This window comes from Orbicella franksi, unplaced genomic scaffold (genome assembly GCF_964199315.1).
Source record: "Orbicella franksi unplaced genomic scaffold, jaOrbFran1.1 SCAFFOLD_51, whole genome shotgun sequence".
NCBI classification, from domain to species: Eukaryota; Metazoa; Cnidaria; class Anthozoa; order Scleractinia; family Merulinidae; genus Orbicella; species Orbicella franksi.
The window spans coordinates 1-55,000 of record NW_027671022.1 but is presented as its reverse complement, the minus strand read 5'-3'; the positions used below and the strand labels follow the sequence as shown (position 1 = coordinate 55,000).

The 55,000-nt window shown below is 39.1% G+C and overlaps 3 protein-coding genes and 1 pseudogene across 6 annotated transcripts in view; 2 read left to right on the top strand and 2 right to left on the bottom strand.

The window, feature by feature from the left end:
* LOC145476856 (inactive hydroxysteroid dehydrogenase-like protein 1) overlaps positions 1-10,203 on the top strand; it is a 14,593-nt pseudogene extending 4,390 nt beyond the window's left edge. Inside the window, exons 4-12 of the transcript XR_014047424.1 lie at positions 237-312; positions 3,324-3,431; positions 3,633-3,691; positions 3,999-4,043; positions 4,586-4,620; positions 5,778-5,859; positions 7,499-7,564; positions 8,767-8,915; positions 10,027-10,203. The product of XR_014047424.1 is annotated as an inactive hydroxysteroid dehydrogenase-like protein 1 (transcript). The remainder of the gene's footprint in view (positions 1-236; positions 313-3,323; positions 3,432-3,632; positions 3,692-3,998; positions 4,044-4,585; positions 4,621-5,777; positions 5,860-7,498; positions 7,565-8,766; positions 8,916-10,026) is intronic.
* Positions 10,204-14,584: 4,381 nt separating this feature from the next.
* LOC145476855 (uncharacterized) lies at positions 14,585-31,486 on the bottom strand. 3 transcript variants are annotated; one of them, XM_081455448.1, is made up of 10 exons: positions 26,026-31,486; positions 21,806-22,078; positions 21,089-21,301; positions 19,218-19,366; positions 18,683-18,845; positions 17,960-18,042; positions 17,234-17,459; positions 16,358-16,478; positions 15,059-15,104; positions 14,585-14,699 (listed from the first exon to the last, which is right to left on the bottom strand). In XM_081455448.1, exons 1-10 carry the CDS (start codon positions 26,174-26,176, stop codon positions 14,586-14,588), a joined length of 1,539 nt encoding a protein of 512 aa, XP_081311574.1. In that variant the 5' UTR covers positions 26,177-31,486; the 3' UTR covers position 14,585. The 3 variants fall into 3 exon arrangements, with proteins under 3 accessions (XP_081311574.1, XP_081311572.1, XP_081311573.1); XM_081455446.1 differs by having other exon boundaries at positions 20,927-21,301; positions 26,026-31,485; XM_081455447.1 differs by lacking the exon at positions 26,026-31,486 and adding an exon at positions 22,428-25,313 and having other exon boundaries at positions 20,927-21,301.
* A 6,282-nt stretch (positions 31,487-37,768) lies between these two features.
* On the top strand, positions 37,769-39,890 carry LOC145476862 (ATP-dependent DNA helicase RecQ-like). The gene is made up of 2 exons (XM_081455453.1): positions 37,769-38,379; positions 38,726-39,890. The coding sequence occupies exons 1-2, from the start codon at positions 37,886-37,888 to the stop codon at positions 39,888-39,890; spliced, it is 1,659 nt and encodes a 552-aa protein (XP_081311579.1). The 5' UTR covers positions 37,769-37,885.
* A 1,100-nt stretch (positions 39,891-40,990) lies between these two features.
* Positions 40,991-46,979, bottom strand: LOC145476861 (uncharacterized). The gene is made up of 6 exons (XM_081455452.1): positions 46,529-46,979; positions 45,838-46,407; positions 44,267-44,418; positions 43,181-43,551; positions 42,364-42,429; positions 40,991-42,128 (listed from the first exon to the last, which is right to left on the bottom strand). Exons 1-6 carry the CDS (start codon positions 46,605-46,607, stop codon positions 40,991-40,993), a joined length of 2,376 nt encoding a protein of 791 aa, XP_081311578.1. The 5' UTR covers positions 46,608-46,979.
* Positions 46,980-55,000: the final 8,021 nt, after the last annotated feature.

The following is a 55,000-nucleotide window of genomic DNA, read 5'->3' as shown; positions in this document are numbered from 1 at the left end:
ATGACCTAAAGGGAAACAAAGAAATTGCTTGGGGTTAGCAGGAAGTTTAAGTTATCAAGGGTTCTGGTCACTATGGATAAAATTACAGTAAACTGATTTCCAGGGGAAATTGATTTTGGTTTGAGTTGGGGCTTCATCTGGCTGCATATAGCGTGTTGGTGTATACTTAATAAAATTAATAATTAAAAGAAATTGTATGATCCAGTAAGATTTCTTTATTACCGCTTGACTTTCAGTTGGCTAGATGTGGAATGAATGTTGTTCTGATGAGTAGATCAACGCAAAAACTGGAAAAAGTTGCAGAGATCATTGGTAAGTTAAATCTATTAATAATCGCAACCGGAGGTTCAACTGTATATGTTTGTCATTGTACAATTATCTGAGAAATTATGCAATGTTTTAGGGCATCTAATAATTATGGATACAATTGTACATGTTATATCACTAATCACAATAAATAAGAGGCTGCTGTAATGATGCTCAAGCTAATTAAAAGCCTGATTTTGAGGATACCCAGTTGATCTCTAATGATCATTTCAAGTACAGTTAACAATAAAGATTAGCGAAAAAACTGAGCAACGACGTTTCGGTGTCATCCTGGCACCATTTTCAAGTTAAAAAATATTTGTGCGAAAAGTAAACTAATTTATACCAATGGTAGAGGTGCGAAATTGAATAAATTAATATTAAGATAGCTGTTCAATGTTCATGTTCATTCCAATGAGGTGTCAAACACTGGTAATGAGTTCAGTGTCTGTTCAAAGCCTAAACAAATACTTTTGCGTGAATGGAGTCTGACTGTGTGTTAAGGCTTGGTTTCTTCTTGCGAATCCACAACATTTCGTGGATCAAGCAATCGAACTTTCCCTGACATTTCTTTAGGATCTTAAAGTTGTTAGTCAGGTCACCAACTGTATCAACTCGGTGTTCATTTTGAAGGTGTTTTCCGATGGTGGTAAATCGGTGTTCCTCAATGCGCTTGTAAAGATGACGGCTAGTGTAACCGACATATTCTGCATCACACAGATCACATATATAGTTATAAACAACGCACTGTTGATTGATCAAAGGTGGTTTTGGCTCTTGTACTTTGAGATCATCGCCAATTTTACGGCTTCTGAACACCGGCTGTAGTTTGTGATCAAGTTTATTACTCAAGTCCGAGAGATGTTTCTTTACTATGTCCGCTGATTTCTGGTCTTTAAAAGGCAGGACAATGCGGTACATATTCTCTGTTGGAGGCGTTGATCTTGTGTCTGGTGACATCACTGAGTTAACGAAACGGGTGATGGTGGAGTTCACAAGAGAATCTGAGTACTTGAGGTTAGAAAAGATCAGTTTAAGGTGTTCGCATTCTGTTGAGAATAGTTCCCATGTTGAGGACAAGCGGTAAGCACGGTTTAACATGGTTTTAACTAAAGATCTTTTATAGCGGTTGTCGACATGACTTTGGTGATGTAAGAGGAGACCAGTGTTTGTGGGTTTACGGTAAACACTTGTTACCAGCTTGCAGCCCTTCTTGCATATTTCAATGCCAACAAATGGTAGCCTACTGTTAGATGCGATCTCCATGGTGAAGGATATGGATGGATGACACCATCCCCCATCACCCGTTTCGTTAACTCAGTGATGTCACCAGACACAAGATCGACGCCTCCAACAGAGAATATCTACCGCATTGTCCTGCCTTTTAAAGACCAGAAATCAGCGGACATAGTAAAGAAACATCTCTCGGACTTGAGTAATAAACTTGATCACAAACTACAGCCGGTGTTCAGAAGCCGTAAAATTGGCGATGATCTCAAAGTACAAGAGCCAAAACCACCTTTGATCAATCAACAGTGCGTTGTTTATAACTATATATGTGATCTGTGTGATGCAGAATACGTCGGTTACACTAGCCGTCATCTTTACAAGCGCATTGAGGAACACCGATTTACCGCCATCGGAAAACACCTTCAAAATGAACACCGAGTTGATACAGTTGGTGACCTGACTAACAACTTTAAGATCCTAAAGAAATGTCAGGGAAAGTTCGATTGCGTGATCCGCGAAATGTTGTGGATTCGCAAGAAGAAACCGAGCCTTAACACACAGTCAGACTCCATTCGCGCAAAAGTATTTGTTTAGGCTTTGAACAGACACTGAACTCATTACCAGTGTTTGACACCTCATTGGAATGAACATGAACATTGAACAGCTATCTTAATATTAATTTATTCAATTTCGCACCTCTACCATTGGTATAAATTAGTTTACTTTTCGCACAAATATTTTTTAACTTGAAAATGGTGCCAGGATGACACCGAAACGTCGTTGCTCAGTTTTTTCGCTAATCTTTATTGTTAACTGTATTTCCAAATTTAATCTTATAAGAATCATTTCAAGGTTTTAGAAATATTTAACAGGTTAAAGATGATGCAAAATATCACTTGCTGGCAATAATGTACTACATGTACAACTGTACAGTGCTGTAGCAGGGTAAAATTTATTAAGGGGGGGGGCACCCGACCGAGCGCTAAAGGCACGAGCTTCTAGGGGGGTCCAGGGGGAAGCCCCCCTGGGAGACTTTGAAATCTGGGTTCTCTAAAATGGCCTTTCCAGCCTTCTGAGAGCAGCTTACAGCAATTTTTAACTGACTAAAATCATTGATCAGATATGTTACTTGACCGTTGTACTCTCCTAATTGAACCTGTTTATTATACGAATTGACAGTGTTGTGTAACAAATACTTACCTACTACATAGACCCCAGGAACCATTTCATTTGATTCGGATGTTTGGGTTGCATGCAAGACCAAAGACAGCTTTCGTGGCAAATCATTTGGGGTAAAAGCCTCTTGATTTTTCCTTGTCAAAGCTATAAAATTTCGTGCTTTATCGAACCGAATGTTGAATGTTTTTGAAAACAAGCAGGAAGAGCGTGGCCGCTGACTGAACTTGCCTGTCAAGATTATAGGCTCAGTTTACAGTGGTCAAATGCAAAAATCCAATACCACTTCTGGGTTTCGGTGCTTTAAACTTTGTAAGAGTTTGAAGAAAAAATGTGCTGGAGATTTGTTGTAAAATGTTATAAAGAAAAATTAGAGTTAACCAGAGTGTTACTTATGCTAAAAGAATCCAACAGTATCCCAATATCATTACTTTTCTACTTTTGAATATTTTTATTATGTGCTAGTCAATTTTTTTTGGAGGGGGGCCAAACCCCCCATGGCCCCTCCCCATGCTACAGCACTGCCTGTAGCTGCTGCTCTATGACTAATAGTGAAATTATTCTTATTTTAATTAAATTGGTTGATCTTCATGCTTGCTTTTGTTCTTTAGAGAAAGAATTCAAGGTTCAGACCTGTGTCATTCCAATAGATTTTGGTTCTCAGGATGTTTACCCCAAAATATTTTCCGCTATAGAAGGGCTTGAAATTGGTATTTTAGGTAAGTTTAAATAAGTTGTCATGTACATGAACAGAACATAATTGTATGTAATAGCTCTCTTAATATCAATTTATCATTTGATACCATGTATAAGCAGTTACATGGTCTGATAACTGTAACTGCCAGCTAGAATTACTCATAAATTTGATATGATAAAGATATTAATTTTTAATGGTGGTTTATTTCTTGTTTGTTTATTAGTGAACAATGTTGGTGTAATGTATGACTACCCACAGTATTTTCTAGATATCTCTAACCAGGTAAGATCCAAGGGCTTCTCCTTGATGGTGCGCATGAATTTTATAAGATCTGAATATTATTAAGAGTACAACTAATATTCCTTCTGACTTGTCTCGCAACATATAATTTTGCAAAGGCAACAATGACTTTTCTGTCACCCAGCATTTTTGTTATCCTTAATACTATTACACTATCCTCCTCATGCCTCTGCGCATGCTTTTGTTTGCACATTGTAAATTTCACTTACACGCAGTCTAGATTCCTGTGTGTGGTCACTCACATACATACACATACAGCTATATGACAAACATCTCGTTTGCACCGCAGAAACTTTTTGACCTGATAAACATTAACATGACTTCAGTGATAATGGTAGGTACCAGTAAATAATTTTTTTAATTATAGGACATTGTTTACATTATTAACATATAATTTTGGATATACTGTGGAATCTGATCGTGTCTTAGTCAGAACAAATGTACTAGGAAAATATTGTTTGTTTGTTTGTTGTTTGGCTTTTTTGTTTAAAGGAAATCTGTTATTGTTTTATTCACAAGGGGGAAGGAAATTTGTTCAAAAAAATGATTGGTTGAAAAAAATCAGTGGCAAATTTTCCCCAACAATTATGCAGGTAAGCACAAAAAAGTCGGCTAAGCAGAATAATTTCGAGGTTAAAAAAAATTGAGGTGTTGAATAAGATCAGGATTCCAATTTTACTACTGAACAGTACTTGTTATACTTTTTCTACTTCTTGGAATAAGCAGTGGATTTTTCTTTTTCTTTCTTTTATTTTCTCAATTCATTAAAAATGTAAACTTGTTATGCCAGTGTTCCTTTGGAAGACCTGCTTCTTTTAAAATGAGTTTACTGTATGACACCTGGTAATTGTCAACAAAAAATATTTTGCATTTCAGATGACCCGTATTGTGTTACCTCAAATGTGTAAAAGGTATCCTTACTTTAAGAGTGATGACAAGTTATCTAGTGGTTTGCCTTTTTTAAAGATTGTTCTGAAAGATCTGTCTTCTTGTACGAGAGGATTACATTGTTAAATACTGACAGGTCGAGAGCTTAAATGCACCACCAAATGTTTACAACTGCTGTCTGTGTATCTATTAAATTATTTTTTACTATGTCCACTGGAATGGTTAACCATCATGATTGCTGTACATGACAAAAATGGACAAGAATTAAGTCAGCTACGCATAGTTATTGCAAAATGCTGCTCCCGTATAAGAAGCAAACCCTCACGGGAATATTTTATCTTCTTAAGTAGAAGTTTATTGTACTTTCATTGTATTTATTTCTGTCAATTACTTTTATTGTAATCCTATTGTAATTGTTTTTAATGATTCTTAGATTATTAACAACAAAAATCCCCAGCAGTGAGTGTTTCAGTCAGCAGCCACAAGTGTGACCAGTTTTAATTAATTCAATCACTTTTAATTAATTTGAATCATGTGTGCAGACTATCCAATCAGAAGTCAAAGATGAATTTCCAAGGCTTCTGATTGGATAGTATGAGTACATGAAAGAATGAATCAGAGAATAAATTAAAAATGGACACACTCGTGGACTGCCAGCTGTAATAAATTTGTATCGTAGATATTAAACTGCAAACACGTACATAGTAAATCAGGACTTCAGTATAAATATAGAGCTACATCAGTGGTACAGTGATGTACTGTAAGCTGAATGAATTATCAGTGGCAAAATCAGTAGTGTAGGCAAACACATTTGACAAGACTTAATGATGTGAAGCATGTATTGAAAACAACTGAAAATTAAATTGATATTTTATAGCACAATTTTTATACACTGTTCGAAAACAGCAAAAGTTGAGTGCAATGTCTTTTCATCAACCTGTAAATTGCCAATTGGAATCCATCATTTTAGTTGCTGGTGACAAGCTTAAAGTTAGACTGCTGGCAGTCTGCCATCATTCTATTGTAATAAAGCTTGTTGTTGTTGTTGTCGACAGCGACTCAAGTGGTCAGCTTCCTGGCTGCGACTTGGCTCTGTTTTCATCTTTTCAATACATTGTTGATAGAGGGTTTAGTCTTGGATAACTACTGCCTAAATAGTTAATGTCTTGTTGACCTTCAGGAAATCTGGAGCCATCATAAACATGTCATCCAGTGCAGGACAGCTGCCCACACCACAGATGACAGTATATGCTGCTACTAAGGTACTGCGCCTTTCATTTTCTTCTCTAAAAACCTAACCTGACAACAGCCATGTGAAGCCCTCCTGCCAATGAATCTCTGAATGTCCTTATGCACAGGGCTGAATTGAAAGATTGCTCGTCGCCTCAAGATATTTGGTCCTTGGTTAAGCCTTGCGTTTTATTGAGATATCTTCATGTATGTACACGTATAGCTGTGGCGTTTGATAGGAGGACAGATATGAACATAAAGTTGTACATCTTTTCTGTTCTTCTCTAAACCTCATGCCTCGATAAACGCACCAGATGCACGGACCACATGCTTTGAGTTCCATCGTAGAAAGCGCCAATTAAGAAAACAATGACAAGAAAGTTAGCAGAAACAAAGCGCAAAGAAAGCAAAAGTTAATCGTGGGAAGAACTCGATTGAACACATATTTAGGGGCAAACCAGAACGCTTTAGCAGTGGGGGCAGCCGTTACGTTTAAGGGGCGGTCGATATTTTCACTTATTACCCGCTTAACGTCCACTGGGCGTTTAGGTGCCCCCCCCCCCCCTCCCTCAGCCCCCTCCTTAATGTCCACTTGGAATTTTGCTGGCCCAGTAGTCACTGCGCTCCAGTCGCTACAGATCTAAATATATCGAATTTATATTTATGAAATTTATTTATAGCTTTAAGACGTAGAAGTATCGCCTGAAGTTTTCTCCTTTTGGAAAATTTCCGACCTCTGTATTCAGAAGAGGGAACAAGGATCAGGTACAACGCCTCGACAGGCCTAGTACTTACTTCAAGTATGCTCAGCCGTTTGTTGATCGCCCGCGCAAGTAAAAACTTCCTGTTTTTGTTATCTTCCGTTCCAAACCTGAAGTGAACTTTATTAAACTGGATTATAATGCTTTTGGTCAGACATGCCTCGTACTGACGTCCAAAAATTGACTCGCCCCTCCTCCTCTTCTCCTAAACGACCAGTGGATGTTAAAGGAGCTCAGTCACGTTATTTTGAGTTATTTTGGCCTCGTACAAAATTTCATTTAAATTGAAGGAAACCTGAAAATAATAGTCCACTAAAGTGGACAAACACCAGGGATAATGATAAACCATGAAGGACAAGGATGGTTAAGGATGGAGAAGATTAACACGGATTACAAACGACGTGAACTTGAAAAATCGAGGCTAAACTTTTCAAGATGAGCAAACCGTGACGTAGCTCCTCTAAACGGGAACAAGGGAGAATATTGACGACCTCAAAACTACTCTGAGGTAGATACCTAAGCGCAATAATAAAGAGCCTGTAAGATGCTGGCTTTAAAGTAATCAAAAACGAGAGACAGTGCTTCATCGGGAGATCCAAACACTGAGAAGAGAATTGAAAATACGACGCGCAGCGGAGTATTTTTGACGAAATTTGAGATGTTTGGATAGCCGATGAAACGCTGTCTCGAGTGTTTCGCATATCTTCTCAACCGAAACAAAAACTAAGGAGTAAACGGAGAAGTAACACCATCAAAATCTTTGCTACAATAATTAAGACCGGGTATCCAAACCTGCTCCATGGTTGTCATTTTCTTTGTTTTAACTTGATGAATTATTAATCATCTGAGAACTCGTTTTTCACCATTGATAATTGTTACTTATTTGAGTATTGCTTTTTTGCCCTTGCAGGAATTTGTGGACAGCTTTTCACGTGCACTGGCATATGAATATTCGTCACACGGAGTTGAAGTCCAGGTGTGATCTGTCTGCAATTTAATATTATTATAGGAATCAAGTTAGTTGTATCTCTGAATTATCAAGAATTTCTTTTACATTTTTACAAGTATCTTAGATATACGTCCACACCACTGTAGTTGCCTCGGGAGCTCTGTGGGTTTGGTTTTCACTCTTGACATCTGATTTTTCCGACATTTTCTCTGCTTAAAGTCTCTCCTGAGAGATATATCAGAGCTTACCTCTCTAAACTGTACTAGATGCATGGACAAAGCAAAAACATGCATGTTTACTTTATTCCAAAAAAATATATGGCGTAGCAAAAGAGTAGCTTGAGGGCATGCAAAAAAGTAGCTTTTTTTCTAAGGAGAAACAACAGCGAAAATACATACATGAGCGAAAAATTACAAAACGATTTATCGACGGGAGATTACAAGCATATCTTGTGATCGAGATAAATGGTACACGACAGATTTGTGCGAGTGTGTTCAAGGGCAAAATGTACTGAATTTGTTTTGAAAACCAACTAGTAATACAGTACTCGAAATGGACTGTGCATAGGAGGAGGATCCTTGTTTGCCGTTTCTTTAACCCTGGATAAGACTAACACCACAACCGGGATTAGCCTAACTTGGGGAGCCTGAACTTTTCAGTCATCGTATATCTCTTGCCGTTGTACTCACGTCTTTTCCGGTAGTATAAAGCAAACAAGACTATAATTTGAGATTTTCCTGATACTTACTGGGAGAGCGTTGTGTCAAGGACGATTCTAACAACACCTGTGTTTTGCAGACTCGCTGCGTTAGACATAGGCATAGGCAGAGCAATGTTTCGTGGACAATCTTGTCCAAGGGGGAAATAAAGGCGCCATGACGTTAACCCTACGTGAAGCACCAACCCATGAAACAAGGCCAGACCGCAACACCGGGAACTCCGTGTCCTACTCTTTGCGATAAGTGTGTGGGTTCTTTAACGTGCTCTGCTAACCATGTAACACTGAGGATATGGGAAATGGGGCCTACGATTTCTAGTCCTTTTTCGAAGAGACTTGAACATCTAACCATTTGCAGATATAATTACAAAGGTAGCACATTCTCAGTTATTTTAAAACGCCGAGTGTTGGTCCGGTGTGGGGCTCGAACCCTTGACCTCCCGCACAGCAGTCTGGCGCTCTACCATATGAACTAACCGGGCGGTGGTCTTATCTCTCTTCCTTCTCTTAGTCATTGAGGCCATTTTATGTAGCTACAGCCATGACATACGGTGCAAAGCCTAGCATTGCTGTACCATCTCCCGAGACGTACGTGAGAAATGCTCTGGCTACACTTGGACGCTCACGGCGAAACCTGGGTACTGGAGTCATGCGATACAGGTAGATACTGCTGACCACCTGTGTCCAGGTACTCAGAGAATCAGTCTGAATCAGTCCGCGAGCTCATTGGTCTTGAGCTATGAAGGATGAGAGTATAGACCTTAAAAATGACGCGAGCTGTTGCTCAACGCAAAGGCAACCGTTTAGGAAAAAACAAAAAAAACAAAAGAAAAACAAAAGAAAAACAAAAGAAAAGAAAAAGAAAACAAAGGATAAGAAGTTGTCGCGTCTTTTACACCAAAAGGAAATTAGAGATCTTAGATACTTAGCAAGACATTTGCTCAGAGGGTGAGAACAAGATCCAGTTAAGTTTCAGTCAAAGCGAGGAAATGCTCAGGATGCTAATAAATCTCGATAACATCGAAACGAAAATTGTCTTGATTTCATAGACAGTTCACCACTTAATTAATGAGGAGAAATCTGGGGCGAGTCACATCTGGCAGTGGCTTGTGGACTCGCCCCAGATTTCCTCTTGTTTCTAAAGTGGCTAATTTGGACGAATGAGAATGCTCCGACAAACGCCAAGTCGGTTGTTTACAAGGTTGCATTTTGGTTCGAAAAAAGTGACCTTTTTTGGTACATGTGAAAAAAAAAACCTCATTGACACCTGCCAGGTCTCAAATTACAAAACACGACAATTTTTTTGGCTTTTTCATCGTTGGCAAAATTTTACTAAGATTGCCGGAGGTCGCACAATTATAGAGTTTTCAAAATTATTTTTAGCATCCCAATGCTAAATGTGTAATGGAAAATGTCTAATAAAACAGTGAGCTCGCTTTCCCAAGCTTCGCATCTTGTGAGCTACAACAGATGGCAAAAGTAGTCGAGACACTTTTAGGAAATGACGCTTTTCGATATTTAGCCTCTTATTCTATTTCATTTGCATCTAACGTTAATTCTCTGATACCCCTGGCCCCCCGATTCAATGTTGTGTAGGTGTTGTGATCTGCGTTGTCTTGGAAATAGAAAATTCAACATTGTTTGGGAAGGGGGAGCGCTCGAAAATCGAATTCTACTGCGAAGTGTTTCAACACTACTGTCGCTCACTGTTGTTTCGCAGAACTCGACCATGCACTCTGCGTTTACTTGTGAACTTTTTTTTTTCCCACAGGGCTGGTTCGTGGGATTCTGTCCAGAGTGGCTGTGGATGTGGGCGGCAACATTGCTTAACAATCAGATTCGTCGAACGGTCTTCAGAAACCGAAAGCCATGACACTTCATTAATGTTCAAAGTTTATTGATTTATATTCAATTTCTGAACCCTAGGGACCGTTCATTTTTTTTATGAGGTAGGGGGGGCTGGTGGGATTTGGGGGGGGGGCCATGCGAAAAAAAATGGCTTTCGAGGGGGCCATCCCAAAAAAATAAGGGGAAAAGGGGGGGTCACCTGAAATATTTTAGTAAAACTTTAAAATGGCATCATGTTTGAATATCAAAAAAATTGCTGTAGAATAAACATAGAAGGCAGGATACAAATTTATTACAAACTTTCCTTCTGCTTTAAAAAAACGTTTGGCGACAAAAAGCATTTGTAGCTACTGAAAAGAAGTATTTAACACTGTTATTTTCGAATGCAACTTTCACTGGCACTCATCTTCATCTCCGCTGTCGTCGAGTTCTTCGTCGCCGCTTGTGCTGCTATGGGAGTCTCTTTCACCAATGCTGCAAGAAGCAGCAATGCTTTCCGTCAGAGTGTACTCTTCAGGGTACATGAAGGTGTAAACATAATCTCTGACTTCCCGCTCAAGGTTGGTGGTGATTCTGCTTCTTGTAAAACTGGTGAAATAATTCCCTTCCAAGAGCTGTGCGATGTATGGCCCATCTCTTCTAAATATCGACGTGGCAACATCCTCAACTTTAAGACACTCTTCCGGGACGGCCGTTCTAGGAGGGTACACAAGGCATTGTGGAAGATCATTTCCTAACGGGTTTCCAACACAGATTCCATAAACTCGTTGGACGTTGTTTTCAGTCCGCTTCCTCTTTCTTTCATTTGACTTTCTGCGGTTTTCTTTTTTCCTTCTCCTTTTGATGTGCTGTTTCAGTATGCCCTTGAATATGCTGTTATAATTGCTCTTCTTATTTTCTAGTGCTTCCATGTCCTGCGTGACCTTCGTCAACTTAGCTTCTGTACATTTGATCTGTTTTACATTAAAACTGTGGGCCAATTCTCCGTCCTGCTTTAAAGCAAGTCCATTGGACTGAAAGAGTGTGGAATCGTGTTCCTTTACATCTTTCAATATGACATTCAACTTTTCCACCATTGCTCTGTGCTCTTTGATGGAGAAGTTCAGTTTTCTTCCATCACTGGGCTTCAACTGGTACCCTTGCATGGAAAACTCACTCGCCCTTTCTGAACAGCCATCCGCACTTAGAAAGATTGCTTCTTTTGCTTGAAAGATGTCAAACTGCCTGGATCGTTCAGCTGTAAACCTTTTCTTAAACGAATCGTCGCTTTCGCCATTATTGCGCATTTTGGAATGAGCCTCTTTCATGATGCTCATGTAGTAATGCGCTCTTTCCCCGATTGGATTAACAATATAAAGAAGAAAGAGCATGGAAGTGGCAGGCTGGTTTTATCTGACCCAGAGAGCGTTGCTCTATTTGCAGATAAGTTTATTGTCAAATCGAAGTTTGTGGTGGATTATCTTCAGCATCTTGAAGTGCTGGAATTTAAAAGGAAAAAGAGAGCAGAAGAAAAGGCAAAGTTAAGTAGGGAGGAGGATTATCCTTGGACTGAGTTGTGCGAGGATCTAACCAAGCTTAAAAAGCTACGTGTTCCAGAACTAAACAAGTACTCAAACCACCACGGGCTGAAGCAGCATTTGAAAAGTAGCAAGAGTGAGAAAGTAAAGGCAATTGTAAGACATTCATGCTTGCAACAGAAGAGTCCTTTCAGAGCTGGCCAACCAACACTGAGAAATGCCAGGACATCGACACAAAATGACCACACGGCAAGTGCTGACAGCAGTGAAAGGGATGAAAGTGACGATGATGAGTATGACAGTGATGCCATTGACTCTGGGGGAGACGATGATTCAAGTGACGTCATTCTTGCATTCATCAATTCAGATGAGGAAGATGCCAATGAGAGGCCAAATGCCACATGCTCAGGGCGAGCCACAACTAGGAGATCCGAAATTGACTTCTCTTTCTTTTGATTTGTTTTTTAAACAACAGCTCTCTGTCGTATAGAGATTGTAAATATTGTCTTCATAGTGAGCACAATAACGTGAAGTAGGGGGATAATAGAGAAATATTAAAAAGTTGAAATCTAAATATTGTTTGTTCAATTTTTTTTTTGGGGGGGGGGTCATCCCAAAAAATGACCGCTATAAGGGGGGGCCATGTGAAAAAAATTGGTAAGATGAGGGGGGGTCATGCGATTTTTAAATGGCGCTTCCCAAATCCCACCAGCCCCCCCTCCCTCATAAAAAATGAACGGTCCCCTATTACAATTTTATTGTATACTATAAAAAAATATATCGATATTCTAAATATATTGCTTTTTTTAATTTCACTTGTTGCTGATGTTTATCCACTCAGTTATAAAAAACGTTTGCGTAAGAAATTCACATCAACACTTTGCACCGATAAAAACTTTCTCATATACAAAAAAAAATTGAGCCAGCCATGTGTTAAAACGTGAAAGCAAATTTTCATATCAGTAACCCAGAACTATTGCTTGCAACGAACAAAGTGCTTAGATAAATCATTTAAGATTGCAGTAAATTAACCTCGATAGATGAATGTTCGATGTTTTAAAAAAGTTGACTAGAAAGTGATAATTATACCACAGCACTTTTGAAAAAATCACTATTAAATTTTATTACTGAAGTCTACGAACTAGGAAAAAGAGTACAGTGATAATCCAGGACACAAACAAATAAATCTTAAGGGGTATTTTTCTCTTAAGAGGATATTTCTTCATCTAGGAAAAAAGGACTGACTAGCAAAAACTCAGAGGTCCATCTGTGAACTATCATAAATTGAAACTGCCATACAAGGTGTGACCAAAAATTACTTCCTAAAATAGTAACATCATCAAGTGTTAAGTAGTAATTAAAAAAAATTAAAGACACACTCGTTTCGATTATTTTTAGGTACCTGATTTAACTGTCAGTTTGGCACGTCTACCTTTGTCCGAGTTTTTGATTAGTACTGGTAATAGACTGAGTGGAGTCCAATTCGGTCTGTGGTTATACGAGTGATTGTCATCTCAATAACAAAATTCACGTGTGAATGGTTTTGGGATGTAGATGAATGTTCAGACACAAGGTTGAACCAAATAAAAGACTCGGCAACCTTGTTTTAACAAATCGAAACGTGGTTAAGCGTGGTCTGCACTCTTATCGACGACGATACGCGTCACCACAGTGGTCAAAATTTGTTGTGGACTCACTAAGCTGCGCCTAGTGAGTCCACAACGAATTTTGACCACTGTGATGATGCGTATCGTTGTCGATAAGAGTGCAGACCACGCTTAACCACGTTTCGATTTGTTTTTTTACCACAATATCAAGGTCAAAGAAAATGTTTTTTCAGAGTGCCAGCTGAAAAAGGCATTGCGTGACACATTGACACAAGCAGCGTTGTCTGGATTCTTATCGACAACGGCAAAGTAGCCAATCAGATTGCGAGATCAGTAGTAATTGTGGCATAAATAGACGCCGTGTTACTGGGCACTGTTATTGGACACTTTGTCTTTGGACAGCGAAGCGGCTCACGCTCAGTGGTGAGAACCAAGCAGATTTGTCATAATTGTGATCAGGCATGTCAGTCAGACCGAGGGAAAAAATGCAATTGAACGTAAGACTGCCAACCGGCAGGAACCAAACCAGCAGGCTATTGAGAGGAGTAGCCAAGAATTTGAACTCGGGACTACCAAGAACATGTGAAATCTTTCACATGAAAATGAGTTTAATTTGTCAGCGAATAAAGAGCTAAGAGAAATGAGCTGAGAGAAACTTAATATTACCTTCACCGGCAGTGGTGTACAATCCAATCCGTTTAAAATAAACTATACTGCGGCGGTTGCTGTTAGATACTTTCTTTTACCAAGAGAGGTAAGGTAAGGTAAGAGATCAAGTTATTCCTCGATATGTACCTTACTCCTAAGGTAATCCCCCTCAAGTTATTTTCATATCACATCTCAGATCCCCGGGAGAGTTCAGAAAGAGCCACCAAAACATCCACGCACACGAATGGCAACATTATCCGCCAGAGAACTGGGTACTATGTCTAGAAATAACTTGACAGGGATTAACCTTAAAAATAAAGCCTATACCTGGATTAACTCTTTATTCTTTATCCCCTCTTGTGTTTACTTATTCCTTTCAGTGCATATATATAGACCTTTGATCTTATCTGCATCGGGAGAAAATGGCGTTTCGGGGTCCGACAATCCAGTTCTTGACCTACATCGCACCTCAAGGCCAAGAAATTCTTATGGAGCCAAGCTGATGTAAAATATTAACTTGCGGAGGGCTTGGTTCGCAACATGACCCCAAACGGCTCAAACGCCTCTCTTTTCGGGGACTTCTCCGAGAACTTTTGCGGACATGGAACATTACCACATAAAGGCCCTTTTTTCCCAAGGGCCGTATGAGTAGTACACTCCTGAACACAGCTCTCTTGCTGAGGACCTTATTGCAATTGTGTACGGCTCTTTCAGAGGGTCCTTTCACATCCAGCATGTGACTGCACGGTGATTACATTGTAACAGTTGTTATTGACCAAGGGCTCTTCAACCTCGTCATAATCATGGATAACCGGGCGCATAACCTGCCAAAGGAGAAAGAGAGGGTCTGAGAACTACAGCGAGAAAAACTGAGAGAAGAAAAAACAAACCAAAGTACGCGATGTGTCAGAGTCCAGAAACAAGACTTGTCACGGATTTTTTCAGCCGCAAACAATCGCTCTTTCAGAAATGCGTCTTCAAGAAACTATTGCTGGATTCCAAACCTGATTCATATCACCTAAATAAGCGCATCAAACCTTTTTTCAAGTCCCCTCGTATCATTTTTTTCATCTTCCTCAAGAAATCATGTTTGATTTGCCCGAAAGTGAAAACCTAAGTAAACCTCATCTCTTGATGAAAGATTTTGCAGATTGAACTCAGATTGATTGTACTTGAGTCTTACCAGAAAATCTCTTAAGGGAGGTCCCGATGTTCCGTTCTCACGCCTCCTGAAAGAAAAAGGAAAAAAAAAACACTGGTAAATTACCGAACTGTTAAAAGAAATGTTGGTTCCGATGAGCAAATTACTGCACTATCCTGGTATAACGCAGAGATCGTTCAACTGCTTCTGAATTGGAAACAGACCGAGTTCAGTTTCCCCCACGTTAAAATGTGAGCAATCCCTGAAGTTTGAAGTGGCATGGGCTGAGTGACTAGCAGCAAGATGTGTGGCAAATTCAGAGCGGGAAAGCGCAATAAGCATGCGCGAGTTTTGGCTGTGTGCTAAGCTCCAAGTTTGAAAAAACTGGCAGGATTTCGTTGATCTTTTGAAACAAAAGATCGAGTTACGAACTTTATCTGCTTTCCCAGTCAAGTTTTCCTGGTGAGCAGCAACATTTTAACGTCACTAATGGCAAGCTGGTGTATTGCTTTCCTGGAGAATCAGTTTTTGTTCGGACAAAATTAACCTAAAGAAGGTTTCCGAACCCTTTATTTCCCAACAATATACAAGAAATTTCAGTGCGAAGACACATTTTTGCCACAAACACTCTTTACATATTGCATCCATTCAAGCAAACCAGTGAATATATAAACAAGAGAGCCTCTCAGCAGGCAGGGGGAGACTTCTTTTCTCAACAGTGAAATGCGGAATAACACTTGTGCCCAATTATAAATAAATCAACCGAACGATATCCTCGCGTACCTTATTAGCAGTCTGCTGTTCTTTCTACCATTGCAGCCTGTATTATTACCTGAGCCTGCAAGTAGGGCTAGGGATGCACAGAAAGCTGCGCAGCATGTTTTTAAGCTTCTAATGTGCCAATGTTTCTATTGTAAACTCATTCCCAGGCTTCAATCGTAGTTCCTGGGCCTCTATTTTTCGCCGCAGTCAATCCGTCCCCGGATTGACTGCGGCGACTAAGGAATAGTAGTGTGGGACTCTGCTCAAAAATCAGTCCATTTTGTTTGGTTTCCTGGTATGTTTATTGTTTCAAAACTATTAATATCTCGATCTTGAATGTATTGTAAACTCGGCAAACAAAAATAAAGCTTCTCGGCACTGGTAACTACTGGGACTTTCGAGAAAGGAGCCCCTGGTCACAATCTCTTAAGTTTCTCTACATCTCCAATTGCTCATCAACATCTCCGCCCCAGTCCCCCTTGCGCCAACTACCCACCCCAAAGTAGGCACTCACTACCCCTCACTGGAAATTCACCTCCCTGTCCTCACTGCCCACTCCTGAATGTTTATCCACCTTACCTTCTGTAGCACGTGATAATAATGATTTCTAGAACTACGCCCATTACTGCTCCAGCCACGCTCATCAACACAGTTTTTGTGACACTGTTCTTTGAATTTGTGGGACCTGAGGATGAGTTACCTAAAGGAAGTAACAACAAGCATATAGGAGATATACAATACTATGCTATATCATATGCAATACCATGCTTAACAAATTGACGATTTTTTTCATGCCTCTGTCCTGTTATTGATCATGAATTTCGTCATAACATTGTCAAAGTAGCTGTGGATCCACAAGGCAATAGCCGAGTGGATCCGCAGTCAATCAGCGAGCCGAATCGGTCCCGTCCAAATTTTACTTTCTTCGACATCCCCTCATGCGCTTTTTTACATCGAAAGATTCTCCGGTCAATACAAGTCCAAACATCTAATGACTAAAGTACTTTGAAGGTAATTGAAGATTACTGTACGTTTACTTTGGTTTTTGGTTTTAAATATAATGGGACAAAACAGACTACGTCCGATTCTCGAAATCGTCATAAAGAGCTTACTGTTGACCATCCCTGAAATGAGATCAACAGTGAGAAGAGTATAGGGCATTGAACAACAAGCTCTCGTTCTTCAAAACATAAACTGTTTTCTCTCCTACAATGAACATCTGTAGACTGTGACCACAGTTGTAAGCTCTAGGGGTTTCATGAACGTTTTCAGCAGAAGGACAATTGGTTTTCACAGGCGGGCAAAACTCTTTGAACTGAACTTTTTTTATAAAAAAATCTATCTTCCAGATGTTCAAACCTGGCAGACAAAATTAGCCTCACGGCCCGCCAATATACCTGGCGCGTCATCCTTAATGAAACCACTGAAGCTCCGACAGAAGGTGTCTGTACGCACCTTTAAGAATGCTAGGAGTGAGGCACATGTTGCTGATAGAGCTACACAATCCTGGTTCATTACACAGTTTCATCCATACACGGCAAGAGTTAGACAGTTTCACGGCAGTTATGACTGCACTGCGAGCTGACGTGTCATTCAGTGTTACATTTCCCGAGCCTTGTGAACAGCGGTACAAAATCAGTGTGCTCTTCATGGGACCACTGAAATATTCAGCGTGAGGAATCTATGATGAAAGAGAAAAATGTGACCGGCATATAATCAGTATCTTGTGTACTGTTAAAAAACTGAAGCATTCGATAATGTATTCCCAGCTCTTTGATTGCCTCAGCATGCAGCCATTGGATATCAGCCATTATACCCACACCCTACACCAAAGCCAGTGGAAGGTGCAGTGGCCTGGTGGTTAGAAACGTAGTGCGCTTGTCTCCGGATTAAGAGGTCCAGGTTCAAGCTCTGACCGGGGACATTGCATTGCGTTCTTGAGCAAGACAGTTTACTTTGACAGTGTCTCTCTCCACCCAGGTGTATCAATGGGTATCACCAAATTGTTGGGATAGCCTGGCAGAATTTTGCAATGGAGGAGTATCTCACCCAGGAAAGCGAGGGTGGGGAGGGAGAGTAGGAATACTCGTAGCCACTTTATGCTACAGTCACTGTCACTTGAGTCAGCTGGACTTCATTAATAAGTACCGGCTTTACTTGTCATTGACAAAGATCACATACCCTGCAGGTGATCATCAATCCACGATCACTGCTAACATTAATCCAGTGACTACAGTTCGTAATTAGTGGAGGATCCCTTGGTGCTAGGAAAAATAATGAACAAAAGAATTACCTGTGAAACTATCTGTGAAATTCATCCATCACTGTAGGTCACGCTTAGCACTGAGATTGTAGGGCGTGGCCTATACAGTACAGTGCAAACACCACTTCTTACGAATCTTCCTCAGGAAAGGTGAGACTAATAAGAGATTTTGACGTGATTACATAAACTCAACTGTCAGCTGACAGTTCTTTGTTTTTCTCAACAGATTGCAACAAACAGAGATGGCAGACCTACGCACTTTTCACGAAATTTCCACTACGTGTACATATCGTGTTCCATTAAGAGCTAGCCAAATGCAGGCTAATCACAGTGCTATTCAAGCTTACCGTACCCAAATTCACAGTTAGTCAATTGGAAGCCATGTCTACTGACTTGGTATCCTGAAATATTGAGTCACTGCCCTGAACTTGGCCAAATTTTGTTTCATTTGATTCCACACCAAAAATACAAGGCTAGACCATAACATTATCAAGAACGTCGTGAAATAAAGAGATAGGGTCTCATTTGCAAACTCAAGTTAACTTCACAGTACAATCAAATACTCCAATCTAACATCACCAAAGGAGATTTTCAATTATTTGGAACCTCACGCTCACAATTTTTAGTACAGTGTAGCTTACCTGAGACATCTGTTCTCACTGTACGTTGTGTCGCCTCACTGTAGATACCATATGTGTTTGTGTTTTTCTCTGCATACCGTACCAGTAAGTAGAAATGGTAGCGGGAGAATCCAACCAGGTCATGTATTAGGGCATTAGTTTCTGGCGCTCTCCTAGTCAAGCTCTACAACAGCACCACAGTAGTCACAGACATAAAAATAACACTTTATTAAGATGTTTGAGTCATTAATAACTTAAGTAGTCATGTACGGCCAGGAAATCAATTGGGTTGTCTTATCTGTTGATTTATTATTAGACTAAGTAAATAACTTCATAGTGATTGACTGCAGCAAATTATTAAACGGTGCATGCATTCATAATTAATGTAATAAGCGAATAATCATGTAAAAAAAAAAAAATTAGCAAATGATTTCATGGATTTAGATGAATCAAATTACCCAGCACTCTTCCAGTAAATAGTGCACACTATAAACATTGTATTGTGTGAAACAAATTCCAAGCTGCAAGTACATATATCTGCTAATAAAGTTTTTACCTTATTGTGGTTATCACCATCTTTATGGTACAGAATAGTATACTCCACCTCTATGAGTTGGCGTCGTCTGGCATCTTCCCATGAGACTTTCACAGTATCAGGTGGTGTCACTTCTTTGGCAGCAAGAAAAACTGTAGGTTGTGGGGTTGCTAAGCGAGAAAAAACAGTCTGAATATTAAGAGTTGGTTTAATTTAATTTCTTTTTGAGTCATCATTTCACAGAACACAGGAGACAGTATTATATTCATGCACCTACAATAAGTGCAAAGGGCTGCTGTGCAAAGGGCTGGTGTACACAGGGATTCCATTCAGGGCTAAGCACCAGGAAAATTGACCGGCTGTGAGGATGATTTTTCCCACCTAGTTTGACCATCTAGAAGAAAGTTTTCTTATAAAGAAGTTCACTTCAAAACTTTAATGACACCCCTGTAAACATAAGTTACTTAAGGTGATTCCCTAGTAAAAGAACCCGCCATAGATTTCTGATGAAACTTAGTATGCTGTTGTTACAGGACAAAAAGATATTAAAAACGTAGTATAAAGAGGGGGTCACCATGCTTGTTTTGATGCCACAATGCTGACAAATACGGTTATTTAGGTGACTTTTGGTAGTTTCCGTGCCCAACAAATAAGCTTGATTGTTTTTCAATGCAGCGCGTTATATCACACAGAGTTTGACTTTCTTTGATTATTTATTCATTTACGTCCCAGAAATACCCTGCAATTTTTTATCTTTTAAAAGAAACCTAATTTGGACATGCGCTGTTGAGCTATGTGCGAGTGCTAATGACGCGACAATCATGCGCAGTAGGGATGCGCAATACAATACTAAGGAATCACCTCAATCATCCTTGACAAGCACTGCACCCCCTACACGCATTGACCTACGATTATAAAACTCATTCTTATCCCGTGGTGATTGCATGCTTGGATTAATCAAAGGCAAAAACGTTTGCCTCGAGATCATGGTATACTGTGAATGAGATTCATCAAGTATTTTTCCATTCTGACACTCTGTATATATATTCACTGGGAGTAAGGTCAGTAATAACTTTCATGTGATCTTATGGAATCACAATATACAAATTGTTTTTTGTGAGTTCATAAGTTCACAGGAAAGCCAAAATAATCTCCCCATCATTCGAAAACCCACATGACAGGGCTAGGAATAAAAGTCCCAAGAACTCCAGCTCACCTTCGGACAAGCAGCCCTGCATAAGTCTTAATTTACTTTTCTTTACTTACACCTGTAGTTGGCAGCTGACTTACCTGGGCAAATAAAAAGTTACCTGCCCAACAGGTAAGTCAGAGACTGACTTACATATTAAACTGGTTTTAAGTAACACATCTCTAATGGCTGAGTGTTGGAAGGTGCCTGAAAGTTCAGTGGGAGCCAGGTTAACTGTGCGAGGTAGCCATGACAACATTGTGAGCAACTTACAATAACCTAGCACAGTCCCACTGTGCCTAATTTATACTTACCTAGAGGGAAAGCAGGGATGGGTGGAGCAAAATACTTTACCAAGACCGTAAGCAAAGAGCGACCAGCACAAGCAAAATGACCTCATAGGGAGAGCTGTAAACTGAGCCCTCTAAAAGTCCTGAGTTCACCCCACATTAGTGAAGGAGACAGCTGGCCAGCATTGTCTTGAATTTAACCTAGTCTAAATTGAGCCTCATTTAATAGCCTGTCACTAATAGACACTTACTATAAACTATGCTGTTCAGGACATTGTAGGTGAATTCAACTGGACTACTCATTCTTGACCCAAGAACATTGCTGGCTTCAACAAAGGCAATATAGGGTACTGGAATAAAGGTGCGTGGATAAAATTGATAAAGAATCGACCGGATTTTATACATGAATCGACCTGACTCTGATTCCTGTTGGGGACGTACTCCTTCCCAGAGAGTTACAGAATCCTTCAAGGTACAGTTACGAAGTGGAGTGGATGCATTCTTGCATCTTGCTTTGACAGCATAACTGAGCTGTAATCCACCCTGGTACCAGGGAACTTTCCAGTGAGCATAAGTTTTCAACTCAACATTGTTGATCCATACATCTTCGGGTGGACCAGGAAGATCTACATGTAAGACAACACCAAATATATTATTTCAATATTTCATTCACTTTAATTACAAACTGGTTGAAATATTTAAACATTAGTTAATACATGTATCAGTGCACAGAGTTGAAGCTACCAGCTAGCAGAGCCATTGGTGGGTTAATGACACCACGTGAAAGAATTTAACTTATTGCCAACTGAGATTTTACTAGAAATATTTCATATTTAACACTGACTTGGGTAATTTTGAAGGTGCAGAGCTCAAAAAAAATCGCAGTTCAAGACCAATTTGTTAAAAGAAAATTAAAATAAGCCTTCTTTTGTTAATATATAAATGCTTTTTTCCCTCTCTTTTTTGCATCTCTAAGTATACTATCGCTTTTCATGTCTTAATTATTGAAAGTCTGGCTTGAGTTTTCATTTAAAAAATAATATAAATTATATTATATAAAAGACATTTATTAAGAAAAAAAAAAGTAAAATTGCCACTGCGATTTATCCACTGCACTGATCTGAACTTACCGCCTACTCTCATGGTGACAGACGTGGGTTGAACTCTGTTGCTGGTATTTTCTCTACACACATAAGTTCCATTGTCACTCCAACTGACATTATTGATCAGTAGCTGGATTGTTTTATTGTTTAAGGGCCTGATGAGTTTAGTCAACCTTTGGGTGCCATGATACCAAGAAAACTCAACTTTAGATGAATTCACAACTCTGACAACAGTACAGTTTAGTTGAAGTTTCTCACCCACTCTGATTGTCACATCATTTGGCGTGTACAAATACATTCCTTAAATGTTAATTGAAAGAAATAACTGATGAGTACTATATACATGTATGATCGGTCAAATTTGTAGTAGCCCAGCAGTGTGCCCTTGTTAACAAAATGACAGCCATTTCTTGGCATGTCCGTGAAGAGAAATTAGATAAAGTTTTGAACAGCTAATAGATTATACTAAAACAATTAGATTAGGGGCCTATTAGAAACCAAAAAACTGTGCAAAAAATCGCCGAAAACCGCAAAACCACAACAAAATTTTGTCCAAAACCAAAATAAAAGCCCTCACTGACAAAACTTTGGTAGCCTTCAGAATCTCTCTTCCTGTAATTTCATTTTCATACGTCTAAACTTGGTTTACTTTCCACGTTCTTTCTGCGTATTCCCTCATTAGTGCAGAACACATCACAGTCTAAAAAGCTCGTTTTTTGTGTAAATTGGCTCCACAGACCTACAGCAATGTAAAACTAGAAACAAATTGCATGATTAACTGATTTTAGGTGATTTCTGTTTAAAAGAAACACCATGATTCTGAAGTCACTTTTTGATTGCCATTGTCAGAATTTTCATTCGTGTAGGCAGAATGGCAGCCTCATTTTACAACCAAACTACTTTATTTTACAACCAAATAGTCTCTCCTTTGCCTTTATTCCAGGTGAACAGAACGAGTGAGCGTAATGTTATTCCCGCAACAAAACTCGCAATTGAGGAATAGAAACTCAATGGTTTAAAGTCTAAGGTCAAAGTCTACAAGACATTATCCCAGCCATATGATATTTGAAAAATAGTCTATTGTTTTGATGTTAACCAGAAAAACTGACAAATGCATTGGGCAGAAAAATCCGAAAATCTGCCATCATTGTTGAGAAAAACTGAAAACCAAAGACTAAACTGGAGAAAACCCGCAAACCACACAAGACACCAAAACCGAAAAACCGCAGTTTTTAAGTGTGGAAACCACACCAAAAACTGGCCAAATCCACAAAACCGAAACATCCCGATGTCCCCCTCATATAAGCCTTTTGTAATCCTGCATCACATTTAAGTTTGGATCACTTTGGGAAGGGACTAGTCTGTATTTCACTGTATACAGTCGCGATATATAAGCGTTTTGTAGTCGTCCATTTAAATTTTATGTTTGGTCACTTATGATTTGTTAAGTAAATATTTATTCCATGGATAATAATATACATGAAAAAATTACTCGATTCTGATTGGCTGAGAGCAGTGCAGTTCAAGTGTAACACCAGTGCAAAAAGTGTAACACTGGTGCAAAAAGTGTAACACTAGTGCAAATTACACATCGTAATTCTGAGTTATGATTGGCTGAAAGACAAAAGGAAATTTTCTAAGCCAATGATATCACATAAGATGATGATGAAAATTTTGTGCGGAAACTTTGAAAAAAGTTTTCTCAAATGAGAAAAAGTGGCTTTAAGAAAGATCTTCCGGCACTTCCTCCAAGCGAATTTTATCATGTTTATACTATAAAAAGTAATCATACAGTTTTCCTCGTTCAATTTGGAATTAATTTGCACTTGTGAGTTTTTCAAAAAGCTGAAATTGCACTCGCCAAAGCGGCTCATGTAATTTCAGCTTTTTGAAAAACTCACTCATGCAAATTAATTCCAAATTGAACTCAAAACCGTATGATTACCTAAAGTAATGTTGGCTGCTTATCATGAAAATCCCAAATACTGTGCTCTTGACCTTCTCTGTTGTCACTAAAACATTCTGTGGGCCCGTTCAAATGTACATCATTCCACTGGTATATAGCATTTCTACATGCAGTTTGTATTTTACTCTACATGTTCATTTAAAAACTCCGAATCGCAGTAATAATTTTTGTGTTAATAATAATAATTCATCCAAAAAACGGTTCAACGGAAATTAAACACTAAGACGTGTGAATTCAGAAATAACAATTGCGATAATTAATTACCACACTGAAATACAATGAAAACGACTTCGGAATATGATTAAGCTTAAGCTTAAAAGACTGTACCACCAGTCAAAGCGACATCGCTTAATACATATTACAATTATTAACCGCACGGCCATGGGCCGAGCGCGGTTCATGTTCTACCCTTGGTTTATTATTTTTTTTATTTTTTTTTTGTCGGAGACCAGACGCAGATCTCCACTCGGCCAACTTTGAATTACGCAATCTGTAATGTTTACTCGCCAAACCTTGTTTCTTCAGGGTCAACAGAAATCTCAGATTACAAAATCACGCCGAACCTACACGTTGCAAAAAAAATCGCTTCAAAACCCTGACATCGAAGCGATATATCACTTTAGCGTTAATAGCTACCACACATCGGCAGAAGGTAAATCTATTCCTTAACAATCCAGCTTTATCGTGCTAAAATTTCCGCGAAATTGAACAAAACCAGAATTAATTAGAGTTTTTTTTGTGACCTCACTCCCCAGACTTGACCTAACGAAGGGAGCAACGGTCGCCCATAGCAACCGAAAAACACGAACATAACAAAGCCGAACGTTTCGGCCAAAAATCTCCAGAATTATCGCCTGAGAGCTTAAACTTGAATGGGAACATCTTTTTCGAACTTTTTTCAACTCATTTAGATGAAAGAATGGCCTCGGCGGGCTACAAAAATGACCAAGAGAAAAAAATAGAACAAGACAGCAGAACAAACCGATAATATTTCACCGCGTGGCTTTCGGCACGAAAACGAAAATATAGCTTACTTCTGGATAAATTCAGCCCTAGAAGCCACCAACTGGTCCCATATTACTTTCTGTATCCTTACAAATGTCCTGACTTCCATCTCCGAAAGATTTTGCCCCAATTTTGAGCAAATAACAGGGGCACCCAACGACCGTTTTCTCTCAAATGCTTTTAAATGCTGTTTTAGGTTATCTGGAGTAGTTTTAAAGCTCTGTAGGTTAATTTTAGGTTGCGCTAAAAAATTTTGTCTGTTCGGTTATTCTAGGGAAACTTGAATATTCTCGAATTTATTAGGGCTTTTTCGTCCATTCCCCGAAAACCTTAGGTCTTATCGCCTTTCCGAAAATGATAGCTGACCTTTTTTCGGTACCTAAAACGACATTTTTTACAATTCGGAAACAACAGACATTAAATTTCTCATATCACGAAAGTTCGAGGTGACAATTCTCTTCAGAAAATCAGAGGGGATTAAAGGCCTTCCGAACAAATAATTTACCGAAACGATCCGTTGGGTGCCCCTGAAATAAACATTTCGCCAACAGCGACCACCATTACGGTGGCTTCCATACTAAAATAGCTAGCTTGACAAAATTCTCCCGAGGGGGGAGGATGTGACGAAAAGAGCTAAAAAATAGTCTGTAATTGGCTAATGATGAGATCTTCCCACTGTCCAAATTTGGTGAGAATCGAAAGTAACGCCAATTTTCTGTCACGTTTTCAATCTGTAGCCACTGGAGTAACCAAAATCGATACATCGGTCGGGATAGAGTTTCATTATTAAATTACATGACTTGTGTGACTACTTTGCTAGCCCTTTACTCATGGAAAACACCAATCAAATTTAATCATGTCTTTAAAGAAAGAAAGTTGTTGTTAATAATGTTATTATCGTGTGGTTCATATCGTTCATGACCATACATATCCCGAAGAAAGTTCTAGATTAGGACCATTACGTTATCGGAGATTTGTTAACGGCTACCACTGATGGTGCAGTAATACAGTTTGTGTTGATCAAGTGATGTGATGTCTACAGTAGGAAAAGAATCATCAGTGACTGCTTTGAAATGTGCATTACATTCCGACGGTAGTGCTAAGCAAACAGTTAAATTTTAAAAGCGCGGTTATAAGATCTAACAGATCTTCTTGTTAATAAATTAGCCTCGAGTGAAATTCAAATGCACATGGATTTGATCGACAAAAATCGTAAAGAACTAACAAGTCAGATCTCACCAAGCCATTTCATTCATAATTGATAATTAAGCCGTACCTGACGAGAAGTTGTTTTGGTGTTTTATAATGCCCACTTCCTCTGAGCCGGGAACATGTTGAGTCCCGCAAATTATGGAACAATGGAAGAACAGCGAAAACAGATGCACAACTCGCAGAACAATCCAAGATTGCAGCCGTTTACGAGCCATATTCCATGTTCAAATAGCACATAACCTCTATGCATAACTGTAATATTTCCTGGAACAGGCCGTTGCTATAGTTGACTGAGCAATTTGCATCTGATCTCGTGAACACGCAATGGTTCATTCGTTCCACAGATTGATAAATCACCGTCCAAAGTTTACATAAACTTGACGTTTTGCTCTAGAATAGCCCATCTTGTGCGTCCTCAGCACACCACCGCTTTCGTTCTACTTCAACGCACAAAAAATATCGATTTCCACCATCGAAACTTTCAGTTTCTAGAATTGTTGACATTATTTTATGCAAATATTCCACGTGAAGAAAACGTTCACACCGCGCCGCCATTTTGAATCTCTGCGCGGTGGGGAACTTGTATTACTCTCGTTCTTAAAAATTCCTGGGAAGACTGGATTTAGTTGTCTCGAGCGCGGGAAAATGACGTCATAAAAGCTAGAATGGCGTGACAATGAAGCTTACTTGACGCAATTTTGATTACAATACAACTCCAGGTAAGCATGAATAATACACACCATGGAATTTTTATTTTTATTTTTAACTTGGGGTGATAGTGGACTACGACCATTGGCCATCGTTTCTCGCGCTTTGGAAGCTACAGTCGAACCTCCTTCAGGAGATGGCCACTTTTTCTTTGGTCGTTTGTTTTAGGTTAAAGCACACGACGTCACGGTGTTGTCGCTTTGAGAGCTACCGTGTGCTAATTAAAAGGATGAATAGCTATGTAAATACGCGCAGAAAAATAGACATCTAACATCATCATCATCATCATCATCATTATCATCATCATCGTCGTCATCATTATCACAACATGGTGTTATGACACCAATAGTGCGAGAGACATCTTACTGAAGCATGAGTAATAATGATTGCGCGTTTAACCGGTTGTCTACTAATTCTCTCTTTGTTCCCGGAGGATTCCTAAGGAAATGAGAGGAGGGTAGAAAGAGAAGAAGGGTGTGTTTTCTTCCTTTCTCTCCGGGCTTCAAACTGCTAGCCTACAGGGTCAATGCAGTACGGGAGAGGCCTCTGTGGAGGATAGAAACTTATTCTGATGTTTAATTGACCAATTTAGATCTGAAATGCAATACAGTGAAACCTCGATTTAACGAAACACTATATAACGAAGTCCTCGGTATAACGAACGATATTCTTCGCCCCAGTATGAGGGAAATATACGGAAAAGAAGCTCGATACAACGACATCTCGTTGTATCGTACATATTTTGCCAGACCCTTGGCCCTTTGTTAAATCGAGATTCCACTGTACCCTTCTTGTTTTAGTTGGACTGTGGCGATGGATGATGTGTCGACTTTTAAGGGTGCTGCTGAACGTTCATTTGGCCACGAAGAGGAGAGAGAGAATGAGGAGGCGGAGCACTCCATCGCAGATGATTTTGGCAGTTACGATTGTTTCATGCAGCCTTTTGACTCTCCTGACGAAAGAGATGAGCAAACAAAGGGGTTGGAAATGGAGTGTTTCGATGAAATGGACAAGAACAACTTCGATCATAAGGTAGCTGCTCGATTTTTTTTTTTTAATAATGTATAGGAACCCCGCCCCGAGGTTCAATCCCTTACCATTTTGTATCCACTTTGGCATAAAAGGTAACCCTTTCGTACTTCTTTTATAAAAAAAAAGTAGCTCTTTCACATACCGACTTAAAAACGCTGCATCCCTCTCTACACCCCTGGAATGAACTGAATAAACAGTATTACTGATCGAGAACATAAGCATTACCAGAAGAGATGTTAACCAAAGAACGAGTATCATTTATTCAGTTGCTGTCCATGTTATACCTAAATGACAGATTTCCCTACCCTTTCATTCGCCTCAACTTGTGAAATCTTTATTCTTTATATACCTTAAGTCTCAAAAAGGTACCTCTCTCGGGCGGCGCCTCCCCGTAATGGCTTTTATAGGAAGCACCCCCATCCCCCCCCGGAACACCGGTCGAACACTGTACTATTGTTTACAGAAGACTTGTGCTGCATCGAACTCAACTGTGTTTTACCAAGTCTGGTCACCACTCTGAATGGATATAGTTTAGGGATGTTATAGCATGACATCACTGACGGGTCACTAAGGACTGAGATATTAATTGAATCTTAGCCCCTGTCCACACTCGGTTCTCGGTTTAAGGTGGCCGAACACAATTTTCGTGCGCGCAAGTATTGCAAAGACAATTATGGCGTCGATACAGCAATCATTTTATTTCAATGACCGCGCAATAAATTCTATATTTCTTCACAATCAAGGGCCTCTTTACAAGGATGGAGGATTACCCGGCCCTAGTAAACTGGTTAACCCTAGCTGGAGGGCAAAAGATTGCTCGGGTTTATAAGCGGAATTTCACAGGACAACTTAATGCGCGGTTACACTCAAAGGGACTGGAAACAATTAGAAGGTTAACTCGGGTAGGCTTGTTAATCCTACCTGGAGTGTTTACAAGGGGAAAAAGTTAACCAGCCTGCCAGGGTAACCCTAGCACGCAGATAGGGTAACCCGCCTACCCGGGTAACTCTAGCTGCCTTGTAAACACGACGAAGAAAACAAAGAGGAAATGTGTGAGTGCTAAGGTAACCCGCTTGCTAGGGCAACCTTCTCTCCTTGTAAACAGGCCCTAAATTAAACACAGCGTCCTGATGGTGACGTTGCAAAGAACCCAGCAACTCGCACATTTTTCTTTGTTACCGAAAGAACCCAGTTAAATGCAGCCCATGCGTAGTAAGTCAAAAAATTGCGATTGAATGTGGAATAGCTTTCTCGGAAGCACCCAATGAGTTTCACGAAATTTGTCACAAAAAATACCTTACGAATTAATGACTAGATTTTCTGCCAATAAACAAAACCGATTTTAAAGGCCTGTTTATATTTATTCCTGTTGCCATAGCAACGGCACATACGTCAGCTTAACGATCTAAATCCGAAGTTTGTGTCAAGTTACCTTGCGTGTTGCCACTTTGGCGACCAAAGGATCACGGGTTTTAGAGAAAAAGGTGAATGAAACACAGGCATAAAAAAACTTTGTTCAGCCACCTTAAAACGCATGCATTCTGATGTGTTTTCGCCTACCGTCCACACTAAAACGATCGAAAACGCTAATCGTTTTTATCGAAAACCGGCATATGTTTGAAAAGGCTGGTCCAGGGTGGAAAAATCAGAAACAACTAGCCCTATAGAGTATTCTTGGGTTGCACGTGACGTCATCATTTTCGAAAATCTAAAGCTAATGAGCCACCAAATTTATTATCCTGATCAGGCATAGGAGGAGGTAAGTTTACATCTGTTAACACGTTTTCAGCCCAATAGCTTGCTTCGTTTGAAAACAGGCACATCGTGAACTTCAGAGTTATGGTGGTGCGTGACATAAATCTATGAACGCGTTTGTCGAAAAATATATACTTATCTCGTGATTTTTAGCCTTTTTAGAAGTTAAAGTATTAGGAAATTTATGTGCTATTCAATATCTTTGCTTGATCAGTTCAGATAATAGGTCGCCTTGATAGCCAAAGTAAGTTTCAGATGTTTACACTATTTTCCGGCCGCCATGTTGGTGTCCCACGGAGGTACACCAACATGGCGGCCCTATGATGTGAATTATATATGAAATAATTCATATTTGAACTGCGGTAGATGAAAGTGATAAATGATCATCGCAGTTAATTTTCCAATTTAAGCAACTGGAAAGAAGAAGCCTGAAAAAAATCAGGTTTTCAACGGGATTCGAACCCGTGACCTCCGCGATACCGGTGCGATGCTCTACCAACTGAGCTATGAAGCCACACATTGGGAGCGAGGTCAATTTATTGAGTTCATATCTTCCCGTGAGGAGTGAAATGATGTGAAGTATATATGAAATAATTCATATTTGAACTGCGGTAGATGAAAGTGATGAATGATCATCGCAGTAAATTTTCCAATATAAGCAATTGGAAAGAAGAAGCCTGAAAAAAATCCCGTCGAATCCCGTTGAAGCCCTGATTTTTTTTTCAGGCTTCTTCTTTCCAATTGCTTAAATTGGAAAAATTTACTGCGATGATCATTTATCACCTTCATGGCGGCTCTATACTGGGCTCTGTAAATTTGTGCAAAATATTTCGACGAATATTTATTATTTTTTTGTTGTTATTATTTTTTATCACTTTTCTTTTGTTGTGATCGAGGAAAATCATATGAAAACTGGCTTAGTGAGCATTAATGTCGAAAAGGATTACCCAACTCAGCGAAAAATCTGTAGCCGGCGAACCTACATGGAAACAGTCTTAAAATATCGCTGACCGACGCTTCTAATTCAAATATATGTCGCTCCTTATACGTCCTTATTGCTTTTGCGCCACGCTATGCAAAACCTAATTGTACGATTTCCTTGTCTTGATTAACAAGACATATTTGTGATTTGGCCTTGCAGGGCCGAAATGGAGGTGACGACGAAAAGAGAGAGACAAATCTTCCAGAAGATCTCTTAGCCGAGATGGATTTGGCATCCAGAGAAAAGAGCTACCGTCGCCATTTCATCAAATTACAAAGTCTGGTTGTAGAAAAAATAAAAGAAGTAGAGGAAGTCACCGCAGAGAAAGAAGAACTGGAGCGTAGCGTTCAGACTGCTCTTCAAAAGCTTTGGACGAAAGAGGAAGAACTGCATTGCCAACGAGCGTCCTTCTTTGAACGGGAAAAATGCTTCATTGAGAACTTGAGAGGGAATCTATACATTCGGAGGAGCTTGAAATTCAGGTTCAGAACCTGACAAAAAAGAAGGACAAGTTGCAAGAGCAGGTGTTTCAACTAGAAAAACAGTCGCTGATGGTGAATCTGAGCCGTTTCCCGAACGATGCACAGAACGCGTCTTAATTTGTCCAGCCGCATCGCGGCATGTTTTTCACCCAAACCTTATCTGCCTACATTTTGGATGGAACCGCCTACTCAAAAAACAACTGACAACCCTGCGGTACTCAGTTGTTGATGTTGTCATGTATTTAAACTGGCTTAGTCATTACAGCAGGAAAACCTTGTGACACTACATGTACAAGTTCATTTGACATGTGTAAACAGTGCCGAGTTCAGGGAGTTAAAAATCACATGGGACATTGCACAAAACAGGGCTAAATTGAGAGACTGTTGTTGTGTTATGTCCCATTAGGACTAAGAGCTAAATAGATAATTATTATTAGAGGATAAAGTAAGTAGGTAAACAACATTCTGCCATACATCTCCCACTTAAAAATTGTAACGACTTGTTATGTCTACCTTCTCACTTGTAGCAATTCAACTCCCAGGTTCTGACATTTGAAAACAGCATTCCAACCGAAAGGAATAAAACTAAGCATAAGACCCCAGTACGCATTGCGGATCTATTTTTATAATTGTCTGTCAACTGCTTTAAGTAGAACGGTCCATCGCTTCATCGATTTCTGGATATTACTTTCTCTTCTTTCGTCATGGTTTAAAAATATACGTTTTTTTTTAGCCAATCTACCAACGCAAATTTACCAACGGCTTTATAATTAATTTCTGGTCATTTCAGGTTGTGTTTTTCAAATTCATTGGGATTGATGCAACCGAGAAATACAATAAACTTACTAACAGTAATGCTTTCGTGTATCATTGAAAATATTTATTTCCTAACGAACTTTAATTCTCAATTCGCTTTGATTCCAAAGTTTTACTCGCAGGTGTGAGAGCAAATATCATCTCTTTCTAAGGAAACAAGACCCATGGATGACAGATTAGCTATATAGCGTTTTGTAAAGAGCATGGTAATTCTAAGTAATAAGAAAACAACAAGAAAAGAAAGCTTAATAGCTTGATTAGTGTAAATACTTTGAGAGTAAATTATGAGTAACTGAAACCGCCGAGAAAAATGCCAGTTGTGGAAGGAATATGAGAGAAATGGTTAAAACTACTGAACACACAAAGGGCGGACTTATTGAAGCACCTTCTAGGCTGCGGTTACGGAAATTATATGAAGCCGCGGAGCTCTGGTCGATTGCTTTGTGAATCAACAGAAATCAATTTTAAAACGTAGCGAAAGAGGCGCTAGCAAATTATAAAAGTCAGTTAATTTCGATCTTTAACTTTTAACAAGCAAAAATTCCACGTGGTCAGGAGTAGGTACGAAAAGTATGCATATATACGAGCCAAGTGATCAGCCAGGCCGGTGCTTATCCTGAGCTGGTTTCTGTAGCATGAAGCGACAAGCAGAATTTCTACTCCCCCTTGGTTGGGATGCTAGTCCATCGCAGGATTAGCCCCCAGCATTAAATTCGCGCCGTAATCCATTTATACACTCGGGTTGAGAGAGGAAGCATGAGAGTCAAGTGTCCAGCGCCCATTTTCACAACACAATGACCCTAGCTAAGACTCGGACACGGACCGCTCAATCCGAAGACGAGCTGGCTAACCACAAGGTCTCCACAAGGCCCGGGGAAGAAAGGAATTTTAAAATCGAAAGGACTCAAAAATGATTCGCGACTGTAGCGAAGAACATGAAAAGTTACATCAACCATTTCTGCTGCGCATGTCATTGCTTACATTATAGGAATATTGCCGACCTCTGTTTATGAAGAGGGGGGTGAATAGGGGTATGGAAATCCGCCAATCCGTGTCTTTTTTTTTCTCCAAATCCGTTGATCCGCCAATATTCTTGTTCAGATCCGAAACCACAACCACATCCGGAAACATAAGTGTAAAAGTTCAAAGGTAAACTGGTCCTGAAATGTGAATACCAATGTTAATTTCGCACAAATGGTGAAAAAGGCAATTAGCTTGATGACTCTAACACAGTACAATTCCAATAACAGTCTCACACCTGAGTTTAAATGAGCTTCGTTTGAAAGAAAGAATAATTTGGATGAACTCATTAACATACTGACCAAGGCTGAAGCAATATCTGTGATCCAAATTTTGTTTAGGCCCCAAGATCCGAACATCAAGGCAGGCTCAATGTGAGATCCTCGCCAAAATTCACAGCTGATCCACGATCCACTGTGTTTTCAAAATCCTAGAATCCGCTCGATTTACCGCAAAAATCCACAACTTGTGCGCTTTTTAAGGCGAAATCCGTCGATCCCAAAACCTATTCAACCCCCTCTATGAATGACACCCGTTTATTTTGAAGACCCACTATCTCAGCACGACTATTAATTTCCATTTAATTTTATCGCCATAAGCCGCTGAGAAGCACATGACACTGCTAAAGATTTCCACCCAGCTTGTCCCAGCGATGAAACGCTACTAATAACCAAAACAGCCGAGTCTATTTCAGTACGAACCTCATCTAAGCCGATCACTTGTTAGCAATCAGACGAATTAACGGACTCTCCTGGGTTCAAAGACTTCAAACCATGTACTGTTGAAAATCCCAAAATGGTCATGGTGGTATTAATTAAACCACTGTATAACCTACTAGATTACAAATTTCATTTCTATCATATTAATACACAACCCGGAGCTGTTTTGCGATAAAATCCTGATGGTTAAACATGTTAGTAAAACCAGACTTTAAGAGGACTCCGTGACATGATGAGGAATTTCCTGTGATTTAAAAGGAAATAGAAGAACTGTACTTCGTCGTTCATGCTAGATATAGCCTGCAAACAGGCTCCCGACGAAGACGGAAAAGAAATTCGGCGAGGAAAGCCGGAGTGGCGAGCGCGAAACTGAAGAATTTGGAGAGCGAAGCGATCGGGGCGCTTCGCTCGGGCTCGCGGGAGCCTGTGCTATGCTAAATATAATGCTGCTAAGAGAAGTACATCGTCAAAGAAAACAGCAAAGAGTCCCGTGAGGGGAGTTGGGGGGAGGGGGAGGGCGTTCAAAATGAAAAAGTCGGGGATGATCGTCGTATTGAATTAAACCCTTAAAGAAGGGCAAAACTAATAGAAAACGATAATAATGTTGTAATAATAATTACAAATGTTAGACGGCAGTTTGTGGATTCAGGGAAAAAATGTGTTGCATCGTTGAGTTGATGTTTGTGACGTGATCATGAGGACGGTGATAAAAAGAAATGACAGCTGAAATTTGTCGAGGCAAGTTTCTTGGTGTCATTGATAAATCTTTACAGCGAACCAAAAAAAAGAAAAAAACAGCTAAAAGACGCGAAATTGTGCTTACGCAAATGTCGTGCAGTGGTATCAGAGATCTACTTTGAACATGATAGCAATGTTTGGCACTCACGTGAAACATGTTTGCTTAGTTTTCGTTTGACGGCGGCTGACGTTTTTTTGTCTGCCATTCAGTCCGTGATTCTGTTGCTAAGTCTATTTCTTGTGGAGTCTCCCACTGGAGTTGGCAAAGACGTCATGATGCATCCGTTACAAATCTGACAGGAAAAAAAAAGAAAAAAAAACATTTCAATGTGTCGATCACTGAATTTCTCATGGATCAGCTGTAGCGCTTGCAACTCGGCAATTTATTCTTTATTCTCTTTTTACCATCATATCATTGCGTTATATCTTGATTAAATTAGATCACATAATAGCCAATCACAACAACCGACTTATAGTCTGCAAAGGAGAGAGGAAGCCTCTCATTATAGAGACACTTTTCCGCATACACGTATTTGTTTATCGTATTTTTATTGTGTTGACATTTTTTTTTTCTGATTTAATGCTGCAGCTCTCTCTTGCAACCATGTAAACTTCGTTTATTTATTGATCTATTGATTTATTGGTTGATTTATTTATTATTTAATGCTTATTTATCTACTGCTTGTTTACTTATTGCTTAGTTATTTATTGCCTTTTATCTATTGCTTATTTATTGATTGTTTATTTATTTATTTGTTTATTTCTCCTCCTACTTCGATGTTCAGGAGAGATAGTCCTTCGGCCGGTCAGATTAAAATAAGATCTCTGTGATCTAAGCGATCATGCAATGTGTTATATTTCAACGATCTCCATGACTGCTGCCAGTAAGTAATTAGGAAAATGAGAAGTACATGACTTGACTTCAAGATAAGTTAGCTACCTGTGGAGATAAACTGAGATAGATGAGTCTAAAAATAGTCAAGATACGACATCGGAGTGACTAAAGAAAGTTACAACGTAACGCGATATTTTCGAAGCTTATTTAACAACGTGGTAAAACACGTGGCATTGTCAGAGTTTAAGGCTGTTATTACGAACAAATAACCTCGATCATATAAGCATTGCAATTGCTTAAAAAAATATCCATGATCAATGATAGAAGATTCTATTGACCAATCAGAGCGCACGTACAAAACTTGTCAACAAGAAAGACCATGAAAGTATTGCTCTGCTCGATCCCACTTCTAAGCTTTTCTAACCACGAAAAATTTTCCTTTATAATAACCTTGAAGACAATTCATGCTACCACATAGTTCAGCAGGCCACTTCTATTCTTAACTGACTTCGTCGCAATCCAGTTTTTAGTCGCCAATTTAGCTCTTGCGTCAAAGCATATCATCACCTGATTACGTGACCTGAGTCACGTAATAATTAATTATAGAAGGACATTGGATAAAAACGTTCACAGGGATCTCGCGCGGCCGTTCTTCTCGTTCCCAGGATCTCGCGCAGCCATTTTTTTTTCTCGCGGTTTTCTTTCGCGTCACGCACGACGGACTAAGCGAAAGAGGGACTACTCGTAATCTACAATTTTTCACGTTTAATGTCGAAAAACTACATTGAACAAAATGGAGCAATCTTTAACTGTCACAGACTGTGGAAAAAAGTCGCAGTTTGGCGTATAATAACGAAGTTAAGACTGTTATCCTCGGCACACTGAATGTCTGCCAGAATTCTCGAAACGAGGAAAGGACAACCCTGGTTATTAAAGAAAATGCCGACATATAATTCTGCTTACATGCGTTTGTAGCCATAGTTATAAAATGCTCGACATCAGAATAATACAAAATCTAAAAAAAATGTTTCTTTCGTCAGGGTTTGTTTTTAAACGCTTAAACACATTGCCGTATACAGACAACTAAAGGTCAATAGGACAGTTAACGACCGCAATATGTGCGGTATATACCACAATCACGATTTACACACCAATTGTAACATCCATATTAGTTGCCCATCACAATGAAAAACACACAGACACTTAGCAACAAAAATCACAAATGCGTCCTAAAAAAATCAACGCTCTTAGTGAGCTTAAGGTGGAAAAGATATGCAGTTTTCACTAGCAACTTTGATAAGCTTTCCGCGATGACGGTCAGTATTTACAATGTGTGCATACTTCTCGTCTTCGCCGAAGCTGATTAATTTTTGAGTATTAATGTTCTTATATGACACAGAAAGCATGTATATATTAGTCAAATGTGTAATTCATGTCGAGATTCACCTCTGGGCTGGGTGTCTCTCCTATCCCTCCTATTGTTTTGTCTGTGTATTTGTCTTTGTTTAGTCTAAGTGTGTAATCTTGCCTGGGGAGAGGCTGGGTTCAATTCCCGGGCGACTTTTGGCGACGTGGGCGTCCCTCTCCTCGGTTTGCACGTGTTGGCATTGCACTCCGCCTTCACCTGCTCTCCACAAAAAAAAAAAAAAAAACTCCGATGCCGTCAAAGGAAGACTTCGTTTTAGCAGTCGTTACCTAACTATTTGCAAATGTTTTTCCACTCTAATTTGTAAGTTAAATCTGTCATTTACGCTACTGCATGCTAATAAACAGATAAAGGTAAGTGGCTGGCAATATTCCTTCACGTTTGATCCAGACTACGTTATAACGATCAAACTTTCAATAAACGACAATGTCCTTAGCCTACTTACCAAAAGTTTCAAGAAGCCTCCCTTCTATAACTAATGTTGTTTTTCAGCAGTTCATTGACAGTTCCAACTTTTACCGCCGCGTGATTTGATCAGGATTCTCACGCCACGTCCGATTTATTTATGTTTGCCCTGAACTTGAAAAGCTTCCTGAAGGAGCACGCTATTGTCATGAAGACAAAAGAAATTTTAGTAAAAGAGATACCAAGCTAAGTTAAGAACATCGATTATAGACATTGAGAACATTTATCGTGTTCATTTATAATTAGATTGGAAAAGTTTACATTCAAAATACATGACATACACCTTCTTCTGTTTGCTGGAATGAATCGTTGTGCAAGTGCCACTAAAAATTGCAGTGCTTAGTGATTTTTTAAAAGGCCATGAAAAGACCGAGGATTTGTTGAGTTATTATGTGGTCAGAACGTGGTAAATGAAAAACGTTGTTTGATTTCCGTTGACACAGTTTGTTTGTGATGTCTATGTAGAGAGAGTTTCAAAAGTCCGAAAGCTCCTGAAAAATTCACAGCGATACAATACGTTAGAGATTCGTCCGCGCAATAAAGCGTATAAATACTGTTTGTCATTTACATTGTAATGTTTACGCCCGAGTGAAGTTCCCACGCCTGTTTAGATATGAGACAATAAGCCTGTAAGATCAATTCTGATTTGACCCACTTAAATCTTTTTCCTTGCCTTCCTTTTCTTTTCACCTAATCGCGATTTTCGAACTGTAGTTTTTGCTCATTGTCGATAGTTTTCGATACAACGTGCCAATGAATGAAGTGTTTGAAATTCCCGCACAGTAAAGAGTGAACACAGACGGGATGTCAAACTATTACAGAACCATTCTCGACCCCAGACCCTTCGCTTTCTTGATCGCGCGCGAAGGCTCTGGGGAACTCTACGCAAGCGTAGCCAAAATCTGGCTATGCTGGCGTCACAGCGCATGCTCATTGAAAAACCAAAATGGCGCCTTACTTGGACGCAGCTGTTGTGTCTGCCTTAAAGAAAGCTGGAAAAGACGAAAACTTTCGCTTAAAAGCTGAGCAAAAGGCAATTATCGAAGCCGTAGTTTGTTCTAAAAAAGACGTTTTAGGTGTTTTGCCGACGGGTTTCGGAAAGTCCCTCGTTTTCCATCTGTTAAGTGATGTTTTTGACTTTGTTGATGCTAAAGGTCCACCTACACAGACAAAAGCCATCACCATTGTCGTATCGCCACTAAATGCCCTGATGAGAGATCAGATAGGAAAATTGGATCACTTGGGAGCCATTATTCTCGACGGAACGAAAAGTACCAACCATTTAGCAATGTCCTTAGTAACAGACGGCAAACTACAACTGATATTTTCACACCCAGAACTTCTGCTCGTGAACAACACAAAAACGATGCTGAAAACAACCAACTTTCAGAGGAATGTGCGTTGCATTGTAGTAGATGAGGCGCATTTAGTGGACGACTGGTGAGTGCTTTTCTTTTAGTGATTTCGTTTGGTTTACACAGATACAACTTCTGTTATAAATTAACTAAAACGTATTAAAGCATACTTTAATTTCAACTGAACTTCAATTTGTTCTACCTTACATCTAACTTAATTACTTGTCAAATTTCTGCTACAAATTTCAAAACCGTTTAGTGGCAGGTTAATGTGTGTACATGCACAGTTTGGCGTTAACTCAAATATATGGAAGGTTGCAAACTTTTAAACCAAGAGAATAATGTTAATCATTTCAATTCAATCAAAGAAAACAAAGCATAGTATAAAGTGGATGTGACCCCTTTTCTTAAAACCCATCTATTATATTTTTTGTGCAACTCAGGAAAGAGTTTCGCCCAGCATTTGGGAAGCTTGATACCATCTGCAGTATTTTCCCTGATGTGCCCATCGTGGCTCTAACTGCCACAGCTACCAAAAGCAAGAAAGAAAAGATTGTTAGCTCCATTGGTCTTCAGCTTCCTTTTGTTGTTGAGGTTAATCCAGACAGAGAAAATATTTTCTTTGAGTCAAAACCCCGACCAGCTGCTAAAGAAGAAAGAATAACAATTCTAACACCTTATGCTCAGGAGTTAAAAGCTAAAAGATCTGCCATGCCGTTAACAATATTTTATGGGGACCTGGAGGGCTGTGCTGAAAGCTTTCTTTATTTCAGCTCTGAGCTAGGTGACAATCAGTATGAGCCACTCCATGCAGACAAAGTGGCCAAGAACAGGCTATTTACACAATATCATGCACAATACCCAAAACATGAACAAGAGCGCATTATGGAAGAACTTACTAACAATAAATGTAAGCACAGAGTTTTTTTTGTGACCATTGCATTTAGTATTGGCATAGACTGCCCTAACATTAGAAGGGTAATTCATCTCGGTGTACCTTACACCATGGAGGAGTACTTCCAGGAAGCTGGCCGTGCTGGAAGGGATGGTCTACCAGCCAAAGCTACAATTTACTACAATGCATATGACATTAGTAAAGCGAAACGTGGCCTACAAGATATTATGATTAAGTTTGTGAAATCAACATCTGACTGCAAACGCGAAATTATTCTCCAATATTTTGGGTATCAAGCCCCAGACAGAACTGATGGTGGTCATGATTGCTGTGACTACCACAGAAACATATGCTCCTGTGAACTTTGTGTAAGTGAAGCTAAGAAACCAAAATTTGTCACTGAAGTTGATCTGCAGAGTACAGCACCTACTGGTTCCATCACTGTTTCCAAAGAACAGAGAGACCTTTTTCGTCAGAGGCTTCTTAATTTTCGAGATACCCTGGGTACTTCCAGGTCTTGTGTTGGCAGTGTGAGCTTGTCAACTGGTTTCAGCTTAGAGTTAGTTGATAAAGCAGTGCAAAACTTTGAGAACTTAGATTCCATTGGGAGTATTTTATCCTATTTACCTGTTTTCAGTGAAGACAATGCTAAAGCTATTTTTGACATCCTACAAAGTGTCCTAGGTGAGCTACAGACCTAGATGGAGTTATGTTCCATTCTTATGTTTTAATAAGTCATAGTGAAGTGGCTGGTTATAAACTATGCAAATGTCAACTCGGAGATGGGAGGTGCTCTAGTTTACTTGGGTGGCATCACAATATTCTTGTCAAACCTTTACACTAAACTTCATGTGTAATTCATTAATATTTAAGACAGAGAAAACATGGTCTGTTTTTCTATCAAGTTTTAGTATGAATCTACTAGTGTTCTATCATGAATGCCATTCTCTGATTGGCTACGCTACTCACTGTCTATTCTGTGATAGATAGTGAGTAGCGTAGCAGTGTGCCCTTGTTAACAAAATGACTGCTGCTGCTTGGCATTTTCTAAGTGTCTGTGAAGAGGATTTAGATAGAGTTTAGAACGACTAGTAGATTTATACTAAAACAATTAGATTATTCGCTCTCAGTTTCTATGCGTGATAGTTGACTCTGGCTGCACCCTCGTCAATTATCACATGATAGAAATCTCAACCTCAAAAACACAAAAGGAAGTTTGGGAGAACTAGAAATGTTGTGTGACCACAAGCTGACAGGCGAGTGTTTCCACGGCTTTTTCACATCCTCCCAAACTTTCACAAGTTTTTCTAATGTATACCCCAATAGAAACACCAAGAAAATGTTTTTATCTTATTTAGAAAAGAGCCCAAAGAAAATAATAAACAATGTGACTAGGACAACTTTTTTGTTTTCCTATTGAGTTACAGAAATATGATTTTTAACCATTTAGGACACGTATTTTCTTTGGGCTATTTTCTAAAATATGCATTGTTATTCATGGTTTACCCTAAAGAATGTTAGGATAAATGTGAGTGGATGGAAATGGCTTCCTTGGAGGTTATAAGTACATTTATGTGGATTACCTGTTGTTCTCAAAATATCAATGGTACATGTACTTACTGAATTATCGTGGAAAACTGAGCACATTTAAGATACTATGTGTATGCAAGTGTGTAAACTTACATAATTTGTAAAATTCTTATAACAATGTAAGATGGCTGAAGTTATGTTGGACTGACAATAAACTTTGTCCTTTTTAGGTAATGTGCTTATGATTTCTAACTTTACACTTTTTGTGTGACTAATCAGGACTGATCTCATCCACATCCGACTCTTCATCAAAGTCGTTGTCACTCCCATCCTCAATATCACTGCTGCTATCCCCATCACTGTCAGCTCCAGCAAATCTACAGGCTGCCAGTTTCCTTTTATGTCTAGTTAACCAAGCATCCAGTTTTACAATGTCCAACTGGTCGAGGGGACTTTTTGGGATGGTGGGGAAAGAGTTGTGTTTACGACCTGAAGTAAACACAAATGGTCTTCGGCTATGTATAAGTTCAATCATTTCCCTCTCGTCATCTTGCTTACTCAGAGATGTGTGAAGGGTGTAGTCAGGAGCAATTTGACACTGTCTATCAAAATTATCTGAAACACCTTTCAAACCACAAGAAGCTTTTGTAGCCCTCTCTACTGCTGCGAGTGTCTTGTTAGCTACAAGATCCTTCAGAACAGTCTTGTGGCCTTTAACAAAGTGCTCTTGTTTAAGGTCATTGGCAACATTCTTCCCTTCACCACCTCTCCAGTTAACAAACTGTCCATGTATAATCCTATGGGCTACTTTCTGAGTGTAAAGGGCCTTAACACATGTTATAAACCGCATCATTTCAAATGCATACTTCATTCCTCTTGGTCTAGATCTGAAATAAAGCATTAATAGTTTTGCATTTCTTAGATTACGTTCACCATCCCCCTCCTTTTCTGTATCATGCAGTTGCATCAGTAATGTGCCAAGTTGTATCACTTGCAAGCCATAGTTGAGTACCCTGTCATCCTTCTGTGGATCCTGTGGTGGTATGTTTGATATTGTAGGTTCTGGCTCAGTAAATGGTTCAGACTGAGGTTGTTGTTTGTTGTCTTCTTGACTTGCTTTGTTCTGACCACATAATGCTAAGAGGTTTTTCTGCCAAATCACGTACTGTCCAACATGCAGGTTGTGTGTGTTTCTTTCAGGACTTACAGCCTCAACATGAGCTACATACACCAATGCAGTCTCAGTGTTGGTCACAATGGTGGGTGGAGGAGTTATTACTTTCCCCACTCCTAGTACTATAGGTCCCTGGTTAGGTACTTGTTGGAGAAGAGCAACAATGTGACCTGCAAAATGCATAACAGTGAATGCAAGATGCATTTTATTCTTGCTCAAAAAGTGTATCTTAGTACTACATGTATATATTAAATATTACAAATTTTTAAAACTTCTCAGCAATTAAGTCATCTGTATTACCATTAGTTTTATCTGAAGAGTGAAATACATGTAGCAGTTGTACCATGAAATCTTTAAATAATATCGTGAATTAAAAAGCCAATGACCTGTAACAAAAAAGAGCCAAAACCATTTGTTTTTAGTGTACATAAATTTAACTTCATATAAAATGTAATATATGTAATATGCACCTGGTTGGATGGATGGTCTCTTTGCTCTGTTCAATGAATCTGTGTTTACTTCCCTTTGCTCTTGATCTTTTTGAAACATAAACAACAATGAGCCAAAAAAAATGCCTATGTGTAGTTGATTTAATTAGTGAGGTTTTAAATATGTTTTATCATGTATTATTATATGCATATTGTTTTGCACATTTATTAACTCATTTTCAAAATTATGAGAGCTATTAAAAAAAATTGTCTTTCACTCGGTGATATCCCTGATTAATTATTACCAGTAACAGACTGGGTAAAAACTATTTTAATGTCCCCAAAAAGTTTTGACATGGTTTAAGTGATTATATTGTATAATTTCAAAGTGTTTTGCGGGTGTTTAATTTATTTAACTTACCCTTACATATGCATGTAGCTGTCCCTTTCTCTACCCATCTCCCTTGTCTGTTCCTGACAAGCCCCTTAAGTAATTAGTAGCTAATGGCTGTCTCTTTCAGATCCGAGCCAACAGAAAATTATTGTTCCTTCTTAGGCTTGTCAGAAGTACCCAGCTACCAGCAAAAATCACTATCTACTTCATGATCTCCCCCAGCTACTCTACTTGCTAATCACCTGATTCTTTAAGCGAGATGGCAAAATCAGCTGCCTACTCCAACAATAAAGCTGCCTACTTCAAACCTATGTAACAACTGCCTCTTATTTCTTTAACTGATGACCAAGAATGTTAACCTCAGCTAATAATTAACAAAATAATGCAGATAAAAACACGGCTCAATAATAAATTTCATAAGTATTCAATTCTGTACCTGCTGAGTAGATGGGTGATTGCTGAAACCTGGGTTCTGTAGCAGCAGCTTCAGCCTGTGGATGCTGCAGTGCTTGCTCTTTCTGCTGTCTCAGAGCTTTTTCAACATCAAATTCAAGCATCACGTACTCATCCACAAAACAACCAATGATCCTTTCCAAGTCCTTCGGGTCTGAGGAAGTAATTTTCTTTGGAGCACCATCCAATCGTTCTAGACCAGCATATTCCATGAAAGCACTACACAAGTAGGCTTTTGTTGCTGATAACATAAGGGAATTGGCACTCTCAAAGTTGCTCTTAACTTTGGTGGAAACATTTACTAAGCCAAAACGTTGCCTCAAGTTGTAGAGGGAACCTACATCTCGTGCAGACTGTGTATTGTACAGCTGCTCCCAGATGTACTAAAGAGAGAATTAATTAAAAGAAAGAAGTGACTTAATGCATCAATCTCACACCAATTGATTGTATGATAGCTAGACTACTACTAAAACTGGTCAGTAACATGGAGGACTTAGGACTGTGATCTGGTAATGTAACATGATTGAAATTCAAAAGTCATACTGACATTTCAATCTCATACATGTACCTGCGTAGTTTTATAATATCATTGAAAATATTAAAGTCGATCATTTATGATGTTAAATCATCATCATTATTATCATTAGTTTCACCTCCTATTACAGTACATTTGACAGTTGCAATAAGTGATTATAGCCTGAGAACTGAAAGTCCTCTGAGCTGGTAGCAGGACAGAAATCTCGAGTCCAGATGTAGGCTACGCTAGGCTTTGCATTAAATGCATATAGAATTGTTATTTTTTATATTCATTAAATAGTAATTTTTTTTTTCTTGACCATCTAAAAACCAGTACATCAAGTTGGGAAAACATATTGTAAGCAGCTGTGCATGTATACATGTAAATAATGTTACAAAGCACAATTTAGTCCCTTTTACTTTATAAAAATCTTATGCACTGCTTGCACAAGGGTCAAACAACCTATATCTTCAGGAGGGGTTAGGGAGTTAGGATATCAGAAGGAAATAGCATCAATGGGATTTTTGTTTATTTTAAATTCAGTTCCACCACCTCCACCCACAGAGGTATTTCAGTCTTACCCCAAGGAATGACTGCTTAGCATGCCAGACAGCTGCAGCTTCTATAACACATTCAAACTTTTCACATGAATAGTCGCAGCCTGCTCTAGTTTTCTTCGCTCCAGTCACTCGTTCCCGACCAAGAAGGTCACCAAACAGTGGGATATGCTTTCCTACCAGTTGTAGAACACCAGAAAATTACTTTTTGAAAACAAAATTCATGTATTGAAGTAAATCTATTTCACTGTTTATACATTCAATACATATATTCAAAGCAAATAATTTCTATGTTAAAATATTTCATATTTTATTATATACATTAATTTCTGTCATAAATTTACCCAACTGATTATTGACAGAAACACATTAATTTAAGGTGGCTGAACACAGTTTTTGATATCCGTGTTCATTCACCTTTTTCTCTAAAACCCTTAATCCTTCGCTCGCCAAAAATAGCAGCAGGCAAGTTAACATCACAAACTTTGGTTTTTTGATGGTTAAGCTGACGTAAGTGCCATTGCCATGGCAACATGAATAAATATAAACAGGCCTTTAAAATCAGTTTTGTTTATTTATAGAAAATCTAATCATTAGATTTTCTTTACAATTTGCATGCAACAAGCTTGTAGCAATTCTCACAAGTTAACACCATTTTGCTAATAGTTTAACAGAGAGATCCTTAATTATCTGTTGTTGAAGGTTCACTGGAATATCTAGAATTTCCTTTGTTAAAGTTCAATCATTTTCAATACTCCAGTTACTTATTTCCTTAAGTATATTTGTGCCAAATTTTGTGAAATTCTAATGAGTGGTTTTCGAGTAAAAGGCGTATTTCCGAGAGTGCAATTTTCATTCAATCGCAATTTTTTGACCTACTATGCATGCGCTGCATTTAACTGGGTTCTTTCAGTAACAAAGAAAAAGCTGAGAATTGCTGGGTTCTTTGCAGCGTTACCTTTCCTAACATATCTTTGTAATAAAAGACTAAAGCCATCAACACTCTGGGTTCAATTATAGAGAAAAATAACGCAGATAGTAAATAAAATGATCGTTCTATTGACGGCATGCTTGTTTTTAGCAATCCTTGTGCGTGTGCTGAATGGCATCAGCAAAAGCACGCATGAAAACTGTTTGGCCACCTTAATTGTTGTGTGTAAATATTTTTTGCAAATTCATTAAGACGGGAAAATGAAGAAGCAAGCATTGTCTCAGAAAGAATTCCATGTGACAGAATTTAATACCTCATTTAATAAAAATTGCTCTTTTTTTCTTGTTGTTATAACTATAGTTAAAACAGAAAATTTTAAGGTACACACCTAGGGCAGATCTAGGGGGTTTTGGTTGAACCTCCTAAATTAAAAGAAAAAAGACATTTATAACATGCTGACTTGGTCTCAGATTGCTGGAAATTCTCAATTTAAAAAAAAAATTGAGGGAGGATGCCCCCGGGCCCCCTACAGGGGGGTGCCTTTGGTAGTCCCCTTCTCAAAACCCCTTCTCTAAAATCCTGTACTCACCCCTGATACACTACAGGTTAGTAATTGATTGTCAAAAAAATAAATAAAACTTATTGTGATATTCTTTTCACACACCTTTTAGAAGTGTTTCTGTTCTTTCCAGTTTTTCAAACTGTGAAACAACTTCTGCGATACTTCCCTCATCAGGGGCATACACCTCAGTGAGTAGCTCCTGCAGCACTTCAAGATACTGCACAACATCGGAATGCTTTGACTGATTGTATGGAACAATTGGTAGGTTGATGACAATAGATTTCTTTGCCATTTCTGCAGAGAAGCGATGCTTAATATGCTTAGGGATAAAAGATTCCAAGGAACTGAGACATGGAAAGAATTCTACCAGTATTCTGCTAACAAGGACAATGAACTCTTTTCTGAAAAGCTGAAGCTCATCCTTACAAAGCAAGTAATTGGAATTGCTGAAAGTGCTAATGTCATTCACCAGTGGCTTTGTATCATCAAGCCCAGCACTTGAGATCCGATCAAATGTTAAATAATGCGTTATCCAGTGAAAATCAGAGTTCCTATGATTTTTCAGGATGACATTTGCTAAAATTTTGAAATCAAAATTGTCAAATGTAGCTCTTAATTCCATAGAACTGTTTTCCTTCATTACGTCACGAACCTTTTGTACAAGCCCATCGCCTGCAAAGAAAGGAAGAAAAAGTCCTTAATTTTCAAGAAGGAAAATAACAATAATACATATATTTTATGCCCTTTAAAATAATTTATGATTTAAGAAAAACTGTTGTAAATGAATGCTTACCAATGGCATCCATAGTTTTCAAGTAATTTGCCCTTGACTGGCAGATACCAAGACTCCTCATTCTTTCAAAGGTCTGCATGGTACATATTGCAAGAAATAAAAAAAAAAAACAGATAAATGTGAAACAACAACTTAATTAAAAGCTATACATCAGCACCTATAAAAAACTTGTTAATAACTTTTGAGATGATTGCTAAATGAAAAAGTCTGTGAGTACCAGTAAGTCTTGACACAGTTTTCTTATAAAACTTCATCCCTAACAGAAGCTAAGGTATCTCTGTCTTAGACACTCTTCATTTTAAACTTCTCTGACCAAAAGGTGGACACCCCCAAGCAGACACTTCTATGTAGTTTCATTGGGTTTTACTTGTGGCTAGGGAATGGTTATAATTACATTTTGATGAGAGGTAATGTACTTCTTGGAAAAAAGTACAGCACAATACAGTTTACCACTAAGTGATCAAATATATTGATAAACATCACCTTTGTCCACCCCTTTTTTTCTTGTATTTTTAAAAAAAAATCCAACCATCTTTAGAGGGGATTTTTTCATTCTGTTTGGGGGGGGGGGGGGGGGGTTGGCTTGCACTCTGCCACAATTCCTTTGGCCCCTTCTGTTTGAATATTTTGGATCCGCCCATGGCTAAATTTACCTTTTTGCTGCTGTGCCCAACTCCAAGAATAATTGTAGCAATTTTTTGGACCAAGCTAAGCTCTTGCCACCTCTGGTTCATCATCATTGCATAAACCATGCACACTGGAGGGACTTGAGCATCCACATTTTTCTTTAGTCTGGGAGCAGCCACTGTTGCAATGAAGTCTAGTATATCTGGTGCCCTGTTCTTCATTTCTTTCATAACATTGCACCACTCAACACTTTCCAAAGCTTCCACTGATGTGTCTTTAAGGACCGACGGTTCACCACGAGTCCTTACACACAGTGATTGGCACTGGTCATTGATTTCTTTAAGTAGCTGTAACTTGATGGCCCCCTTGATGCTATCAACACTGAGAACTTCTTTGGCAATGTCCTCTGGAATTCCCCACTGCACAGTACTCAATACCTTTGTAACTGTTGCTTTTGGTATGGCGTCTTTGCATGACTTGATGAGCTGGAAGGTCATTAAATGAAAACAATTTTGTCCATTATGTTTCTTTTCTTAATTTAACTTACGTATAATATCAACAGGGGTAGTTTATCCAGACTCGGATGGAAATACCGGCGTAACAATTTTTTCGAAAATCGCACAAGTTCTTCTTTCCTGGAACTTTTTTCACGAGCTCCGTTTAATTTATTTTAAATCTTAAAAATAATATAATAAAACGAACCTGTGAGTTTCGAAGACCAGCATCGGTTAATATCTCCGAGGCCTGTTGTTTGTTTAATTCGTTGTCTGGACTCGAGGCGCTTCTCGCGCTTACCACAGGTAAGGGAAGGATATCGCGACAGTTTGTAGGAACTTGCTCGCCGGAGAAAAGTGAAGAAATCTGAACTCTCAACTCAGAGCTACACTCTTCATCAGCCGCTTGATCGGCCGGAGTAAAGGTGGTGGTGTCAAAGTGCCGTGTCGTAAACTCAGTGGGAACTGTAGGCCTTCGTTTTCCATGCGGTTCTTGTGTTGGTGTTGAAGGCTTTCTGCCACGTTTAAGCCGAGCGTTATCTAAATCCGCTATCTGGATTTCTTTGGATTGCGAGCAAATGTTTCGGAAGTCATCGATAGCTTTCGCAAGTCCTGTGACCTTTCGGAAACATTTCCTGCAGATTTTTGTTGTTAGGAAATCTTCATCGCTCTCTTGCACCTGGATCTTTCCCACTTCTTTTAGTTTCTCGATCACATTTTCCCTTTGAGCCGTTTTTCCAAACAAATCTATGCTATCATATACGTTGGACAAATGAGAATTGCAGCAACGGCAAATTTTAACCTTCCGATTGCACAGTTTTTTCGGTGTTCCGTCCATTTCTTTCACTGTTCCCTGCACGCACTGTAAGTTTTCCCGTAAATTCACTACAGGTAGCGCGTAATAAATTGACCAATCAGAAACGTTTTTATTGTTTCACTCATAAACCAATCAGAACAGACTTTCTGGCCCAGTTCCCCAGAGCTCTTCTCGCCGTCCGTCATGCGCAAAAGAGAAGAGCTCTGGGGTCGAGAATGTTACAGAACACGAACACCGAACATGCGCAGTTGTGACGAACCTGTGCCGCACTCAGACTAGTTTTCACCAAGCAGAGATCAAGAAAAATTCTGAGGCTACTCTCTTTAGAAAAAAAAAAAAAAAACAACAATACTTGCTTTAATGAGAGTGATGTTCTACAGAAGCCAACAGTGTCCTCTTTTTTAACTGTGACTAAACTGTAAGTGAGGAATAGGAGACAATATGAACTGAATCAGATTATGGGAATCAACGCTTCTGATTTTTCAGTATAGAGACGTTTTCCAGTGTTTGCCCTTAAGTGTACATTCTGACTACAATCACTCTACGAAAACATCAATGCAATCTTTTACGACCGAAATGATGTTTTGTTCAATATGTCGTCAAGGTACAATGTGTTTTTTCGCTTGTCCAAGAGTAAAGTTGTCGAAGGACAGTTCGGCAAAAGGAGAGTATTTCGCGTTAAAGGCAGGCATACATTTCTCAAGTATCACCTTCAACGTTTCGTTTTTATTTCTGTGTCATTTAAAACCATGGTGAAGAAGTCCGGAGGACCCTCGGAATAAACGTAAAACTTCATACTTTCCCGGGTATATTTTCAAATGACGAGTATAGATGCAAACTTGTGCCCAGTCCATTAAATTCCGAGGTTAATTCGTCGCGCAATCTGATAGTGTGACGAGTAGAATTTCCTTTTTTTTTTTCTTATTCTGCCCAAGCACTATTAGTCCTCCCTCATTTTTTCGCTCGCTCGCCCTCCTTTTTTCGCTCGTTTCCAGCTAACGAGAGCTTGGAACAGGCTAGAAGAATTCTCAAACGAGGAGACGGACGACAAAAGAGGACACTCCATGGCAAAATGGTAAAAAAAGAGGGCTAAATCACTGATATTTAGCATGTAACAGCGAGCTAATTAGGCAGCGGGATTTTTTTTAAGTGTGAAGCATTTCTACCAAATGTGTTGTGGTTGACAGTAAAATAAAGCAAATAAATAAAGCACCCTTGATATTGTTTGTTTCAGTATGTACATAACTCGTTAGACATATCGCAACCGTTCTCTCCTGGAGGGGTACTCCCTTACACGGGCTATATAGGTATGTGCGGCCCCAAAGGGTATTTGTTTTTCAGCCGCTTTGGTCCTGAATAATATATCGATTTTGGCCGCTTTGGTCTTAACTAGGGTATGAGTAGTATAGAGTGCACCCATACTACTGGTATGGTTTTAGCACCCTAGTCTTGAATTGGGGATGTTTCTTAGAAGAAGCTACATTTTCATCATTATGAATAAGACCGTCAACAAAAGCCCTTCATAACTTATGTTTAGGGCAACTGTGCCAGCTACAAAGGTCATTAATAGGGTATCGAGATTTTGGCCAGGTCCTAAATAGGGTAGTGAAAATCGCAGATTTTGCTCATATGGGCGCACACCCCTACCCAAATTTTTTGGGAGTACCCCCCTTCAGGCGTGCTATACAAACTTATGAGCTCACTCTGAGTTGAGCGGCTCAAGCCACGGCATCAAAGATATCAACGACACCTGAAGAAACTTTCGGAATGACCCTTGCAATGACATTAATTAATTGAGTTACAATAAACGGTGTGCAGAAAAGACTGATTTTGTCTGGGGTAACATTGTATAAAATTAAGAGCATACAACCATGTAGACTAAACAAGAGACACAGATAAATATAACATTATTGTAGATCTATTATTGCTCTACATACAAAACTTATTCTGCAACCAAATCCAACCGGTTCTGTCTTATGGCGCAACAAGCCTGTCGTATTACATGATTTTAAACCAAACCTGGTTTGCCTGTTCTTTTCCGGCTTGTTTTTTAATCCATCTCCTTACACATCCCTGTGTCACTTTATGACGTTACATTTTGTTTTCCTTTCCCCCATCCTAACATGCGTCCGCCCTCTTCCATCTTGACTATGACGCGACTAAGCCACCATCTTGACTATTCAATTCATCTTAGGGTGACAAAGCCGCCATCTTGAATTCGTCTCAGGGCGACAAGACCGACATCTTGAATATGAAGTGCGCCCTAAGGTAATGCCCCTTACTACTGGTTCGTGAGCTCACCTCCGCTTACGACGCCCCGCGTTCGACTCATGGGGTGCGTTAAATTTGTAGCTAGTTTTCTTTAGTTGAAATTTAGCCCTTCATTTATTAACCGAGCAGGAGGTCTGTATAGGAGAATCTCGACCAAGGTCGAGAATACAGACCTGGAACACAGTGAAGTCTGTACAAACGACCAAGGTCAAGATTCTCCGATACAGATCAGACCGACTAAGCTCGGTTAATAAGAAAAACGTAATTCGTTTAATTTGACTGGTATTTTGCTTGCGAAAGGCGATGAACTGAACTAAAATCTGCCAAAGTTTGCTTAATTTTTTACCGTTGTTTATTCTCATCAGGCTTTTCGGCACTTCCACTTAAAAAAACAAAATAGTCAAATATTTTTGTATTTTAGTTTGCAACTTTTGCACCGCAAAATGTAACAGGTCTAGATGTCGGTCTAGATGGGAACGTCTATACCGCGGTCAATATCGATTTCAGCCAATCAAATTCGTGAATTTGGTAGCCCCCAGTCCTTGTGAGACACGGCCATATAATAAATGCATAATACTGATAAGAAGAAATCAAAGTTTATAATAAAACGTCTAAAAAGTCTGAAATAAGGTTCTGTTCATGTAATATAAGTGAATTAGGAAAAGTTATTTTGATAGATAGAAAGAAACTGAACCACCTTTTGGCAGTGTAAACACTTCTCTGTTACGGTCCTTAAGTATGTCGTCACATTGTGACCAACTGACAAACACATCGACATCTGAAGCCACTCAATCGCTTACGACTGTATCACCGCTAAATGTAATAACAACGCTAAATGTAATACCAACCGTAAATGTAATAAAAATTAACTCTAAATGTAATATTAACCGCAAATGTAATAAAAATCAACCCTAAATGCAATAACTTACCCCACCGTAAATGTAATACAATTTAACGCTAAATGTAATAAGCTGACCAACCGTAAATGTAATACAAGTTAACCTCAAATGTAATAACGTAGTGTTAAAAGTTCCCTTACGGTTACCGGGCATCACTTGAAGTCTCGGTGATTTTTTGTGAACATTGCTAAGGTTCTGCATAGTTCCGGTCAAAGCTTAACTGGTAACTTCTGAAGATTTCTCAAGAAAATAGCCCTTCTGATGGTCGAGCATTTGCAAACATCATTTCCGAAATTCTTTGCAACGGATCGCGCAATTACATAGCCCACTTTCGAAAATAATGGAAGCCTGGGCGAGAGAAGGCGTACGCTCAGTTGTGGGATCGTTTGGAGGAGCACGAGGTGGAAAACAAATGTGCGAGCGCCGCCAAACGATCCCATAATTGATCCCTCACCCATACTCACTCCAGGTTTACACTTTTTTTGAAAGTGGGCTATTATTAGAAGTCCTTCTGGTTGTGTTCAAAAGATTTTGATGAGACGGTAGTATGATAAAACAGATAAAAATATACTGATGGTACAGTTGATATAATGACAACTTTAATAGCAACGATACTCATTCATATATAATCACAACTTATTTGTAAATTAAATAAACATATTAGAAAAACGTATTCATACCCGTATAGGTATGGTATGGGAGTAACCCCCGGGGGTAATCTGCCTAACGGTTTAGTTAGTAAACGTGATTAACCGTGATTGGGTAATCTGATAATCTCTTGAAGTGATATCATATCACTGATGATATTGATGCCACTTACGCCTTTGCCACCCTTAGTAACGTGTTATTACATTAAAGGTTAACTTGTATTACATTTACGGTTGGTCAACTTATTACATTTAGCGTTAAATTTTATTACATTTACGGTGGGGTAAGTTATTACATTTAGGGTTGATTTTTATTACATTTGCGGAAGTATTACATTTAGAGCTAATTTTTATTACATTTACGGTTGGTATTACATTTAGCGTTGTCATTACATTTAGCGGTGGTACATACGACAATGAACTAGCATTGGGTGCAAACTGTGCTTCAGCCAAGGAGCTGCAAAATCACTGTTTATATACAGTGAGTGGTATTTAACATAGGAGAATATTGTAACGAGATTTTTTTCCTTTGAAAACAAACCGGAACCGGCGAACTCTGAATGCTTCAAGAACGAGATAACTAAGACGTCTCTGCGGAGAAAATAAAATACAAACGGTACACTCGCTTGCAAGGAAGAGCCGTTACACTCTTGGGTACTGGGATCTAACCACGAACTTGACAAGCAGCAACAACAACAACTCAGCTTTGGTTCCAACAGCAGTGTTTATTTTCTCTGGATAGTACTTTGAATTTAATCAAAATGTTATCGAAAAAGCTTTGCGACTGCGATCGCTTATTTACGACTTTTACCAGCGTCTATTGTTTAAAACATATGACAAGTGCACTAAGATAACGACGAGAAAAAAAATTACAACGAATATGAAGTCCTTTGAGGATAGTGCAACCTTTAAAAAATGCTAGTTTTAGCTCAAGAATTTATTGTTACAAGTGCTCGTTACTTGGACGGGAAAGTTCGAACTAAATTACTCTAAATTAAAAATAACGAATTCTCGCTTAAAACAACTAACCCAACATTCATTACTGAAACTGGACGAAACAGCCAAATTATACATAGCTCCAAGCGTTCGAACTTTCACTAAGACGAGTTAGCAGATAACAGGTAGTTAAACAAAGTCCTATTGAACTGAACGAACTTCGGTCATGAAACTTATTAGCAAAATAATCCACAGGCTTAATTAGAAACTGGCAAAATGTAATAACAGAGGAAATATCTTGTAATTAAACTCTAGCAAATAAAGCTGCTGTTGGCTTTTGAAAATGCAATGTTTAAAAATTATGACAAGTAAACACAAATTTAAATATTGATAATAATTACGGCGGAAATTAAAAATTGTATCGAAGCGAAGACAAAGGCTAAATGCGAATAGCCGGCAAGCAAATATTCATTGAAAAACGGACTCAAACTGTTACCACGTTATCTTTCTAGAGCTAAATATATTTCACTACCAAAACTTAAACTTGAATGGATATTATGAGCAAATAAAGCAAATTATCGAAAAGCTGAATATGCCTCTATAAAGTTCCACGGCGGAGGTATTAAACTGAGCAGTCTACAAGTTGCTCCTGACTGTATATTGCCTTTATTCTTAATGATACAAGTTTCTTGAAAGTTACGACACTAATTGCCGTTACTTTTAAAGCTTCTGTTTTTATATTCCTATCTTGTAAGTACCGTAGTAGGTGCAAAACATAGAAACACAAGAATACAGTTATTTAGTTTTAATTACGATCAGACAGAAATCGAAGTCCAGTTTATGAGTTTGTTCATGTTTGTCCACTGAGATATGATCAAGCCATCGTTCTTCCAGTTACAGCCAAGTGTCCTCGACATCCCTTCGCTCCGCGCCAGGCTGCCCTTCCTCTGGAGATGGATTAGCTTCTTGTTCTGTGAGGCTATGGGTAATCCGTCCTCCCTCATAGACATCAACGGTCAAGCTCTCCTGGCATGTCAAGTATTCTTCATTTTCTTCGCTGAGAGTAACAACCACTTCATCGGGCTTCCCTGCATTTGAAGTTGGGTTAGCTGCTTGCTCTTTGCGATCAAAGGTAACCCGTCTTGGCTCATGAACATCAACACGTACAGTGAAGCTCCCCTGACCAATCACGTTTTCGTCCGCTTTCTTTCTGGGATTTTCAGCCACTCTATCACTCTTCCTTGCCTTTGGAGTTGCGCTGGTTGCTTTTTCTTCGAGATCAAAGGTAACCTGGCTGGGCTCATGAACATCAACAAGTACAGTCAAGCTCTCCTGACCAATGACGTTTTCCTTATTTTTCTTCCTGGGATTTTCAGCCACTCTATCGCGCTTCCTTGCTCTTGGAGTTGGGTTAATGTCTTGGTCTTTGAGGTCAAAGGTAACCCGTTTGCGCTTACGAGCATCAACAGGTACGGCCAAGCTCTCCTGACAAATGACGTTTTCCTTATTTTTCTTCCTGGGATTTTCAGCCACTCTGTCACGCTTCCTTGCTCTTGGAGTTGGGTTAATGTCTTGGTCTTTGAGGTCAAAGGTAACCCGTTTGCGCTTACGAGTATCAACACGTACCGTCAAGCTCTCCTGACCAATCGCGTTATCCTCATTTTCCTCTCTGAGATTACGAGCCACTTTTCCACGCTTCCCTGCATTTGGAGTTGGCTTAGTTTCTTGTTCCTCGAGTTCAAACGTAACCGAAGGTATTTCGATTCCACTAGTTTGCAGCT

What these genes read in the sequence shown, in the direction of transcription:
- LOC145476855 (XM_081455446.1), bottom strand. Translation starts at nt 26,176, where the DNA reads ATGGCTCGTAAACGGCTGCAATCTTGGATTGTTCTGCGAGTTGTGCAT. An exon ending in ATGGTGATAACCACAATAAG is followed by an intron (nt 18,846 to 19,217) that starts GTAAAAACTTTA and finishes GTGCTGTTGTAG; the next exon opens with AGCTTGACTAGGAGAGCGCC. An exon ending in CTCCCTTAAGAGATTTTCTG is followed by an intron (nt 14,700 to 15,058) that starts GTAAGACTCAAG and finishes CTCCTTTGGCAG; the next exon opens with GTTATGCGCCCGGTTATCCA.
- LOC145476862 (XM_081455453.1), top strand. Translation starts at nt 37,886, where the DNA reads ATGGCGCCTTACTTGGACGCAGCTGTTGTGTCTGCCTTAAAGAAAGCT. An exon ending in GCGCATTTAGTGGACGACTG is followed by an intron (nt 38,380 to 38,725) that starts GTGAGTGCTTTT and finishes TATTATATTTTT; the next exon opens with TGTGCAACTCAGGAAAGAGT.
- LOC145476861 (XM_081455452.1), bottom strand. Translation starts at nt 46,607, where the DNA reads ATGCAGACCTTTGAAAGAATGAGGAGTCTTGGTATCTGCCAGTCAAGG. An exon ending in GCTGCTGCTACAGAACCCAG is followed by an intron (nt 42,430 to 43,180) that starts GTTTCAGCAATC and finishes TGTTTCAAAAAG; the next exon opens with ATCAAGAGCAAAGGGAAGTA. An exon ending in GAGACCATCCATCCAACCAG is followed by an intron (nt 42,129 to 42,363) that starts GTGCATATTACA and finishes ATATACATGTAG; the next exon opens with TACTAAGATACACTTTTTGA.